Genomic DNA, 64,848 nt, shown 5'->3' with positions numbered 1-64,848 from the left:
GCCATCTCAGTAATTAACAATCCCGTGAAACATAGTAAAACTAAACATATTGACATTCGTCATCATTTCATACGGGATTGTGCTGAGAAGAAACTGATTAAGGTCGAAAAGGTCGATACGCTAGAAAATTTCGCTGATTTATTTACAAAAGCGTTTGATAAATCCAGATTTCAAAACCTAATTGAGCTGAACGGGATGATCAATCCCGAGTAACCATGTTTTTTTTATGTGTTTGAAAAAAAAAAAAAAAAAAAAAAAAAAAAAAACGTCACTATTGCTTAAAATTAGTCGGTTACCTCAGTTTGATGGACGTATCCTCGGATATGTTTTGGTCCTCGTTTCTACTTGTAGAGAACGAGGATCGCCATTAACCAGATGAATGAAAGTGACCGGGGCGGTTATGATGTGTTTTCTTTCTGTCGCTGAAAATTAGTCGGTCATACTTAGTTAGAAGGACACATACTTGTATGTGGTCGGTCCAGTTGATCCAATAGATCTTTAGGATTGCCGTTTACCTGAAGACTTTGACGTGATCGGGGCGATTGAAGTCAAAAAAATTTTTTAAGGGAAATGAAATTACTTTTCATGTCTGTTACTTCGTAAGAAGTTAATTAGCTATGTTGAACGGAAAATTGATCCAACCATGGAAAATGATAGATATACTAACTTTGTGTGCTTAACTAGTGAAGTTATTAGGCTTAAAAGGCTTTAGGACAATCATTGTATGTCATGGTAACTTTTTATGGTATGTAAAAGTAGAAGTGATACAAAGTAATTCTACTTGATTTTACGTGGAAACTCCTTAAGAGTTTTGCGTGTCTTCATTTATATCTTTTCGAATGATAGGCAGAAAAGCGATTACCCAGTCATACACGAGCCCATGTGTGTTCTGATTCCCGTGAAGAAAGCGTTTCAAGACACTGCAGTGATCCAGATTCGGGACTTGCAGTTAATTTCTACTTTGAAGTCTATGTTGTTAAAAAAAAAAAAAAAATATTTGAAGTTATTGTAACATATTAGTGATAATAAAATCAAGACTTCTCTATCTTAGAGTAAGAAGAAGAGTACATACAAGTTAATCAGACACTATGGGTCGAAGTCAATTCGGGGTGACTTGGGGAAAGCCAAATACGCTTTGAGGATAGATAGGAGGCATCAATGTTTCTGAGTTGTTGCCCACTTAAATTTTGAGGCTTAATCGAACCTAACTCGTATCACAGAAACGATGAAAACCACTTTAAGTTATACCTGCTTACAACCTGTCTCTATATGTCATAATACAGCTAAACACGGATCTATGTGACAGTCACATAGTTAGTATGATTCCTGTTCGGATCTTTTCTAAAACGTAGCAGTCCCTATCGAGACTGAAATTTGATCCCTTAAACTTTAAATTTATTACGTTTTTGTACTTATATAGTTTTATGATATTTTAACTGGTTACTTAGAATTGATCATGTTATTTATTTCTTAAAGGACAACTGTTAAAATCTTAAGGGTTAAATTTGGAAATTTTAGGCGATGTTGTTGAATAGGCGAAGTTGTGAATAACTTCGCCTAGGCGAAGTTATCCGTAACTTCGCCTGAATAACAGAGCCTCTATATAAAGGATTTTAAGGATTCAAACTGTTCATCAGAAATTAAAGCGAAGTTATCCGAAATTTCCGGCGAACTTATATCTTTTCCGGCGAACTTGATTTGTTTCCGTTTCGATCCTTTTTCTCAGTTTCATTCTTAGATTCAAGGTGTGTGTTATCGATTAACCGTATATCCAAAGACAGTGGTGCTTTTCATAGGTCGTTTTGAACGGTTTCGTGACCTCGGTCCGGTGACCGTTCAAAACCGAGATTAACAAGCTAGTATTACGTGTTCATGGACAATCTTTTCATCTAACCATCCATAATACATGTGTTAGAGTCTCCTGGATCGTCAAACCTTGCCGAAACATCGGATTCCGGCTGTTAGAATCCTAACAGTCGCCGATTCAGTTCAGGCGAAGTTAGGGTTTCGGCGAAGTTATCAGCAACTTCGCCTGACGATTAATTTCGCCTGAGGCGAAGTTAACCGCAACTTCGCCTGAGGCTTAATTTCGCCTAACCCTTATCTTCGCCTGAGGCGATGTTGTGATGAGGCGAAGTTATCACTAACTTCGCCCAGACCATTTTACTTAAAAATTAATTAGACGAACTTAAAGATGAAGCGAAGTTGTTCCCAACTTCGCCTCACCTTTAACTTCGCCTATTCAGGTTTGATCACAACTTCGCTACTGGTAATCAAGCGAACTAGTGTACGACTTAAACGTTTATCTAACTTGGTTCGTTTAGTGCAGATATGGCTGCTGTTGGAGGTGCAGGAGGTGCAGGTGATGACGGTGATGATCACAGACAGTTCTTTCCGGCTCATAACCAGTTCATTACACTTGACCCAGATGCAAAGGGCGTGGAGGACTACAGGGAGATAATTACTTTTCTCCTGCGCTCAAGGATATATCATGCGATTACAACTACCCTGCCTATTTCCCTACCGAATATTGAAGACTTTTGGGAAACGGTAGAGTACGATTGCCGGGTTGAGCCCCCGGTTATGCGAGCCACCGTAAATGGTCAAGTTGTTCAGTTTTCTTCTGAACACATACGGGTGGCGTTGCAGTTTGGTGAAGAGACGAGGGATGATCCAACGGAGTTTGTTGCGCCATTCCGTGATGGGGCGTTCCTCAGGATGGGATATTCTGGTCTCTTAGGGGACACTCAACGGAGGAAGGGATTTCTTTTAGATCAGTGGCGCTTCCTTATGCACGTCATGATCATATGTATGTCAGGACGGAAGGCAGGCACTGATGGAATGGGTGCGACAATGCAGTCTGCTATGACTGCATTGACATATAATAAAAGATATTCTTTCAGCCAGATGATCTTTTACGAGATCGATCGGCAACGAAGGGCTGTGGCGCGTGAGCGGTTTACAATGTATCCTAGATTCCTACAGATGATTTTCAATCATGTGGCTCCGACGCTGCCTCAACGACGCCCTATTCGATACGTGGAAAGTGTGACAAAACGTATCTTTGCACAGTGTCGCACTTCCAGCGCACGAAGCAAGCCTGAGCTGCGTCCCAGGCATACTCTGCTCTTTGGGTACCTTATCAACCCGGAGTATGTGCCTGCGGCAGGGGACGAGTTCAGAGACCCAAGACCACAACAGGTGGCAGCACCCCAGGCTGTATCAGCTGCGCCTGCTGTATCTGCTGCTGTGTCAGCTGCAGAGATTGACCTTGATGATATGTTGGGAGGCCATGGAATGTTTGATATGGACCGAGTTGATCCACAAGAGAATATTCAAGTCTCGGGTCCACAGGCAGATTTTGATGATGTGATGGAAGAGGCTAGAAGGATGATGGTAACGCATGAGAGAACGGTTGGTAAACAAAAGCGAATTGTTGATGACGACGACGAGGAAGATGATGAAGAAGAAGTTGTGCAGTTGGTGAGAAAGCGCTCACGAAGGGAAACGACAGGTATGGGTGTAGGAGCTGGAGAGACTTCACGGTTGGTACGTTTTGCTCCACCTGCCCTATCTGGTATGTCCTTTGTTCCTACCTCTGTGCAGGTATCGACTACAAGCGCTACGGTTGTTCCCGTAGTGGCTACATCGTCAACTCCAGCAATTGTGTCTCTACCACATCAAACGCATACTCCATCGGTGGTAGTAGCACGGTTTGTCGAGTCTACGGTCACCACTACTGCAGGGTTATCGGGTACGGTACCACCTACGGACACGCCCAGTTCAGACTCGGAACGAATAGCTTCACTAGAGCGGATTGTAGCTGAGCAGTCCAAGACTATACAAAGCCTAGTGGAAGCAAATCAACTGCAGGCATCCCTCCTGGCTGAGCACGGGAAAATTATAGATGCCTTGAAAGTGTTCTTGGCATCTCAGGGGGAGATGAGCTGTAGAGGAGATGAGCTGAGGAACAAAAGAAGAGAAGACCGAGACGATGATCCCAATGCACCGTAAGGTGCAGGTGGTGAGTTGCCAAGAACTACTATAGCTCTTGGGGCTTCCACAGCTGAGGGGGAGTCTGCAGCTGGTGATGATGTGGTTGCGGTTGATGTTGAAGATGTTGATGATATGATTGATGCGCTGAAAGAGATAGACGATATGTTAGAGGATGATGAGTTGATGAATGAAGATGATGTTCTGCCAATCGATGAGATCGAAAAGATTGGTGCAGAAATTGTGGTTGAGAATGTGATAGAAGAAGGGGAGATTGTTGAAGAAAATGTAGAACATGAGATCCCTGTGGTTGAACAGTCGACTATATGTGAAGATGCTGCAGTTGACAACACTGAGTGGGAAGATCAGCCAAAATGGAAGGAAGGCTGCGCTCAGTGGTTTGTAAAAACGAAGAAGCCAGCAGTACCGACGATGTTCAAAAAGTCATATAATATGAAGGGATATGCAGAATCAAAGAAGGGAATCATATGCTGGTTGTACGATGAAGAGTTGAAGTTATTTGTGATCAAACGTTACGACGGCATTCAGTACTTCAAGAAGATGTTGAGATCCCTGAATACCTTACCGGAGTGTGAGGTGAAAGACTTAGCAAGACTGGGGCTGATAAACAGAAGCGATGATAACATGGCAAGAGTAATTGGGAAAATTGTTTGGAAGGAGGCCATTAAAGATAAAAAGTTTGAACTTCTGAAGCCTCAGAAAGGGAAGTTAGTAGAAGACAAAGAAAGAGGGATGCGGGCAGACGGCAAACCATGGATGGTTATGAAGTATAAACCAGTCCGTCATTTAAAAGAAGTGCCGATGAAGGTGATGCCCAAGAACGTCTTGAAAGACTTGAAGTGGTGGTACGTGGATTGTGAAACTGCTCAAGCGGTCATAGAGGATGAAGATGAGTAAGAAATCATGAGAGTGTATGATCCTATGCACTTGGTCAATCTGTCTCAAGCTGACTTGCAGGTACTACACGCTAAGAAGATTTTCTACATTCCTGCTTGGAAAGAGGAAGCTAAGAAGTACCAGAAGTTGGTTTCTGTATGTGTTAGACAGGGAGTGCATGCTTGAAGAGATGAAGAGAGAAGTCGAAAGATTACAAGACTCAAGCTTTGAAGATCAAGACATGAAGCTACTGCCAAGGGGGAGTCTGTTGGTACATAAATGTCAGTAGTTCATAGTCTAGCGTTTGTAATCGAGTCTGTAATGTAATTATGTTTAAGTTTATGTATGTAAGCGATGTTATCAACAAGTTCGCTTAGGCGAACTTGTTGAACAAGCGAAGTTGTTAACAAGTTCGCCTAGGCGAACTTGTTCAACGAGCGAAGTTACTGACAACTTCGCCTGAGGCGAAGTTGTCGTGTATTTAAGTAACCTACGGGTTTACGAGAAGAGTGTTGGTCAGTTAGTGTTTTGTTTATTCACGTGTAATCCAGTAGTTCAGTGAACGTGTCGAGAGTCTGTAATAGACGTGTTTCAGGTTATAATACATAACGTGTTCGTTTGTATCGCGTGTGTTTGTTATTAGTATTCTACGCTCGTATCTACCCACGCAGGGATTCCGCACCTGCGTAGATAGCGATATCCCGTGTAAGATCCGTCCGGGAACCTACAAAAGAAGAGAAGACCGAGACGATGATCCCAATGCACCGGAAGGTGCAGGTGGTGAGTTGCCAAGAACTACTATAGCTCTTGGGGTTTCCACAGCTGAGGGGGAGTCTGCAGCTGGTGATGATGTGGTTGCGGTTGATGTTGAAGATGTTGATGATATGATTGATGCGCTGAAAGAGATAGACGATATGTTAGAGGATGATGAGTTGATGAATGAAGATGATGTTCTGCCAATCGATGAGATCGAAAAGATTGGTGCAGAAATTATGGTTGAGAATGTGATAGAAGAAGGGGAGATTATTGAAGAAAATGTAGAACATGAGATCCCTGTGGTTGAACAGTCGACTATATGTGAAGATGCTGCAGTTGACAACACTGAGTGGGAAGATCAGCCAAAATGGAAGGAAGGCTGCGCTCAGTGGTTTGTAAAAACGAAGAAGCCAGCAGTACCGACGATGTTCAAAAAGTCATATAATATAAAGGGATATGCAGAATCAAAGAAGGGAATCATATGCTGGTTGTACGATGAAGAGTTGAAGTTATTTGTGATCAAACGTTACGACGGCATTCAGTACTTCAAGAAGATGTTGAGATCCCTGAATACCTTACCGGAGTGTGAGGTGAAAGACTTAGCAAGACTGGGGCTGATAAACAGAAGCGATGATAACATGGCAAGAGTAATTGGGAAAATTGTTTGGAAGGAGGCCATTAAAGATAAAAAGTTTGAACTTCTGAAGCCTCAGAAAGGGAAGTTAGTAGAAGACAAAGAAAGAGGGATGCGGGCAGACGGCAAACCATGGATGGTTATGAAGTATAAACCAATCCGTCATTTAAAAGAAGTGCCGATGAAGGTGATGCCCAAGAACGTCTTGAAAGACTTGAAGTGGTGGTACGTGGATTGTGAAACTGCTGAAGCGGTCATGGAGGATGAAGATGAGCAAGAGATCATGAGAGTGTATGATCCTATGCACTTGGTCAATCTGTCTCAAGCTGACTTGCAGGTACTACACGCTAAGAAGATTTTCTACATTCCTGCTTGGAAAGAGGAAGCTAAAAAGTACCAGAAGTTGGTTTCTGTATGTGTTAGACAGGGAGTGCATGCTTGAAGAGGTGAAGAGAGAAGACGAAAGATTACAAGACTCAAGCTTTGAAGATCAAGATATGAAGCTACTGCCAAGGGGGAGTCTGTTGGTATATAAATGTCAGTAGTTCATAGTCTAGCGTTTGTATATCGAGTCTGTAATGTAATTATGTTTAAGTTTATGTTTATGTATGTAAGCGATGTTATCAACAAGTTCGCTTAGGCGAACTTGTTGAACAAGCGAAGTTGTTGACAAGTTCGCCTAGGCGAACTTGTTCAACGAGCGAAGTTACTGACAACTTCGCCTGAGGCGAAGTTGTCGTGTATTTAAGTAACCTACGGGTTTACGAGAAGTGAGTTGGTCAGTTAGTGTTTTGTTTATTCACGTGTAATCCAGTAGTTCGAGTGAACGTGTCGAGAGTCTGTAATAGACGTGTTACAAGTTATATTACATAACGTGTTCGTTTGTATCGCGTGTGTTTGTTATTAGTATTCTACACTCGTATCTACCCACGCAGGGATTCCGCACCTGCGTAGATAGCGATATCCCGTGTAAGATCCGTCCAGGAACCTACACCGGTTAGCGCTAATTTTTTGTTAAGGTCTTCAGCCGGATCGTTACCTGATTTCTTGGTTATGGTGGTCTAATGGAGTGCTTACCTTCCTCCACCTCGTTCTTCTTACTCCTCCAACAAATGGGTATAGTATCCAAATTATTCCACCTTGGCCCGAAGCATGCCAACCGTCTTTGTTCATTCTCAAATCCCGGTGGCTTCCTCGCTTTCTCCTTCTTTGGCGGTTTCTTCTTACTTGTTTTGTCAATCTCATTATTAACCACTTTTTCCCTCACAGTCTTGATATCATCACATGAAACCCCCAACTCTCCAACATGAATCTCTACCGCATTCAGCTCCTCTTTCTCTCTCTCCCACTTCGACCTATCAAACACAAAACTTTCTTCTTTAGTGTCATCCTCACTTACATGAGGAAGACACATGTTAGTAGCACCTGACCTAGAAGATTTATTTTCACAAGAATAATCAAATGAATTTGAAAAGATATGCAAAACTAACTTACGGTTACCAAAGGTCATGCACACTGTTCCGTCTCGGCAATTGATTTGAGCTTTTGATGTTGCCAAATGTAGTATCCCCAATATCACTCTCGACTCTTCTTCATTCTCTACCAGTGTATAATCAAGAACAAGAAAATCTTCAGGATAGTGAAAATCACCAACCTTTACTGCAACTCCAACCAACTTCCCTCAGGGCCGTCTTTGAGAGAAATCAGCTAACACTAATGTGGTGTCAACTTCTTGTAAATGTCTAAACTCAAACCGGTCATAAACACTCCCCGGGATAACACTTACACTCGCACCATAATCAACTAACGCCTTGGTGGTCTTGAAATCGCCAATCTGAATGGGAATAAGTGATGCTACTATTTCAAATTCTTCAACCGTGTCATTCACCCCATGATCTTCAATGGTGATTGCACTCACGTGTACGTTTTTACCATTTGATGAATTGCTACTTTGATGGCTTGGATTCTTCAAGGTGTCACTTGGTAGCTTCTTCGAGTGGCCAACTCTTCAGCCAATTGGCTCATTTGTTTGTATCTTGCAATGTTCGCCTTTTCTTGAATCTCCATTCTTCGGCTCAAGTCTTTTAATAGTGTTAGGATTTCCGAATCTTACGAAGAACTTTAACCTTGAGCCACCCCTTAACTTTGTTGTCCTTGCTGATAACTCTTCTGATATCTTTTGTTGTAACCCCCTGACTCTTTTTTATTATACCCGCTTTAACCGTTACCCCTTTCGTTCCCAAATTAACGCTGATTTGACTAATAACCTGCTTTTTGGGAATTTCCTTGAAAGTTGGGGTTTTGTTGCGTGTTCGGCTTTCCATAACTAAAATTAGGGTGGTTTCGGAGGCCCGGGTGATACGTATTTGAATTCATGTTACCATTATTGTACCTTTTCTCACCCTGAACAAAATTCGCCTCCTCCTCTTCTTCTTCTTTGTCCTCCATTACAACTCCACATGTCGCCACAACATGGCCTATTCCAGCACAACACTCACAGACGGGATACGATTTTCCCGACTTTCCTTTCTCTTTCGTACCTACACCCATCAATTGATCCAACTTTCTTTCCAACTTAGCCATACGATCATCCAATTCTCCACTATCCACGGTTTTTATAACCGCCCTTTTAACCATGCGGTTTGATTGAGCTTGTCTCTTTGAGTTCATCGCATGTCGCTCTAAATGTTGCCGATCTTTGTTTTCATCATTAGTCAAAAACGACCCATTTGTGGTCGACTGAAGATCGCGCACATCATCGCTCGATAACCCGTCATGAAACGCCTCTATCAACTCCCACAATGCTATCCCATGATGAGGACAAGTCCTCAGTAACCTCTTGAATCTCATTAAAGCTTCATGGAATGTTTCGCCCGATCCTTGCTGAAAATTTCTGATCGAAATTCGGGCCTCGGAGGTTCTTTGTGGTGTGTAATACTTACCTAGAAACTGCTGAGCCAGATCTTGCCACATGTAAATACTCGCTGACGTTAAAGATAAGAACCACTACTTTGCTAGATCTTTAGGACTGAACTGAAAAACCACTAGCTTGACTTCATCGGCAGTGAACCCTTGACTTGAGATGGTGGCGCAAATAGCATTAAACTCACTCAAGTGCAGGTATGGCTCTTCTGTTGCCTTCCCATGAAAAGTGGGCATCCCGATTAGGTTGCTTTGTCTCACCAAAAACGTTCTTCCTTCTCTAACCGGGATTACAATGGGAAGCGGGTCCGTGACCACTTGTGGAATGAAGTGACTTTGAACTCCCGAACGGGTGGTGGAACAAATGCCCTAGGGACCCATCGTCAAAATCGTACTCGGGAAATTACGGCTCGGGAATTCTTGTCTTCTTTGGGCTCAGCAATTTCTCGGTGGTTGAACGGGCTCGGGTGTTCGGTTTCGGGGGGTTGTTGTCTTCTATAATATCGACCCCCTTGAGCATCTTCTATCTCTTCTTCATCATCAAACTCATCGAATAACCTTGTCGATTAACTACCCTTTCATATTCAAACTCGACCTGATTGCTTGGCGGCTCAGACCTTATGGAACGATCATCTCTCATCTGGTACTATCTCGAGGCTCTACGGTTTTGGTTTTGGTTTTGGTTTTGGTTAATGTGTTGGTTGAGTGGTGGTAAGTCGTTGAATGGAGGGTTTTGTGGAATATGGCGTGAGGCGGGTTGTTCTTGCTTAGGAGGTTGGCCTTGGTTTTCGGGTTAAAATATGGGTGGAATTGGGTAATCTTCCTGATGGTTTATGGCTTCTTCTTTCGGCCTTGAGGTTTCACCTTTTATTTGATTTGCTCAGTTTTTCCTCATGGCTTTTTCAATCTCCCGATCAAATTGCAACACCCCCTTGTCTCAGGAAAACCTCGTATGCATCAACCCTAACGAATTAACTGCACACACGAAACAAGCACACCCCGCGTAAAATCAACGAAGAAAAGAGATAAACTAAATTACGCTAATTTAAACTAAACTAAACTAGCACTAAGCGCGTTAAGTCCCCAGCAACGGCGCCATGTTGACGTAGGATGCCGTGGTCTACTCAAACAATTAATTTTATTAACTTAAATACCTATAATAGTATGGGTAAGTAAGGTCGTCTCCACAGGAACTCAAGGAAAGTGCTAATTTACTATTTTATAATTTTAACTAAATTAATTAATTAACTAAGGCGGACAGACGATGTCAAGCAGTTTTTGAAAAAGATTAATTAAACCTAAACGATTACTTAAAAAGATTGTGTAAACAATATATATTAAGAAAAGTATTCACTCTAGGTTCGGGTAATGTAATACTCAACTTAATCACATATTCAACTGACTTGATTGCGCAGTAATTGCTAGACCTATTAGTTTGATTGTGATGACAAACGATACCCTAACCGAATTGTTGACACAATTGAACTTAGCCTACCCAATTACCAATTCATGTTATGAAAACCAATTAAATTGCAATGGATGATTACTAGTTCAATGACACAAGAGCTTAACCCTAAGTGTTGATGAACACAACCAAACAAGTGATGCAACAAATAATAATCAATTACATAAATTGTTTAAACAATCCAAGCAATAAACAAGCAAGATTAAATTATAAACTTAATCAAAACTCTTAACCTTTAAGCACATTGAATCTGGTCATAAGTTAAAGTATACAAACCCTAGCTTAGAATGAACACGGAAACTTAGCCGAGCATCGTCATATCGATTAAAACACTTATCTTGATGAACATATGATCAATGGTGGAACCGGAAGCTTCGGGATGGATAAAATTCGATCTTGGGAACCTCTTCTGCCTTTGGAAGTCGTGTTATGAAGAATGGTGAGGTTAATGGGTTTACATAGTGAAAAACCTAGATTTTTTCAGTTTTAAATCGGTTCGCGTCGCGCGAAGTTGCCATGGGCCTCATCTTCGCGTCGCGCTAATGACAAAATAGCCGGCTCAGAAAATTGCAACTTCGCGTCGCGCAAAGTTTTTTCACGCTTCTTCGCATCGCGCGAAGAAAACGTACTTCATATTCAGATTCGTCTCGTCAAGAAACCTGAAATTCATATATTATGGATTCCGTAACTTATTTTCTAGGCTGAGATAGGCCTGTTTTACTAAAATACACTTTCATGGTAACCCGTCTTTTTCAGTTTTCGCTTCAGCTTCAGATTTCTTATCCAAACCTTTCACAAATCCTTCTTAACCATCCATATATGTTTCCCCATGCTTCCATCTTCTCAAGGCTTGCTTAATCTTCATCTGAATGGCTCTGAATTAGCTCGTTTAAACTCCATAACGTCCAATTGTCCTGAAAGCACATAACAATGCTTGAAGTACCAATGTTCACACTTTTATTTATCTAAAACTAACTAATTAATATATAATAATAACTAACTTTTTCCCAGCCATCATTTATCTGTTTAATAAACGAATCAGACACGAACAAAAAAATTCTATTCGATAAGCTAAACGGACGAACGCGGACGAAGGCCGCGTTTGTTCAATAGTGTTCGTAAACGACCAGTAGCGTCTGTCCAAATTTGAAGTTTGTTTCTCGTTAAACACTAGAAGTTTAAAATTTGTTTCTCATGAAACACTAGATGTTTGTGGATTTTGAAGAATTAAGAACTTGAAGTTTCTTTCTCGTGAAACACAAACAGTATGTGGATTTTGAACTCCAATATATTATTTTGATATGATTATGTTTTGGTTACTATATTTAAAGTTAAGTATTTTTGGATATGATGTAGTGTAATGTTCATTAGTGTTTATGCTAAGTATTTAGATATGTTTATGTTTGTTTGTCCATTAATGTTCATTAGTGCTCATTGGTGTTCGTTTGTCCATTAGCGTTCGTTAGTGTTTGGTTGTCTATTAGTGGGCGTTAGCGTCCGTTTACAATAATCACAAACGGACACAGGCAAACTCAATTCCTTAATGAATGGAAACAGACACGTATTTTCATTCGCTAGAGTGTTCGTGAACCGTCCGTTTGTCCAACAAAAGCTTAACGGACAAACAGGAACAAGATCTTGTCTGGTTCGGCTTGGTCCACTTACAGCCCTAAGTTTATGTTGCATCTGATTCTCTCAACATTTATAAAGGAATATCAAAAGGTGTTTTTCAAAACATTAAAAACAAATGTTGTCATTAACTATAAATTAGTATTTCAGACAATATATATCTAATTTATATTGTTACTAATTTGATTTAATAGCCTATTTAGATTACAGTGATAAGACGTTCGTGTGTGGAATGGGAAATGATTGTTTATGGAAAGCTGAGTCCAATAGAGGCAAACGAAAGAATAGGAATGCAACATACTCACTTTGTTATAGTAATGGAGAAATGCAACTTCAAGAGTTAAAATCATCACCAATGAGTTATATAAAACTTTTTCTTGATCATGATAGTACCAGCAAGTTCTTTTTTAAAAACATTAGACGTAAAAATTCAATGTTTTTATTTACGTCGATGGGTTGCAAGATCGATATTTTTGTTCATACAGGAAAAGCGTCATACGCCTTTAGACTTCGCGGAAAGAACTACCATTCTTTGGGAACTCTTCTTTCTATCCCTGAATAAAAACAAAGTACTTCTCTCAACTATACATTTATAATACGGAAAACGAAATATCAAATAGGCGAGCCGTTTTTCGGTGCGTAACATCATTTATTATTGTTAATATTTTTTTTGAACAATCTAAATTCTAAGTAATTTAATTAAATTATTTTTAACACATAGATTTTCTTACACAGCGATTCATGATCAAGTTCATAAATGTTAGATAAGAAATAATTTATTACTTGAAGACAATGTTGGATTCTCAAAATCTTCTGGTTTAAGGATACCGGATGGTAAGGGATTGTTTTAAAAACGATCCCTGTATGGATTTAAAGTTGCGCATTATTGGAACAAGGCAAAAAGATGCAAGGATTTACAACCTGCCAAAAACTTTTGAAGTTGCAGCGTTAATCGTTGGTGATATTGGTGACATAATAGATAACTACGATATAATTGTAACAACTCAAAGTGAATCTTTAGAAAGAGTCGGAATATATCTGAGAGACCTGTTATTACTCATGATCAACTATATGTTGTTTTATCAAAAGTGAAGAGTAGAGATTGTATTAAAATGGAGAAAATTACTGTTTGAGTTCCTGTGGTTTGAGGGCGGAGTCACATTGAGTCCCCGAAAAAAAATGAACTGGTTGAATCCCTGTGGTTCCAAACGTGACCCAAATGAGTCCCTCCATTAACTTTCCTCCGTTAGCAGTGTTAAAATTAGGGGCAAACTAGTCTTTTCACTCCTTAAAAGATTATAAAGAAAAAAATAAAAAAGAATAACCTCTCAGCCCGCAATAGCTCTTCGTCTCCTCTCTCTCCTCCGATTATTCTCCTTCTCTCTCCACGATGGCTTCCTCCTCCCGTCGCTGTCCGATCCGCCGTCACGCATCATTTCCATATCTCTCTCTCTAGAAAGCAATTTCTCCCCCTCTGTATTTTATATATAGTTGTTGTTGTTATATAATGTAAGTGTGTGATATATTGCACACAGAGTAGTCAGTCCAGTCACAGGTAATTTGCTTCTTCTTCCCAACCTGTAAGAATCTGTGTGTGTTGTGGTTTTAGAGAGGAGAGAGAGAGTGGGTGTGGGTAAAAGAAAAGTAGTGGTAGTGAAATGGTGAAAGAGAAAGAGGAGAGTAGGAGTGATGTGTGTAGGGAACAAGGCGACTACCATGTGTCTGCAATGATTTGAGGCTAGGAGGGATACACAGACTTGGATCTTGGGATCTTTGGTGATAACCTGCGCAAGAAAGGTTATTCTTTTTTATTTTTTTCTTTATAATCTTTTAAAGAGTGAAAAGACTAGTTTGCACCTAATTTTAACAGTGCTAACGGAGGAAAGTTAATGGGGGGCTCATTTGGGTCACGTTTGGAACCACAAGGATTCAATCAGTTCATTTTTTTTCGGGGACTCAATGTGACTCCGCCCTCAAACCACCGGGACTCAAACAGTAATTTTCTCATTAAAATGCTTTTGGATAAGGTAAAGTTACAAACAAGAAAACAACTATGGTTTCGAAAATATTTAGTTGTTTATGAATTTGTAAAAAGTTTTAAATTATGTTTCCAAACAATGTACTATGAATCTTCTTTTTTTGTAAGTTTATGTTTTTAAGTACTTTGTTTACATACGAATATGAATTGCAATTATATCAAATAATCCTCTCGATTAATATATAAAACAAAATATTGTCAACTTAAATTATATGTCTTTAGTTGACGATTTTCAAATTACTGCATGTGTTGTACATGGGTTAATAACCTAATAATCCAACAAAACATTATACAAAGTATTTGGAAAAAAACGGCATTATATAATCCAGAAAATGAAAACCAAGTAATTCAATAACAAAAGTTGAACCAAACTAATATGTATGGTGGAAGTTAATACCAAACATATTGTCGGTTATATGAACGGGTCGATTCGGTTATGGTGGGTTGGAATTATCTTTAGCCAAAACCGAACCGCGTTTTGCGGTTTTAGAAAATTCATTAAACCGACCCATCGGTTATGTCAGTTATCAGTTATGGTTCGGTTAAAGGTTTTGGCGATTAAGTTGCTCGCCCCTAATAGCTCATTTGACTCCCTAACGTCTGCAAAACCCTCCACTTTGCATTCGGTCGTCACCTCCACGTTACCCCGACCGCTATAAAAAAGGGTAATAATGTAATCTTGCATCCAAGTCGTTGTTCTTACCCTATGCAACCCTGAGGTATACACTTTATCACCGTCGTCTTCAATCGATCTTTGTTCCAAACTTTCATGGTTGTTCATTGGCACTCTGTATTGCAAAATTGGAGTTCGTTTTCATCTTATGGTAGGTGGAATTTGGAGGATACGTCGACCTAATGAGGAAGTCGGCCCATTGTTTGACCCCCACTTTATGTACAGTAAGTTCGAATTGAATTGGTGTTTGGTTTTTCAGTATTAAAATTAATTTAATTAGCTTTCATTTATGCGGAAAAAAATGATATTAAAGGTTTTGATTAAAATTGTTGTAGGTTTTATAAGCATTTTATAATTTATAGGTGTTTTTATTTTTCTAACCATGTTATTTCAATTTAGAAAAAACTGTCAATATTTTTACTTGTTTAAAAAAATCTAATACAGACAGAATAAGCAGCATGCAAAGGTCCTCATCAGTCGTTGATCGCTAGACAGGCCCGGCTCTGAAAATTGCTAAAAAAATTTAGGCAAAGCGAGTATAAATTTGGGCCTAAAGACTTAAGTAAAATATAAAATTCGATAACTCAAATAAAAGTAAATCATACGATGATAATTGTAATTTCAATACACAAAACATAAATATTGTAGCAAAAATAATCTAAATTACATACCTAAACGAAACGTGATGCTCTCTTAGCATTTTTGAAGCAAAACTCTTGATCAAGTCTTGATAATTTATGCTTTCCAACACATCGCTCTCAATAGATATTAACGCCAAGCAGTTAAGTCTTTCTTGAGACATTGTGGACCGCATGTAAGTCTTCAATAACTTCAATTTTGAAAAGCTTCTTTCAGCCAAAGTCATGGTTACCTGAATAGTCAATAACACTCGATATGCATTTACCACATTAAGGAAAAAAACCATGTTGCACCACATTGTTAAAAGCATCTAAAGGGGTGACAATATCACTAGATAAAAATGTCTCAAATGACTTCAACTCCAAATAAATCTCCTCGGCATCAACTGTAACATCTCGGATTTTTGAAACTCGTATTCGTTTACGTATAACTCGACCCGAAAATTTTAGATCTTTAATATTAATCAAAATCAAATACTTAAAAGTAATTAAGTTTCTAATAATTCACTTTAAACCCTTGTACTAATCATGTTCAAATCATTAAAAAGTTCATTTAATAACCAAGAACTAAACTATATGGACCAAAATTGTCAATTTGTGAAACCTGCCACCTCTCCCTCCGGAGCGCCGCGCGTGGAACCACACCTAGGTGGCTGCGCAGCGCGGTGGAGCCCCTGTACAGCAGACCTAAACCGATTTCGTTCGTTAGCTAGTTTATGGCATAAAATCGTTTATTTTAGGCATGTTTAAGCGAATTAAGGTCCAAGTAAACATCATATAACTAAAATATCATTCCTAATTCGTTTCCCTCTGCCCAAGATCAGATCCTTACTAATATTTCATTGATTCTTTCCTTAAATTGCATATACTTGCTTAAACGGGCCAAAAAGCCTATAATTAGTTCGTTTTATGTTTTTCCTATATAAAAATGACATAACCATCGTTGTAAACTTTAATCAAACCCTAAAGATCATACTCCAGCGTCCTACCTTCTGCCCAGGTCGTAAACCCTTTGGTTTTTGCCTCTTCGTTAAATATTCAAGACTTGTTCGTTGACTTTGCTTGCTTTAGGATCTTTGACTTCCGTTTCTCATCAATCCTTTCACTTTCCGGGTAAGTTGTAAACTGTAAAATCGTTCATACATATTCCCTAGTCAATAACCTTCAATCAATTTCTAAGATTGAAGGGTATTGACTGGTCAATTGCTTTAAAACCCGATGAAGGGTAAAACAGTCAATAAGTTTAACGTTGCGTTTTCTCATGCTTCTGGTCGGATTCAACGTTAGGTCCAGAAGACTTTTATTCTCGTAATTAAATTTTAAGGGTTCTGCCCAAAACCCGACTCCCGAATCGAAGTTCAAATTCTGGTCAGACTCGACTCGTTTAAACATTAAAATCAACATAACTAGAGTTCTACACTACCGTTTGGATTGATTCCAGTGGCATTAAGTTCGTTTTTATTTATAGTTTCATATCTCAAATTTTCAGATTCTGATCATTAATCTCGTTGGACGCGTATTGGACGACTCGCTTAAATCATTAGTTCGTTTGTCGAATTTATTAATCACTTGCCTTCCATCTAAGGTGAGTTTGATCATTCCCCATTTTATACACTGTTTTCTAATGATTTTGGGACATATGCGTACTTACTCATATTTTCTATTCTATATATATATATACCCAAAATCGCAAACATAATTATTGTGTGAATATCAATTGAATGTCATTTGCTAATTGCTACATGTTTAATTGTTTACTTGATAATGTTTCGGAGAGGTCCAGTATATACCCTTTTATAGGGTTCTCATTAGTATGATCATACGACTGTCTTAGTAACCGGAGCCCGATTCGTTGGCGAAGGTGAACCGACAATTTAGTCATTGTAATCAATGCCCGATTCGCTTGGCAACGATTCATTGGCACACGAGTACAACTTGGTTTTGGTTTGTTAAGGATTTGATTGATTATTATCACATGGTTGGTTTGCGCATTTATCATTTATCGACTATATATATATATATATATGCTATTATTTAATGTTTCAAAATTTGTGATCATCTCACTCAACATGTGTTGTTGACACACTCTGTTTTCTACGCATATGCAGGTTGCCTGAGTTGAAGTATGGACACTTAGAAAGACTTTAGGATTGTAATGAAGACCTACACGAATTTAACATGTTATATTTGTTTATTTGAATTGGTTTGTGGTATTTGGATATTGTATATGTATAATTGAAATAAAATAATTAATTAAATATTGTCATTTATACTTATGATAGTATCTTCGAGCTGTGAACAATCGGATCACGCCCCGGCATTTCCGCCTTAGGTTGGGGTGTGACATCAACATCGGACTCTTCTCCATGCTTCAATGCTTCTTGAAGAGTATAACAGCACCACTTAAGTTTTGTTTCATCAAACGTCTTCAACTTTTTAGGAAACAAAAAGCCAAATAGTTTTTCATATTGTTCAAATCTTGTTTCAAGAGAAGCAATCGCTTGGTCAATAATACATAAAAAGTAATTGACTTTGAAGTTCTCCGCGGGTGAAAATAAATCTTCTTGCTCACGAGACTAGTCAAATCGTTTTTTCCTAATAATCGGACGCTTTTGAGAGAATACCGGATCAACACCAATTTCAATGGCAATTTTTGTAGCTTCATTGTCACACCCCAACCTAAGGCGGAAATGCCGGGGCGTGATCTGATTGCTCACAGCTAGAAGATATTATCATATATAAAATGTGACAATATCTAATTAATTATTTCATTCAAATAACACACAATATTCAAATACAACAACAATTTAAATAAATAAATAAATACAATCAATTAAATTTAAGTTTGTATTCAATATAACCCTATGGTCTTTCTAAGTGTCCGCTCTTTAACTTAGGCAACCTGCATTTGCGTAGAAAATAGAGTTTTGTCAACAAATATGTTGAGTGAGATGATCAACAAATTTTGACACAACAAATAGTTATATAATAAATAATAAATAATAAGTGTTAAATGCGCAAACCAATCTATGTGGTAATAATCAATCGAACCTTAACAAACCAAAATCAAGTATATTCGTGTGCCAATGAATCGTTGCCAAGCGAATCGGGCATTGATTACAATGACTAAATTGTCGGTTTACCTTTGCCAGGCGAATCGGGCTCCGGTTACTAAGACGATCGTATGATCATACTAATGAGAACCCTCTACAAGGGGATATGTTGGACCTCTCCGAACGTTATCAAGTAAACAATTAAACATGTAGCAATTAGCAAATAGCGTTCAACTGATATTCACACAATAATTATGTTTGTAATTTTGAGTATATGTATAGAATAGAAAATATGAGTAAGTACGCATATGTCCCCAAAACGTTAGAAAAAATGTATAAAAAGGGGAATGATCAAACTCACCTGATCGATTAAGCCAAACGAGAATGAACACAACAAGAACTATAATCACACTCCTCGAGAATTACCGACGAGAATCCTAATTAAATAATATTAAAAGTGAATTATAAATGATATGAAACGTATAATGAATTTAGAATTTCGATGTGATTTGAGTTATATTTATGGTTGGTATATTATGGATTGAACGATTGATCTCTACGGATTATTGTTATTATTTAATTATAAAATCATTGTTTGTTATAAAAATCGGGTTTACAATATAATTAGCTTAAATAAATATGAGTCGAGATCTACTATAAAAATATACGTTTAAATATATAATTATCTTAAAATTTATATCTTGGAAACCTTTAACGAAATTCGATAGTAAAAATATAATTAACACCTTTGATACGTTTAATATGCTTATTATAATTTTTATTTAAAACGAATTATATATATATATATACACGAGCAAATTTATAAAGACGTTGTAACGACAATAACATTAATATTGGTCTCTAATTTTAATATAAATAATATTGGTTTATTAATATATATATATATATATATATATATATATATATATACTCGAAAACTTGTGACGAAATTATTTGACACGAAACTTTTAGCTTGATGATGTCGGGTAAATAAAATATTGTTTATTTAGTAATTAATATTAATTATAATATATTATATATTATTAAACATAAGTTAAAACATCAAAAAGAATAAAAAAATACCAAAAATGGTCATAGAGGGACTCGAACCCGGGTGGCAGCCGGCACAAAGGTTTTGAACACACACACCCTAGCCAACTGGGCTAGGGTGTCAGTTGGTTAACATTCAGAAACGATTTGTTATATACCTTAACTAATTTAACTCCTTTGATTGAAACCCTAGATACAAAAATTGATCAATCCGTTTAATGTTCATTAGATTAAAGTTAGGGTTAATGATCATCACATCACGGCGAACTTATTCATATAATTTATTACCTGGATTGTCGATAAACAAGTGTCAATTGACGAGTCAACAGGGTCGGCGATATAGGGTGACGAACAGGGTATCACCAAGCTTCAACAACTCAATTAACCATAGGGGTTTGGTAGGCGATCATATTAGGGACGTGCAGACACGATCAATTGAAATATAATGAATTCTAGGTTATATAAGGAATTCTAGGTTATGCCGGCCCGTTTCATAATCAAATTCGTATTATGTTTGATCTTGTTTTCCTAATTAATGTCTTCGTTTAGGCCGAAGTTAGTAAGAGGAATCAAAACCATGATTCAATTCCTGATTTAGAACGATAATTGTGCTTCAAGTAATTTAAACGGGTCACGGTTTGGGTAAATGGGTCATGGATTATGGGTTTGGTTAATGGGTTATGAAGATAATATGTATAATTTGCAAATTAGCCCTTAGAGGTTTGATATGGAAATAATAAGGGTTTAAAGTTCATGTTTGGGTTAAAATTGGATACTTTTCATTATTAAAATTTCCCGAATATAAAACGGGTCGAGTAACGGGTACGAATTAGTATGTGGAAAACCCGAGTTGTTACATTCATCAATTGCCTTAGAGGAGCCCACTTCTCTATAATTCTTGAAGAATTTAATCAATTTCTTCACTTGTTTAATAGCAACATCGAGAATCATATTCTTGGATTGCAATCTTTTGCTCATGAAATTCACCGTTGAAAATATTTCATACCAAATGACAATTTCTATATAAAATTCAAACTCAGAAACTTCATTCTTTGATAGCGAATGAGCATCGCTTAGAGTTTTAGTATCGGCATCAGTATCGATGTCCCTAACTTCAAGCAAAGCTTCTCTTACATCCATGAGTTGAAATCTAATCGCTTTAACACTATCCACACGACTTTCCCAACGAGTGGGACACGTTGACTTAGGAGTCAATCCTTTAACATTTTCTTTTAAAATCGCCCATCTCTTAGTAGAATTAGCAAAGACGAAATAAATCTGACACCAAAGAATTCTCTAGATTTAGTGCAAGTACTAGCCATGTCATATAGTACAAGGTTAAAACTATGACAACCACATGCGGCATAAAAAGCTCTAGGATTTATATCTAAAAATCTCTTTTGAACTCCTTGATGTTTTCCTTTCATGTTTGATCCATTATCATAGCCTTGGCCACACGTATTATTGACATCAAGGCCAGGAGACTTTAATTCTTCAAGTGTAACATCAAAAAGTACCTTACCGGTGGTATCATCAACAACAAGAAAACCTAGAAAAGATTCCTCAACAGTAACCGTATTAGAGTTTAAATTGACATTGACATACCTCACAATTATCGAAATTTGTTCTTGGTGACTTATATCAGGAGTGCAATCGAGGATGATAGAATAATACTTTGCTTGCTTTATCTTCTCGATGATTTCTGATCTAATCCGATGTGCTAGCAAACCTATTAACTCGTGTTGGATGTTGTGCCCAAGATAATGTACGTTTAGTTCATCATTCATAATACGCCGTACATGCTCTTTTATAATTGGGTCAAACTCTTCCAACATCTCAATCAATCCCAAAAAGTTTCCATTACTTTTTTGATACAACTTCTCGTAGGATCCCCGAAATGCTATACCATTTTTAGCCGGAAATTTCACAAGTGAAAGAATCCTAAAAATAACTTCTCTCCAATAATCTCTTTCTTTCTTGAATTGTTCGTATGCTACTTTGTCAATTGTTTCCTTACATTTCAACCTTTTACGCATTTCAAACCATTGTTTCATATTCTTTAAATGTTTAATGCTAAGCTCATGATCTTTAAGTCTAATGGTAGAGTGTTTCCAATTCGCAAAACCATCACTATCCAACCCACCTTTCGGTTTCCCTTTTCTAAAAAGTTTACTACAAAAACAAAATAGCTTGTCAACCTCTTTCGAATACACTAGCCATACTCTATCACAAGTCTCTCCATCAGATAGACGTCTAGTATACATGCTTGAAGAAAACCGTCTTCCAATTGAATTCACCGGACCCTTGTGAATAGTCTTATCTCGTTTTGGACCTTTCTCAACCAAGATATTGATCATGTAAGGATTAAGGGTATCCCAATTTCTAGGATCAAAAATATCAATATTTGTATTCATATTAGCTCCATCCAAATTAACCACCTTCCATATTAGCATCAACACCATCTTCATCCAAATCAACATCATCTTTATCCACATGAACATCCACATCAATATTGTCTTCATCAACATGAGCATCCGAATCAATATCATCTTCATCCACATGAACATCCGCATCAATATCATCTTCATCCACATTGACATTACCATCAACATTAACTTCAACATCAATCTCATTATCTTCATCAACATAAGCCCGCTCTTGTTCTTCTTTACCACTTGAAGTTTGAGGTCGTTTTGAAAAAAACTTAAATGTATCCCCAGCTTGAGACTTTGTTAATTCTTTCGCGTATTTCCACTTTTTAAGTTTTTGACTACCCGATAGGTACTTGTATTTAGGAGGCATTTTTTCTGAAAAATATACACACACATATCTATAATATATATAAACGTAAACCCAAAAATCCTATGTGTCGCGATGTAGTGGCTCCCCCTTTTATGGAAGTTACCAGATTTCTTGATTTTTAAATGGAGGCCTCTCATTGATTTAACCCAAATCAATAGGTATGGATCTTACCAAAACCAGATAGCTCTTAAACGGGTTATAACATTTCATTAAATTAAAAATTAATCTTACCAATTATTTGATATGAAAATCCTACAAAATAGGAATATACTAAAATTTAATATCCAATTTAAAAAAGAAAAAGACATTATTTATAATTAATAAACAATTTTATAGTAAAAAACATAAGTGGGTCATGGGTCACTAAATCCAGATAGCTTTTAAACGGGTTATAACATATCATTTATTTATAAAACCCTTTCATCATCAAACCCTAAGTATATTATTAACTTTCTTACAATAAAGAAAATTAAAATTCAAAAAATAAATATTAAAAAACAAAAAATGTAAAACAATCATTCTCTCAAGCCATCAGATTACTTTATTTGTAAATGAAGGCTACTCACGCATTTTACCCGAATTTACGGGTAAAGGTCTCACCAAATCCAGATAGCTCTTAAACGCGTTATAACATCTCATTATATTAAAAAATAATCTCATCAAATATTTGATATGAAATCCTATAATATAGGAATATACTAAAAATTAATATCCTATTTTATTTTAAAAAAAGATATTATTTATAATTAAGAAACAATTTTATAATAAAGAAAATAAACGGGTAATGGGTATCACCAAACCCAGATAGCTTTTAAACCGGATTATAACATATCATTTATTTGTGAAACCATTTAATCATCAAACCTCAAGTATATTAATTATTAACTTTCTTACAATAAATAAAATCCAAATATACATATATAAATATTAAAAACGAATAATGTAAAACAACCCCCGTAATACAGGGGATAAAATCTAGTATATATATATATATATATATATATATATATATATATATATATTAGTTAAATTAGTTAAATGTGTTAATCTTAGTCTTATTCAACAAACAAACTCTTCTGCTTACTGTTACCATTTACTCATTTAGCAACTAGCATATAAACAACTTAACAATAAATCAACAAGACAACAATAATTCAATACCTAATAAAACATGATTACATGAAATTATAATAAACAAATACATAAGTAAACTAAGATTTAATATAATCTTACGAACCTCAAAACTCAAAAGTCAGGAGACTAGGTAGGAGAGCCGAGAGCCGGAGAGTCGGAGAGCCGGACTGTCGGAGCCTCGGAGGGAGCCAAGAGACCAAAGCCAGCCGGCGTAGCGGCGCTATGGCGGGCCGGAGTGGACCGTGGACACTGGCGCGATTTCACGGCGTTGGTTTAAGGGTTTCACTTTTCAAGTTTGATGTCTGATGAGTAGTACGTCGACATGCCTCCTGGTCTCCTAATTCATAATCTGATCAACAAAATGATAAATGGGTTATGGGCCTGAAAAATATTTTGGGCAATTGGAAATTGTAAATGGGCCTAATAAAACCATCAGTTAAAAGAAAGCAAAAAAACAATTATATATATATATATAAATTTTCTGGCCTACCGGGTAGTCGTGTCTAGGTCCGTCAACCACTTCGCCCTTGCCAATGGTCGGCCCTGGAGGGAGCCAATAGACCAAAGCCGCCCGATGTAGCAGCGTTGTGGTGGGCCGGAGTGGATCGTGGATGCCGGCGGTCACGGTTTTACGGCGGTGGTTTAAGGGTTTCACTTTTCAAATTTGATGTCTGATGAGTAGTACGTCGACGTACCTCCTGGTCTCCTAATTCATAATCTGATCAACAAAATTATAAATGAGTTATGGGCCTGAAAAATATTTTGGGCAATTAGAAATTGTAATTGGGTTTAATAAAACCATCAGTTAAAAGAAAGCAGAAAAACAATTTATATATATATATATATAATTTTAAAATTTTCAGACCTACCAGGTAGTCGGGCCTAGGTCTGTCGACACTCCGCCCTTGCCAATGGTCGGCCTTGTCACTAGATAGTAGCCATTAGTAAAGCGTCCATTGATAATCCCTGGATAAGTTCCATCAAGTATCCTCTGTGAAGCTTTACCCACGCTCAATTTTCCCACTAACTTTCATCAACGGGTTCCTATCTCCACCAAGGGATACACAAGGGTGAAGCTTAGTGAGGACCGAGGAAGTGGTTTCCGGGCCGCCCTGTTCCTTTTTCCTCATTAGTTTAAATTTACCCCTTTTCGTCTAAAATTTTGTATACGTTGTGTAAAATTACCTGTTTTCGGCCGAAAATTTTGAGCCCGGACACTCCAGTTTACAAAAAATTATTTACGTATTGAACCCCCCCCCCCCCCCTTCTCTCCCCCGCGTATTTTCGTCTAAGCTTCGCCACTGGGAAGACATATCTGACCAAGTCACTTAACTGTAGTAAAATCTTATGTTTGTATGTTGATTTTTCTTTCGACTTAAACTTGTACAAAATGTTTTCAACATACAAACTCCTCTTAAATATATTTTTATAAACAACCAAAGATTTTATAAAAAAAAGTGAATCTAAAATCCAAAATAACATACTAAGCACCCCATATACTGAAACTTGATGTCCAACCTAACACAAAACACAACCTGAATGCACTCAACAAACCCAAGTTGCATTATTACTCGCATCTCATAACAATAGCTTCAAAAATGCCATCTGATCTGAAATTAGGATAAAACAGCCTCGGATCCACTGGTCCAGGTAGACTAAACGAGAGAGTAAACGGTCCAGGTGGCGATTGCTGTTGAAACTTCATTTCAAAAACTCGAGAATGTCTAGTAACGGTTTTTCCACCAGTTGATGTTTCTCCTCTCACATGAACCATCCCGTTTCGTTCAATCTCACAGCTAAATTGGCCTGCAAATTACAAAATAAAAAAAATAAATATTGTAAACACAAATGAAAATTACAAAAATAAAGCATTAAATATTAATCATTATGCACCAGGATCTTTCTTGACACCAGGTAGAGCAACTTGGAAAAAGTATGCATTTTTGCTGATGCCGATGTCAAACGCTCCTACCGAGGGGCCCACTTCACCCTTTCTAGCGGTTCCAGACAAGACAATCGAAGCGTTTGAGTTTTGATCTTCGAGTTTTGGAATTGATATAACGGGCATCACAAATGGTCCATTTGAGTTGCAATCAATCCTTTGTTTTTTGTTTAAGTTCTCTTCGATACCAGTGGATGTATTCCCATTTTCATTTGAACCTTTGGTTGTCATTGTGTCTGAGTTCTTCAAAACCATTGTTTTTTGTAACTTGTTTGATTATCGGACGGCTTTCAACAAGTGGTTAATTTGATCTTTTGTGAGGTACACATGCCATAAAATCATAAAAACAAAAATTTATTGCGCTCGAATATAGTAAAAATTAACACACAAACATAGTGTACATATAGGGGGTGTAAAAGAGCCAAGCTGCTCGCCTGCTTGTGAGCTACTTAAGATCGGCTCATTATAAGCTTGAATCGAGTCAAGTTTAAACGAACTCGAGCCAGTTCTCAAGCCTAAAAATAAGCCTGTTTAATAAACAAGCCCAAGCTCAAGCTGGACCACAAACCTATTACTTTTATAACTTTTGTTTGATATCTTTAACATATATCTATATGAAAATACCTATTATTATTATATATAAATTTTGATAAAAATAACTAAATAATATATATTATGTTATTATTATCAAATTATGCTTAAATATATACAAAAATAACTAATAAATGCATATAAACTAATTAACAAATAATAAACGAGCGGAGCCCGAGTCAAGCTCGAGCTTGAACAACTGCTCACGAACTTAGCTTGAGCTTTATAAATAGAGCTCGAAAGAAGGCAAGCTTGAGCTAGAAAAACCACGCACGAGACGAATTCAAGCTTTAGAAATAGAGCTCGAAAGGGTTTGAAATCAACGATTCGGGTGAAAATGTTTCTATGCCCTAGAAATGTCGCATTTATTTAACTTCAATTGACATAAACCCTAATTCAGATATCAAATTATCGATTAATAGCTACTAGAAAGCCAATTGTATCTATGCAATCAAACAATAGCAGTAAAACAAGAAATCGGTTAAGACAAATTTGGTAAGAATTTAGGGCAACTATGAAGAGATTTTTACCAGGTTGAACAGTGAGGCATTTCGTCGAACATCTGGCCGGCAATTGAAATTGAAATTAATAAACAAACTGTTTTGTGTTGAGATATGAAGAGAGTATAAGTTATGAAGGGGACGGTGAGGAACTTGAAGTGGCGTGAAGATTCCTGATTAATTTTGTGTTCGGTAAAAAAAATGAAAATTAACTTAGTAAAATTGGATAGTTAAAAGTTTGGATCGGGTCGATCTTAAACGAGTTCAAGCATTAATTAGAGCTTATTTAACGTGCGAGTTCGTGTTTGAGCTTTAGATGCTGATTGTCTGGCATGGCGAGCATAAATGAACTTGTTACTTATGTCATTATAATAGTTTAGTCAGAAATAAATGAAAATTAAAGATGACTATACGGATGGTCCAATGATAGGTTATTTACAGTTCCGGACCCAACTTTTTTGAAATTGGGGGGTTTCTGTTTTACCATGCATCGACTTGTAGCGCGTACGATTTTTGACACTGAGACCGAGACGCTAAAAGATAAATTAAGTTTTAAGTTAAAACAATAATAACCTTAAGAAAATCATCAGAACTCAAAAGTTCTTTCCTCCTTCCAACTTTTATCAAATAATATATATTGTTATATGTAAAACAGTAAAATTATAATCATAAGTGTATATAAAATAATTAAGTTTATGCAACCCTTAAGAGTAAAGTGTCAAAATCGAAAACGTCTTTGAGATTTGGTTATTTTTGTGGTTTTTATCTAAATAGTTTTTTCATTTGCAGTTAGACCCTTCAAGTTTTCCTATCGTTGCCACGTCATCCAAATCGATAGCTCCATCTATTTTTCACATTAAATTGTTAAATTAAAAACTTGCAAATTACTCACTAGGGTTTTATAGAAAGAGCTTGAAAGAAACCAAGCTCTAGCTCAAACAAACTTTTCTCTTTTGCACCCCCAATTATAAAGTGAAATAAGATTAACCCACATAATAGGAAAACAATATATATAATGAGGCTAGCATTAAACGCATTCACCAGAAGAGTTAAAAAGGAAAAGTTGAACTAATCATCAATAATTAAGACATTAGATACTCAACATTGGGTACTTAACTCAGTTGACTAACAAGTTACAGAAAAAACACTAAACTACAATTACAATAATACCCTCAACCACTAGTCCATAAATACTTGAAGCTGCAAAAAGATCACTTCCATGGCATGCTAGCCATCCCCTGAGGGCTACTTTCGTTACCTCGGTTCATCGAACTCCCAGGCCCATCTGATGACCCACTCATGGTCCCGTGAGACGGTGAACTGCTTGGCCCAGTGCCATGATTAGCTGGCGTGACCTTTGGTGTAACACTTGATGGCTCTACATGGTTAGCTGGCATCGGGTCTTTACAATTTTCAGGAAGAAAACTTCCTACTATAACCTGCACCACAAGATTCAAAAATGCAAACATGCTTGCTTACACCACCATTAGGGGCTATACAAACCGTTTAAATAGACCAAATCGAATATTAAAAAAAAAACGATAAATCTATATAATTTTAGTAAAAGGCAAAGTCTTCTTTTCATTTAGGAAGCAAATAATTAGAATACGAGAAGTGTTTTAAAGAATTAATTACAAGATTGGTCTCTGTTACTGTGAACGAACTGAAAGTTCAGTGAGCAATTCAGCAGGAAGTTCGTTTATTTAATAAATGAACGATCATGATTCATGAATTAAAACTAAATGAACAAACATAACAACGTTTCGTTCATTTATGTTCGTTTATGATGGTTCGTTTATGTTTATTAGTTTACATTTGTTTTAAGTTTCGGTTATTTACATTCGTTAATATATAAAAGATTTATTTGGCCCACTACAACTTAATCTAGTTTTAATAAATATTTACGCCCAACAAATTGTCCTTCACATTACTTTTAACTGGTTTTAGCTCTCTCTTATGTCCGTTCATCTATACTATGTTGGTTCGCTTATACTGTTAACGAACGAACATAAACAAACACAAGCATGCACATTTTCTTAAGACAAACACAAAGAAGAAAAAATTGTCCATTTAATTGTTCGTGTTCGATCATTTGCTCGATTGAAGTTAAACGAATGAACACGAACAAGTCTCGTTCGTGCTCGTTTACAAGCCTTAGCTCCTGTGGTATACTGTTTGATATACTGTTTCAGAAAATTACAAATTCAGTCTCAGGTTCAGGTAACGCCAATAGCACCATGTCTTGTATGGGGTTATTTTTTCCGTTAAATGAGTGAAATTGGTTAAAAGACAAAAAAATGTGTGAAATGATCAATATACCTTTACTATATAAAAAGCCTAAAAATAACATAATCTAATATGTTAAACTGTCACATTTTGGCCAAAACCAACTGAACCGGACAATGAACACCCCAACCACCATCCGACTTTTAAGTTTTATCAACGAAAAGAAAATAGTCAATTGGTCAACACTACCTGAACAGGAGATGCTGCAACCAAGAGTCCAGCTACAACACCACCAAAAACCCGACCATCGGCTCCCGACAACGTGATGCTTAGTCCACCTGTCCTCGTACGCTGACCATACGCCTCGGATAGCACAAAGGAACCAGAAAGTGACAATATGTCAAACCGCCCCTGCAGAATTATGAAGATATTTTCAAATATTATTCTATATTAAGATATAATAATACGTTATAAACATTCGTTCAGACGAACCCATTAATATATTTGAGTGTGTTAACAAAAATTAGACGAACCTCATAAGTTGCGGTTCCACCAGATGTTGCGGCTTGACGAAGTGTTACATTAGTGATGACACCGATGCCAGACATGATGCATACGGCTCTTGGTCCGTTTTGAGAAAATGACATGATCTTGTTTAACACGTCCTGTAAAGTAACAGAATTCGTACATGATTAGCAAAAGAAACGCTACTGTAAATATTAGTCGTACATGAGGTTGACTTTTATTCTATAGTGATAATAACAGAAAAAGGCACCACAGCTTGGAAACTACCAATACAGTTGCATACCCTCACTCACCCTCCCCCAGCCTTAACTAGGGTTGTCACTTGTCAACAAGCCAAACAGCTTGTGAGCTACTCGAGGTCGGCTCGCTAAAAGATCGTATCTGCCCGAGCTTAAACAAGCCCGGGTTGTTTGATAATGAGTCCACGCCCGAGCTTCGGTTACCAAGTTCGAGCCGGCTCTAGAGCTTAAACAAGCCTATTATTTTACTAACTTTTTTAATATAGTTATATCGTAATAATTATAATGCATGTAAATATGAAAAAAAAATAATAACTAACTAATATATACTATGCTATACGTAAATGCTATAATTTAAATTTATGTAAAAATAACTATACAGAAATATATAAATAAATTAATAAATGATAACCGAGCCGAAATAGAACCTAGGCTCGGCTCATTTACACCGCTACCCTTAACAACTGAATATGAGTTAAGATAATAATACCCCGCAGTTGAAATACTTAGAAAAGAAGATAATAAAAATAAAAATAAAAATAAAAAATAACCTCTCCAGGCTGCACAACAATGATATGTGGAGAAAAACCAAATCCAGCTGATCCTAAAAATAAAAATAAAAAAAAAGATAAGCTTTCCTTTGTATAAGAAGAATAACAGTAAATTGTGTTCCCAAGTATAGATGAAGTCACAAAATACACCAGATCTTGTATAAAAATTTCAAATTTTCAATAATATCCATAAGTCAGATATAAGCTTTTAGGTCCAGTTATTGCAGCAGGCCAGATCCTTAGTTTAAGTAGAAACATATCAATGTTCTTTTCATCCTAAGTTTCAGTATACATATATAATTTACAATCCAGTATTAAAGTCAACCAAACAGATATTAGAGTCACTGATAGACAGACACTGCAACCAGTCAAATCAAACAAAAACACAATCAGCAACAAGAGCCCACCAGACAGAATCCTAAGAAAGTCAACAAAATACCATTCCATGTTCCACCATCACATGTCAAAACCAGATAATTATATATACAACACCAATAAATTTGAATCTGAACCACTCAAATCTTTGCATTTATAAGTTTAACATACCAAAAGATTCTCGTTTTTGTTTCTTATTCGTCGAACCCGGAGGCCTCCCTCTAATCTTCTTCATTGATCCAAACCCTTCGTCCATCGGAACCGAACTAACCGGCGCAGCCGAAATAGGCGGAACTGCAGCAGCCGAATGCGGCTGCTGCTGCTGATGTTCAAACGCCCCGTTCAACGTCCCGCTGGCAGTAGCACTGACAGGTGTCAGCTTTACCGCCCTCGCGGCAGACGGTGAAATAACGCCGTCGGGACCGTACTTCCTCGGCCTCCCCCGCTTTTTCACCGTTATTTCACCGCCACCGTGATGCTCGTTGATATTAATAGTCTGGTGAAACCCTAAACTACCGCCGCCGCCGCCGCCGCCAGACATTATATCACTACTACCAACACTGTAACCACCGGCAACTCCGGAAGGATACCGACTCACCGGCGGCTGAGACGTCGCCGGAGCCGGAGCCGGCGCCGGCGAGGTTACCGGCGGCATTGATGGCTGAAACAGCCGTCCTGATTCTGATCCGTTCATTAGTACAAATTGCCTGCAATAATCAGATCAAAATCACTCATTAGAACAAAATTGATTCATAGTTCATACTAAATCAGCTAATTAAACAGCTAATTTACCATAATTTCACAGAAAACCAAAACCCTAAAAAAAGCCCTAATTTGAACAAATTGAAATAAAAGGGGGAAATGAAAATGAATTATTACAGTAGACGGAGAGACGATAAATCCGGAAAATGATATTATTATTATTATTATTATTATTAGTAGTAGTAGTAGTAGTATTCCACAAATTTTACAGTTACTGAAGATATAAAAATAAATCATATAGAAAGAATTTAAAAAAAAAAGAAAAGAAAAAATGAAAAAATTCTTACCGATAAAAATGGGAATTTTTGTGAAGAAATTACGAGGGGATTAATAATATATGGAGAAGAACAAATTCTAGGGTTTGCTGGCGAGAAAATGCAATGAAATGAAATGATTAATAAATAAATTGGGAAATATTATTTTTAATTATTAAGTTTTTTGAAGTTCAACACACATCCACTTTTCCATGACTTGTGTTTTACGGACCCTCCCTTTTTATTTAAAAAGGAAGTCGTTGTATTGCTTTGGAGCACAATATCTTGATCATATCTTATTGGTAATAATTAAATCATTATTTTTTGGAATAGTAATAATTTTAATGGTATTTTATTCATAATAATTAATCATTAATTTTAATTGATTTTTGAAATATTAGTGTCTTTTAGTGTATTAATAATATATGGTGTACATCCGATCATATATTAAATAATTTGGAAATAATTAAATCATTACTTTTTAGAATAGTAATAGTTTTAATGGCATTATATTAGTAATTATTAATCATTATTTTTAATTGTCTTTTAGTGTAGTGAATGTTTCATGAATATTCATTCATATATTAAATAAATTGGTAATAATTAAATCATTATATTTTAGAATAGTAATAATTTTAATGGTATTTCATTCGTAATAATTATCATTATTTTTAGGAAAATTAGAAATAAATAATCTCACCTTTTGTGTATTGGCCGATAATAATCCCACCTTTAAAAATCACTAGCAATGGTCCGACCTTTTAACTATTTTTGTCTCACTGGTCCTCCGTTAAAAAATAATTAACGTCGTTATGTTTTTTCCCTAGTTTCAAACCGATGTTTTAGGGCTTTTGATCGGAAGAACGATACAAGTCGACCGATGTAAAACTTATCTCGAAATGGTGATCCAAACAACGAAACAATGTTTCAATTCCGTTCATATATTATATAAATTGGTAATAAATAAATCATTATTTTTTGAAATAGTAATATTTTTAATGGCATTTTATTAGTAATTACTAATCATTATTTTTAATTTATTTTTTGTAGATTAATGTCTTTTTAGTGTATTGAATATTTCATAAATATCCGTTCATACATTAAATAATTTGGTAATAATTAAATCATTATTTTTTGGAATAGTAATAATTTTAATGGTATTTTATTCGTAATAATTAACCATTATTTTTAATTGAATTTTGGAAGATTAATGTCTTTTAGTGTATTAATATTTGGTTTATATCTGTTCATACATTAAATAAATTGGTAATAAATAAATTATTATTTTTGATATAGGAATGTTTTTAATGGCATTGTATTAGTAATTATTAATCATTATTTTTTATTTATTTTTGGTAGATTAATGTCTTTTAGTTTATTGAATATTTCATGAATATTCGTTCATACATTAAATAAATTGGTAATAATTAAATCACTATTTTTTGCAATAGTAATAATTTTAATGGTATTTTATTCATAATAATTAATCATTATTTTTTGGAATAGTAATAATTTTAATGGTATTTTATTCATAATAATTAATCATTATTTTTTGGAATAGTAATAATTTCAATGGTATTTTATTTGTAATAATTAATCATTACTTTAATTAATTTTTGGAAGATTAGTGTCTTTTAGTCTATTAATATTTGGTGTATATCAGTTCATATTATTAAATAAGTTAATAGTAATTAAATCATTATTTTTTAGAATAGTAATACTTTTAATGGCATTTTATTAGTAATTATTAATCATTATTTTTAATTAATTATTGGAAGATTAATGTCTTTTAGTGTATTAAATATTTCATGAATATCCGTTTATATATTAAATAAATTGGTAATAATTAAATCATTATATTTTTGAAATAGTAATAATTTTAATGGTATATTATTGGTAACAATCAATCAAGATTTTTAATTGATTTTTGGAAGATTAATTTCTTTTAGTGTATTAATAAATATTTGATGAATATTCGTTCATATATTAAATAAACTAGGTTAGCTACCCGTGTACCACACGGGTTATAGTAAATAAATTTATTTAATTAATAACACAATGTAAAATACAAAAAATATGTTTAAACGATATAAAGATATATTATCTGATAGAACAAATTACAAATTACACAATATGAAAGTAAAAGGTTAGAAAATTCACAAATCTTTAAATATTTCTTGGTACACAATATTTGTGGTTTTATTTGTATTTTACTTTGTATATCGAAACTTAATAGTTTCACGTTGATTCTGTTTATAACTCTAGGTAATGCAACACATAAGTGACAATGAGTTAAAATAAATTGCCTCAAAAACAAACCAACCATCTATAATGATTGACATTAGCTTATATTAATCTTCAATGCAAAATAAAAAAAATTGAAAATTTCATACTTTGAAATTAATCATTTTATCTAACGGTAGGTATATGATTGTTTTAAAAATAAAAGTGTGAGTTTCAATATTACTTTCGGATATGATTTCGGCTTCTATAACGCGGTTATCATATTGTATAGGGGTGAGCATTTTCAGTACGGTTATCGATTGGTACCGGTACCGATTTGGTACCGTCGGTACCGAATCGGTACCAAGTTTTGAGTTTTCGGTATCGGTACGGTACCGGTAATATTTCCCGATTTTTTCACGAAATACTGGTACCGTACAGGTACCGAACCGATACCGGTATCGAACTGGATATTTCGGTACCTGTACCAACTATTTCCGAATTTCGGGATCGGGATTTTCGGGATCGGTACCGGTCGGTACCGGTACCATCTCGAGCTCATCCCTAATATTGTATGTTCACATATAGTTTAGTTTCATTGCATAGACCAATTTTATAGTTAATATTTTATGCAACATCACTTCAACATCAATTTTTAGGACTAATCTATAACTTGACAACCTTATATTTTGAGGTCATTTAAAATATCAGGAAACTAATACTTTCTTGTAGCGTATCATTTTATGTCTTATAATACCATATGAAGAATGGTAACATTTTTTATATCCCAGAAACATTGATAGCAAACGCTTGTTAGTTTTTTGAACGACCTCATTTTTCTTCAATAATAGAAGAATATACAAAGTCAATTTATCATATAATTAATAGTGCGCTAATGTCTAACATTTGAATTCCAAAGATAAGTTATTTTATCCACATGAAAAACTAAAACATGTTGTTTAGTGTTTATATTTTTGTGAATTTTTAAGATGATTAACTTAACATAAATGATTAGTTGATTAAATAGTCAATTAAAAAGAAGTTGTAAATGTCTATTTTTTTAAACCAATCCGTGGACCGAAACTCATTCAAATAATAAATTATTTTAACCTAAACCATGTTTGATATTTTAACTGGTTAAAGAAACCCGCTTGTGTAAGTTAACATAAACACTTAGAACACATTAATAGTGAATTTGTCTTTTCAGGTTTTAAAAGAAAAAAACTTGTAATTTAGTAGATAATCATATATATTTAATAAGTTAGAGTTTATTAAAATTTAATCTAAATTAATCTTGTCTCTTCATCCAATAATATCATTTTTATAAAAACCTTATTTTTTGAATCATTATTCAAAACCAACGTGAAAATTGGTTACCTATAAAAACTTAATATTAATAACTAATATAATACATTTATATAAAACAAAATAAAATATTGATGTTGGTATTAAATTTTTTAAATCAGAAAAGAATTATTAAAACAGAAAATGAAAGATTAAAAAGTAAAAAGAATGAAATACAAAATTACTAATAAGATAAAAAAATGTTAAATGCATTTAAAATGAGATAGAGGAGGGAAAATTTTTTTAAGGATTAATTTGGTGATAATATGTGACACTTAGTAAGTTTATTTATTATATAGTATAGATAGATTGGTAATAATTAAATCATTATTTTTTGGTAATATTTTTAATAGTATTTTATTGGTAATAATTAACCATTATTTTCAATTGTTTTTGTGGGAAATTTATGTCTTTTAACGTGTTAAAATTTTATGTATATCCGTTCATTGACTAAATAAAAAATATGAGAAAGGTCATATATGTAACGTTTCGGATTTTCCAAACCCGTATTCGTTTACGTGTAACCCGAACAAAACATTTTTAGACCTTTAATATTAATCAAAATCAAATATTTATAAGTAAATAAGTTTCTAATATTTATTTTATACCCTTTATGTTTCATACGTAGTTCATTTCTTGATTTAATCATAAAATGTTCATTAATTGTCCAATTCTCAAACCACAAGGACCAATATTGCCGAAAATCAAAAATCCAACCTTCATGAGCTCGGGGCGTCGCGTGGCCAGCTGCACCACCCCCGTCGCGCGATGCATCCAACCATCTGCACAGATCGTTTATGCTTTAGTTCATTTTCTAGTTCGTTTAAGGTATAAAATCGTTTATTTTAGGCATGTTTGAGTGAATTAAGGTTCAAGTAAACATCATACAACTAAAATACCATTCCTATGTGAATTAAGGTTCAAGTATACATACATATCAAAATAGCAAACGTGTAATTGTGTGTGATTAATCAAATCTACTTGTTATGTGCTTATGTGTTATTGTATTGATTCGTTTGACATATCCCCTTGGAGGGGGTTCTCATTCTTATTGACCATCGCCCGATTCGCTTGGCAACGGTCTTATTCTCATTATTTGCTCATAGTTGATTTACCGGCGCCCGATTCGCTTGGCAATGGTTTAGTCGACAACTTACTTGCTTATGGTTTGATTTCATTACCGCATTTATTACGTTTTGCTTATTTATCATATTAACATTATTTTGGTGTCAAAACTTGGTGGTAAACTCACTCTACATATTTGTTGACAAAAACTCCATTTTCTACGCATATGCAGGTTGCCTGAAGATTGAAGTTGGAAACGTAGGCAAGACCTTAGGATATAATCAAGATAATCGTTATATGAAATCATATTTGTGTGTTTGAATTGTTTTGTATATTTGGATAATGTGTGTAATATTTTTAAATAATTAATTAGATATTGTCATTTATATTTATGATGGTATCTACGAGCTGTGAGCAATCGGATCACGCCCCGGCATTTCCGCCTTAGGTTGGGGTGTGACAGATTGGTATCAGAGCCGAAGGTTATAAGTTAGATCGTTAGAAATGGTCCTAGACATATGTTAGGAACCCTATACGTGCTTTTCTGAACTGTCTTATGTGCTATTTAAATTGTTTACAGCTTGCTTAGATTAATTATTTAAATTGTATTTATCTTGTTTATTTGTTGCACGCACACACAAATTCCGAGGTTATGCCTCAAAGTTCAAAATAATTTTTAAATCCTCTTAATTTTGGTAGATTGCCTTTTGTTTTGGGAATTCCTTAAGAATTCCCGTGTTGTGTTTTGCTCTTTCACCTTGAAGCGTGGGGGTATGACAAATCTCATACTACCATATAACTTCAAGTGGTACCCGTAATCGGTTAAACGGTTACGTGGTAAACATAACCGGCTAAACGGTTATACTTCCATATTTTTGTTTTAAATTATTTTAAATGCTTAGTTGGGTGAAAAATCCATGGAAATCCATGGGCACTTCAACTATTCATTTCTTAAATAATTTTCGATTTGATTTTTGGGTTGGAACGTATCGTCCGGGGTGGTTCCCGAGATACACCAACTACTTATATTTGATTCGTTGATTCGATATTTAGTTGAGTCGGTTAAATGCCATGTAACGCTCATGGTCCGAACAACTCCATTGATTCGATAATTCGTTAATTAGTTGGGTCAGTTAAATGCCATGTACACACTCATGGGCTGAACAACTCAATTGTTTATTACACGTTATTTGAATTGGGCCAACAAATTGCCATGGAACGCTCATGGGAGGCCAATTCACAAACTTTATGTTGTTTATTTAGTTGGGCCATTCAAATTGCCATGGAAAGCTCATGGGAGGTCAACTCGTTTGATATGCTTGGTTATTTTATTTTTGGAAAATTTTATAAAACATTATTTACTTAAATGCTTTCAACTCATATATATTATTTTAATTCTTGGCTCGTCCTCGAGTCTTCACTAGTACTAATACATATACATACGCACCCCCAATTATTTCATATCAACTCATTCCCACAACTTACCCATCATTTCATTAAAATTTCATCCTTGGTCCTCGTAGAACGTCTTCCCTAGGAAATCATCATAATCAACGTCGTTCGCCTACTTCTCGTGATTTCCATTCGGCTACTAGAATCGACAAGGAGTTTGCTGCTATTAGAATCGACAAGGAGTTTGCTGCTGTATTCCGTTAACCAAACGACCGCCAATCTCGTCAAAACTAAAATACACCGAACAAGAAATCTTATACTAACTCATATCCGTTAAAATATTATTTAAATTATATTTTCTTAATTATATCCATATCCTCAAACTATAAATTTCTAAGTACATTTAAATCCTTATCCTCAACTTTAAACTATAAATATTTTATTATCTCTTGTTTTCCTCAATATCATGATGGTTTTCACAACTTATTTTCCACTTTATAAATATTTATTATTAAATTCAATTATTGTAAATTTTATTATTTAACTAAATTATGTATTCTCTAAATTGAATTTCCATTTTTAAATTAAGAATTTTCCATTAATTATTTTAATTTTTATTATTAAATTGACCTTTTTGATTGAACATTCATCGTAAATATTTCAACGCCCTACTTTGATTTTTGAAAATTTTGAACGTTTTAAATGACAAATTCGTAGTTGTTAGAATAGTCATGGTGGTTCATGCATTTATAGCCTCGCATTTATCTCAATTTATTATATGCTTCACCTTAATTTAGAATTTATTATTTACTCAAATTTCCATTATTGATAATTCAAATTACTTACTTCATAATATTTATAACGATTTTATGAAAAAGGAAAAATCCACGAATTCACAATTTAATCTAATTTAGTTACCTACTTTATATTTTATCTAATTTTAAAGATTTAATTGGAATAGGACTATCTCGGTGGTTCGAGAATATCCGTTTCCCAATTTAATCTATTAATAATTTAAATCAAATATGTATATTTTTGCATTATCATTAATATTTAAATTATTAATTATTAACTATTATAATATTTTAGAATATCTTAAGCGAATTAATCTAATCTCAAAATCACCAATTTGAAAAGCTATAATTTTATAATTAACTTATCTTTAAACTCATATGTACTTGAATTAACCAAACTCGACTCACCAAAATTTTCATTAGCTATGTTTAAACTTATATTCTCGATCATAAGAACTTCATTCCTAAAGAATACGATCCTTAAGGACTCCGCATGTCATTAACTACTCGTTATAAATTAAACCTTTGTGTAATTCATCCCCTGAATAAAATTCCTTTATCGAAGATTAATCAATTAGGATCTTGTATCTCCATCTCATTTCCTTTATTCTCGATTATCTTAATAACACCTAAATCACCAAATTTTTCTTCAATTTACAAAATTTTACTTTTAAAAACAAAAGAGGTTTTCGACATCTTACGGTTTTATTGATTCAACTAGAATATTTATTAATTATCATTTGAAATTATATTTAAAATTATCAAGACAATTGTTTTCTCATAAAATTTTTTTATTTCAAAACGTTTGTTTATTACAAAATGATAATTTTAAATGTTTTATAACACACATGATGGAACGAATTATGCGGACCATCCGATAATAAGACTAATTATGGTCCGAAACATAATTATCCAAGTCCTCGCATGGAAATCATAATACGTAAAATTGTGTGTCATGATTTAGAACCTAAGGTAGCTTGGGTAACGGTACAAATGATGAGATGATAAGGACATGGTGAATACGCTGCTGGTACATCCTATATATAAGTGCCCTTATCGGATTGCCATTTGAAGCGTTGCTTTGGTTATTGGAAGTTCTATGTTATGATATTTTCCTTAAAAAGATTAATTTGTTTTCAAAACGATAATGTTTTGGTTTTCCTTAATTTCGGGACGAAATTCCCTAAAGTAGGGGAGACTGTAACATTTCGGATTTTCCAAACCCGTATTTGTTTACGTGTAACCCAAACGAAACATTTTTAGACCTTTAATATTAATCAAAATCAAATATTTATAAGTAAATAAGTTTCTAATATTCATTTTATACCCTTTAGGTTTCATACGTAGTTCATTTCTTGATTTAATCATAAAATATTCATTAATTGTCCAATTCTCAAACCACAATGACCAATATTGCCAAAAATCAAAAATCCAACCTTCATGAGCTCGGGGCGCCGCGTGGCCAGCTGCACCACCCCCGTCGCGCGCCGCATCCAACCATCTGCACAGATCGTTTATGCTTTAGTTCATTTTCTAGTTCGTTTAAAGTATAAAATCGTTTATTTTAGGCATGTTTGAGTGAATTAAGGTTCAAGTAAACATCATACAACTAAAATACCATTCCTAATTCGTTTCCCTTGTCCAAGATCAGATCTTTATGTATAAATCGTTGATTATTTCCTTAAATCACATATACTTGCTTAAACGGGCCAAAAAGCCCATATTTGGTTCGTTTTAGCTATTCTTATATAAAAAAGCCCCATTCATCTGCTGTACACTTTAATCAAACCCTAAACAACATCCTCCAGCCGTCACCTACCTCTTTTCATCTTCCAACCCTTCGGTTTTTGCCTCTTCGTTAAAGATTCAAGACTTGTTCGTTGACTTTGCTTGCTTTAGGACCTTTAACTCATCGTTTCTCCTTGTTCTTTCACTTTCCGGGTAAGTTGTAAACTGTAGAATCGTTCATACACATTCCCTAGTCAATAGCCTTCAATCAATTTCGGTGATTGAAGGGTGTTGACTGGTCAATTGCTTCAAAACCCGATAAAGGGTAAAACAGTCAACAAGTTTGACTTATCGTTTTCTCATACTTCTGGTCGGATCCAACATGCGGTCCAGAAGACTTTTATTTTCAAAACATAATTTTAAGGCTACTGCCCAAAACCCGACTCCCGACTCGAAGTTCGGATTCTGGTCAGACTTGACTCGTTTAAACATTAAAATCAACATAACTAGAGTTCTACTCATCCGTTTGGATTGATTCTAGCGGCATTAAGTTCCTTTTTATTTATAGTTTCATATCACAAAGTTTCAAATTCTGATCATTAATCTCGTTGGATGCGTATCGGACGACTCGCTTAAATCATTAGTTCGTTTGTTGAATTTATTAATCACTTGCTTTCCATCTAAGTTGAGTTTTATCATTTCCCTATTTTACTCGATTTTTATAAACGTTTTGGAGACATATGCGTATATAATACTATATATACATATCTATATATACATACATATCAAAATAGCAAACGTGTAATTGTGTGTGATTAATCAAATCTACTTGTTATGTGCTTATGTGTTATTGTATTGATTCGTTTGACATATCCCCTTGGAGGGGGTTCTCATTCTCATTGACCATCGCCCGATTCGCTTGGCAACGGTCTTATTCTCATTATTTGCTCATAGTTGATTTATCGGCGCCCGATTCGCTTGGCAATGGTTTAGTCGACAACTTACTTGCTTATGGTTTGATTTCATTACCGCATTTATTACGTTTTGCTTATTTATCATATTAACATTATTTTGGTGTCAAAACTTGGTGGTAAACTCACTCTACATATTTGTTGACAAAAACTCCATTTTCTACGCATATGCAGGTTGCCTGAAGATTGAAGTTGGAAACGTAGGCAAGACCTTAGGATATAATCAAGATAATCGTTATATGAAATCATATTTGTGTGTTTGAATTGTTTTGTATATTTGGATAATGTGTGTAATATTTGTAAATAATTAATTAGATATTGTCATTTATATTTATGATAGTATCTACGAGCTGTGAGCAATCGGATCACGCCCCGACATTTCCGCCTTCGGTTGGGGTGTGACAATATATTTGTTTATACTCTAGGGTTAATTTTTTAGGATTTGTTATAGATTATATATGGTTTGATAATTTTGTTTATAGTCAAGGGGTGGATAATAGCATGATTGTGTATGCATTTTAGTTTGTGCTTGGGTATGATGAGTGCATTCATTTTCATTTTATTAAAAAGTGATAAAAATCATAGCCTACGTGATAATTCACTTGCATAGCATCCTTATTTTTTATTTTTTTTTTGGGTCGCCAAAATACTATAAAAAAAATTTATGCAAAAACGAGTTTATAAATAACTATTTATTCAAAATTAAAATTTTCAACGAATCCATAAGAGTATATCACATAAGAATGGTTTCTTTCATGATTTTCTGTCCAATAAATCCACATAAAAGAACATACGATTCTTTAATTATTTTTTTCTTGAGAGAACTTCGATTTTGATCCATGTGATTTTTAAAATTATCAGTTTTGGTCCAATAGTTTATTTTATGCTTTTATGATACAATAGTTTCAATTAACTATTAGATTTAGTCCAACCCATTAACGTCATCAATCAACCGTTAGTTACAACTTTGAGGGGTTTTTTTTTTGTATTTTTCACAAACTTTTACTCATAAGAATTTTTGTGTTATCTACTAAATAAAAGTTTTATACTTTTTGCTACTTTTTAGTACTATAATTTCTTATATTTATTTATATATAAATATCTTACACTTTTTATATCTAAAAAATATATTTTATTTTCAAAACTGATATTTTTAAGCAAGTGTATATATATTTTTTGAACGATCAACAAAATTAAATATATTAAACTAGCAAGAAGCTAAATATATTAAACTAGCAAGAAGCTAGATAGAAATACAGCTCCAAACCAAACCGACCAACCAAACAAAACAAGATTATAAGATAAACCGACGTCAATCTTCCCAAGTTAGATCTCCCTTTTTCCCTTATTTTTTATCCAGAGAAAGCCAAGCACCTTAATTTCTTCAACCAACTTAGATAGGTTCACCGGTACCCCATGATGGACAATGGCATTCCTCTTTTTCCACAAACACAACGTCGCAATAAGACATACCGCATAAAAAAACTTTAGTCTTTCCTTTTGAAAGCCTCAAGAACTTGTGGACATTTAACAAATCTTGAAAGCTAAGCAAGAAAAAAACGGGAATCTTACACCACTGAGCTAACACACTCCACATGGATTGAGCCAGACCACACGAGATGAAAATGTGTTCAACCGTCTCCTCTATTTCACCGCATATTTATTTGTTCATTTATATTTACTTGATTTTTTTTTTCTTTTTAAAGACAACTCACACTATACGATTCTTTATTTTAACATTAACTAGTTTAGGATCTTTAAAAAGTGCATTTATATTAAAAGATCTCTAATATACTCGTACTATTTTTTTTATTTAGAAAATCATTATAGAATAGCAACCAAGTTCATTTTTGTTTCAATTATTCAATTAAGTCACGCATATATATTTTTTATTTCAAATAGGTCACTTAATTTTTGATTTATCTTAATTAGGTCATGTAACTTTCCATTTTTTTTAAAACGAGAGGGCAACTGTTATATTATTGTAAGTGATATATTTACTAGATAAAAACATGTAGGTTTTAACGATGTTTTAGTTAGATGAACATATAATATGAAATTAGAAAAGATAGCATCTGAGCACTACTTGAGACTGAGTGACTAAATTAAGACAAATTGAAGTTAAGTGATTTAATTGTGACAAAATTTAATATTAAGTAACTTATTTTAAAAAAAATGAATGATTTAATTAAAACAAATTTGAAATTTGATTGTTATTTTATAAAGTTGCCTCCTTACACAAAAAACCAACCTATATGTATTTTTCAACGGCATAAAATAATCGCACTGCCATTTCAAGAAAAATTATATAGGGGTCTGGTCATTCGCGGAGCTACTTATTAAAACGGGGCTCGCCGTCCCCTGTGGAAAAAATTTTTAGTGTTAATATATTGTAAAATTTCCAATCGACCCCTGTAAAATTTTGATGCCGATCCCTGTGGAATTTTAAGACCTATCCTAATAAAAAATAAAATGAAAATTTTATGTATATAATTATATAATTATTATACAAACAACATTCCTATTAAATGTGAGCTTAATACCAATCTTTAACTTCAATAGTCTAATACCCAACTATGGAGGTAAGTTACCAAATCATCTCCATAACACAAGGCAAAGCAAATCATCCGCGGAGCGGAGGACCATCCGCATAAAAGATATAACCTCAGCGGAAGACTTACCTTACACTTAATAACTGAAAGAGTTAAAGCAGAATATATGTTATGCTTAAAAGTCATGACAATGCGTGGCAATGAAGGGAACGACCAATCACATGTTGAGACCCCCATAACGCCCACAAATGTACGATGAACCAATCATAGAAGGCCAGTAATGTACCTTCCAGCAACATATATCTCCATACGCCCAATTGTCCGTACAATTAGGAATCATTATCATGCTCAGCCATAAAATTGGAAGGTTCCATTGAGAGGGACAGCTGGCCCAATCCTTCTCATTTCCTTCAGCTATAAATACTCAAAGAGGATCAAAGGTAAAGGATCTGCAATCTCATTTCTCTAAGAAATTACTCTACCACTTACAATATTGATTCTCAAGCCGGAGGGTGGTTACGAGATGAACACCCCCACCCCCCTTCTCGTAACGAGGTCACTGTGTTCCACCGTCAAAACTCATAACAATACATTCACTCCACTCTTGGTTGAGATATTAAGCTAAACCCCTTCGAGATTAGTTTGGTTTTTCTTCATTGGCGCCATTCGTACCGGCTAGAACAACTATAAGCTACTCACAGTCATTATGAGCTTGGCTCAACCTTCTCCTTTCATCCCGCCATCATCCAACCGTGCAGGATCCACCACAGGTGAGTCTCAGAAAGGAAATGACAGGCGAAATGAAATGTTTCGTTGAAACAATGAACATTACATCGAGGTGGAACAACCACAACAAGATCTACCTTTCCGCTTTGCGGAAGCGAGGTCCTCTCATAAAAAAGGTTCAATGCTGACAGCTGACCTTGACGAAGACCTAGTACTCTAGCTCAAAAGAGAGCAAGAAAGGATAAGTACGGATTACGAGAGAAGATTGGAGAAGTATATGAGAAGACAACCGAGTCGGGTGATGCTGCGTACGTGAATTTATCCGCGGAACGAACGGGAGGACTCTTCTAGTGAAGACAATCCTCGACCTCGACATCGCGGTCCAGACACAGGCGTAGGCCAAACAACTCATGGAAACGAGGAACTCGGAAGTCAGAAAGTCCAGTCGAAGGGTCAAAGAAAAAGTCGTGCCAAAAGTTTAGAACAGTTCCATGGCCAAAGCCGAGCAACTCACCAGAAGGACACTCCCGCTAAAGATCGAAACTCCCGCGAAAAAAGCGTAAGTGATCAAAGCAGGAGTGGCACGCACAGTCCTGAACCAAGGGGTCAAAGGCGAACGAAAAAACAAGTGCATTACTATCTCAACGTGGAGGTGGTTTTCACCAAGCCATACAGACCAAAATCCTTTGCAGAAAAGTTCAAGTTTGTGCAAAGAATTGCAGAAGCCACGTTAACGTGGAACTCAAAGTTACCTTCTTCCGTAGGGAAATATGAGGGAATGATAGGTAACACCCCGGCTTAAGGGGAAACGCCCGAGTGTGACGTATAGATTGCTCAAACACACGTGGCACTATTAAGTGACCATAATAACATTAATTCATTTAATAAGCCAAGTAACACAAGTTCGAAAGTAACAATACAAGTTCAAACCAAAACATAACCATAACAATAGTTCTTTTATTGAAATACCCTAAGTAATCTAAGTGTCTTCAATACTTCAACCTCTAATCACGGTACCTGTAACATATGTATAAAATATGGTCAGCTATAAATATAACTGGTGAGTTTCCACAGTTTAAATACGTACATAAAAACGATACAATTCATAGACATGTGATAAACGAGCAAGTAAGTCCTTTCCAGTTGGTACAACCAACGTACTTGGATAATCGCGCAAGTAAGGTCCTTTCCAATTGGTAACAACCAACGTACTTGGATAATGAGGCCCTTTTCCACTCGATACAAATGGACCGGAGTGCAAAGGGGGGCGTATGATCATACTTAATGAGGCTTCCCAATCGTGCAATTCGTGCAAGTAATACAAGTAACACACAAGTCCATATACGAATTGTAGTTTTGTAATAGAAGAAATAATACTTGAATTTTTATAAGGATACATATGCTACCCCAAAACATTAAAACATTAAAAAGGGGTGGTGAAAAACTCACCTTAGTAGTTGTAGTGAAAAAGGAATAAGAATAACTTGAAGGCGTCAAAGGAAACCAAAGCGGTCAATCCGTACGAACTATAAATAAGAATAAACACGACTTTTAACGGCTATTCTAACGGGATTCTAAAGTTGATTAATTGCACGAATAATTTTTAGAATTTAGTTATTATTTTATAATTTTATTACGAATCTTATGGCTCTTAGATTATTATATTATTATTTATGTTTTAACGACGACTTGGTTATTAGTACAATTTAAGCACTTTAATGGCGAGAAAACAAAGTTTATATGTTCGAAAAGCTTGAACTATTGTTTACAAGTCGAAAATATAATTGTTGCTTTAACAAAACGATTTTTAGAGAATTAAAGTTTACTTTGCGATTATTACACGATTTTTAATAACGACTTATGAAAACGAGAAACTTGATTTTTATATGTAAAATGGTGAGATATATTTTATAGTTAATTTACATAATTTTTATTTAATTTAAAAAGGTTTTTTATAAATTTATTATGTTTTTTAAATGATTAAAATCGTTAATTGATTAAACTGAATTAATTAATAATAATAAAAAGAAAAAGCATATGTCTGCTTGGTGATACGGGTTTATAGTGTTAACCAACTGGTCTGGGTCTTCTATTCGTCAAGGTTATGGTTTCCATTCTTTAAATATAGTAACAGTTTAAATGATTTTGATAATAATGTTAATATTAGTTATTGGACCAAAACAAAAACGCATGACCCGGGTTTCGAACCTGGGTCTCATGGTTATGATGTACGGGTTTAACCAGTTGGACTACAAGATCAATTCATCTTGGGTATAAGAATATATATATATATATATATGTAGTATTTCAGATTCACCTTCTTCATCATAAGAACATGAACCCTAATATTTTAATTGAGGAATCTGTTTCATGTTCGTTTCAATTAGTTTAGGGGTTTTGTTTATTGGTGTAACGACATTAAAAAGCATATATCAATTACCTTTAGATGTTAAGATTTGGCCGAAACCCAGTTGCCGGAAAAGAATTTTATAAGAATTCCCAATTACAGATTACTCAGTGTATTAGAGGGGGATTGAGAGGAATGAGCGAGTTGTAATGAAGCTTGGGCATCTATTTATACTACGGGGTGGAGCGTATACGCGATATTTGCATTAATGGTGAATCCGTGATTTCCGGCGACGATTACGGGGTGTTTTACGGCAAGGAATCACAATTAATTAGTCGGTTAATGCTTTAGGTCAACGGAGAAACACGTTTATATAAATATTTGGTTAAAATAATAACTTTGGGTGGTGTTTGGGTCGCCTCCGGCACCGCTTCCGGCGGCCGGAGGTTGGCCGGAAAAACGGGTTGTGGGGGGGGGGGGGGGGAGGGGGAAGGCGGGTAGGGTTTTATGATTTAAATAAAAGTTTCAGTTTCAGCCCCTTATGTTTATCAAACTTATTAAATGTAATTTAAATTCTTTCAAGTTAAACTAAGTTTTCAAGTTTTACACTTTTGACCCTAAACTTAATAATCGAATTAAATGGTTTTCGGTTTTGGATTATTTACGGGTTTTAACTCGCTTAACGTTTAAGGCTCGAGGTTTCATAAATAAATTGAACATAGTAATAGATGAACGAACGTTGAACGTAAATGTCGGAAATACTTTATTAATGATAAATAATAATGAATATACATCAAAACAACCCAACGGGTCGGGCTTACAAATACGAATATGACTCGGAAATTGACGAATGTCACATGATAGACCCAAGTGACCACTTACAAAGCTTCATAGCAGCAAGCGGGGTTGTAGGCTGGACCCTCCAAGTTTGGTGCCACATGCTCGCACTAACCCTTCATGGGGCGGATAGAGAATTGTTCGAAAGGCTTCTAGAGGGCCGAATTACAGGTTTCGAAGATCTGTTAGCAAATTTTTCACAACACTTTAGACAGCATCGGAGACATAAGCGTGATCTCGTAGATATACTCACAATAGTCCGCAGAGACAATAAGTCAATTGAAGACTTCATCACGCGATACAACAAGGAAGGTATTATGACAAGAGGTCAGAAGCGAGCACGCTTCCGCCAAAGGGTTAGAAGCGATGACCTTATCCGTTGCTTGTCTGGCTGTGATGGCATGCCCCAGTAATGGATGCCATAATGAAAGCATCCTGTGTGTACGCAGCAATTGAAAAATCTTTGGGCAGGAGAGGTTACTCACGAAGTGTCACAAAAAGTGAGCCTAGATGATATAAAGGGAACAAAAAAGATAAGGAGTCGATATGGTCCAGAATCCAACCACCTGCGGAAGTTTCTGCACTTACAACGGCAAAACCGTTGGTACGAGAGAACAAAGTGATCGCAACCGCATATACAAACAGAAAGAATGGACACCATTATTGAAAACTCTGTCGCAAATTCTAGCAACATAAAATATAGACTTCAAGAAGCCGAAGCCAATTTCCAATAGGAAAACTTAGATAACTTCAAGTGTTGCTAGTTCCATGAGGACGTTGGCCATACAACTGATGATTGCACCATACTAAACAACAAATCGAAGAGGCAGTGAAGTCAGGAAAGCTTGATCACTTGGTGTTAGCTGCTAGGAAACACGTGAGGAATCAAGGAACAGGCAGAGACGATGGTCCGCCAAAAAAACAGACAAAAATCTAAACTCTCACCATGATCCAAGGCGAGGAGCGTCAAAACGCTAAAAGGTTGATACCGGGTAGTGAAGCCTAGAAGGAAGAACCAGTCATATTCCCAAGGATCAAAGGCGGACCATGTCTGAAACAACCCTTAATTAACCGTGTTAATCTGTCATTACCGGAGCAAATACGTCTTTATTGATCAAGGAAGCACCTCAGACATAATGTACCAACAATGCTTTGACCGTTAGACATGGAAGATAAAGCAATGTTAGAGCCCGTCAACGCACCAATTTTAGGGTTCTTAAACGAGATCACTCACACATTTGGACAACTCAAGTTTCCAATAACACTGTAACACCGGGCAACGGAAAACGTTATTAGATAGAGGATGTAGAGTTCCTCGTGCTACCGGTGACGTCAAAGCATGATATAATCTTGGGAAGAGAAGCGATAGGTGACTTCAACGCAAACCCGTCCACCACACATGGCATAATGGGTGTCCCAACGGCAACAGGTATTGCGTTAATTCGGCTAAATAAATATTTTTTAGTCGCGGAAGGGTCGAAACCACCGAAAGTGCCGCAACTCATCGATACTGCCAAACCGGAGAAGTGGACCTTGAATGCAAAGTTCCCAAATCAGATGGTTAACTCAGCATTACGCCAGTCGTTGACATGTGTTTGCGTGGCAGTCTGCTAACATGGTGGGAGTTCCACGGCGCATAGCAAAACACACTTTGAAAGTTAACCCAGCATTTACGCTGGTCGTTCAAAAAATGACGGAAGATGGGTCCAGAACAGATGAAAGCAATGAATGATCAAGTCCAAGAACTGTTGAAAGCATGGATCATCCACGAAATTCGATACCAGGCATGGGTAGCTAACCCAGTTATGATCCCAAAAAGCAAGGGAGTATGGCGAATGTGTATTGATTACAAAGATCTAAGCAAAGCCTGCCCCATGGATTGCTACCCATTACCGGAAATAGACTTGAAGGCAGATGCGTTAGCACCATATCACTTCAAATCCTTCCTAGATACGTATAAAGGCTACCATCATATTCGCATGGCAGAAAAAGATCCAGATAAAATGTTGGGTCGGAAAATTGACAAGGAAGATTGGAATCTTAACCTCCTCAGAAAATGGCTAAATTTGGAACTCGAGCAAGCTTGGACCTTCGAGCACGACATTTACTACCTCGAGCATGATATCTTACTCTTGTAAGATTATCTTCTGGAATTCTTCTAAGTGTTGAAAGCTTCAAGCAAGCTACACTTTGTCGAGCAAGGACGTTCTTCATCAAGCACAGTTTGCTATTCGGGCAAACACTTGATCTATCCATCTTAAAGGATGCGGAAGAACCCAGTGATCATAAACAGCAAAGGCATGGACGCAACACTCACCTGCTTTCGGCGGAAAGATTACAGTCAAAGGAGGACCACGATCACTACGACCTGACAAACAATAATGTTTGGTGGGAATGAAGCCTAGTCCGAGATCACCGCCAAACACGACGAGTGTATCCACCGTGTAGGCAATAATTTTGGTCTAGGCAACATACTAATCAAACAATCCATTGTAAAATGGAAAGTGTGATCGAAAAAGAAAGAAAAAAGAGGAGAAAAAGTAGATACGGAAAAGAGAGTGTTGAACAACAAAAGGCGATGTCTATTTATACTCCCAAAATTAAATGCAATAAGCAACCGCTGGGTACAACACATAGAAAGCACCAATAAGAAGATGGCATGCGGCGCGGAAGTAGGGAAAGTTATTGTGCCGCTATGTAGAAGCTTGTGTAAATGCACTTGGAGTAATTACAAAGCAGTGCCATATGTGCGATGACATCACCGCAGATAGTGCTAGGCAAACAATTAAAAGCTACCTTCCTAAATAACCTCATAAACAACCGTCACAGCTAACCGTCGAAAGATAACCACAAAGTCTTACAAATATAAGTCCAATATTCCACCTGCAGACGCAAATTGTGGAAGAAACAATGAACTGGGGGACTTGTGGAGGTAGGGTACCAAATAACCCACATGATAATATAAGGAAAGGGAAAGCCCTCCGCAGAACCCACATGATAATATAAGGAAAGGGCAAGCCCTCCGCAGAAGCGAAAGACCTCTCGCGGAGAAGATATTCTTAATCCTTAATCCTCTGCGGAAGACCTCCGTGAAAGAAATACTTAATCGCTAACAACTCAAATAGTTCATCGGAAGATATGTTGTACTAAAAGGCAAGACAACACAAGACAGGGAAAGGAAAGAACAATCACAAGTCGAGATCCTTATAATGACCACGACTACACGATGGACCAATCATAAAAGGCCAACGTTGTACCTGCCTGCATGAATGATCTACGATGCCAGCTGCCTGACCAATCAGAGATCATTATCATGCTCAGCCACAAGATTAGAAGGTTCCACTTAATGGGACAGCTGACCCAATCCTTCTCCTTCCCTTAGGATATAAAAACGAGAAGAGAACCAAAGGTAAAGGGATCTACAACCTTATTCTCTCTCAATTTACTCATCACTTACCATACTGATTCTCTAGCCGGAGGGTGGTTACAAGAAGATCCCCTATTCCCCTTCTCGTAACGAGCTCATGGTGTTTGGTTTTCCAGGTGAAGGTTGCCGAAACTGATAACAACTTGTATATTATCACACTCAAATGGAATTCTAAGCTAAGCCCACCAGGAGTTAATTAGTTTGGTAATCATCCGTTCCTTGTTGTGATATTAAACTAAGCATGCCCAGGATTAGATTCGCGTTTTTCACATAGCTTATAGGATAGGAAATATAAATAATATCACTAAATAAATATCCCAAAACAAAATTTCATACTAGGCATGTGAGTTGGTATATGAATAACATACAACGAGGCACAAGTAGCCAAAACCACAATAACACAAAAGTACTAAAAATAATAGCAATATATTACTGATAACACGAAATGATAAACTCATAAAAGACAACTATCATAATAATTAACGCACCTCTGACCTTACTCGGGCGGATTCACTCTTAACCTAGGGGGAGCGCTGGCCCCCACTGAGTTTTCTTTCAAAAGAGTAAAATGTAACCAAAATCGTATTAGGCCCCCACTGTTTTTTTCTAGCATGCATACATGTAACTAAAACCAACAATCGTTCTTTATCAGGATTTAGGACTGAACATCGATTGCCAGGTACAGTTTCACATGTTTATATCCAAAAGCAAAGTTTAGTTCTTAAGATCCAGATCATGTGTTTTGGATGGATGTTGGTTTACAAAAAGTATCACCGCATCAATACATCATTGACATGTAAGCAAAGAGGCTTTAACTAACCAACCCAAAACACAAGTGTATGGTTAAGATTGGTTAACTAAGTTATAATCACTTTACAACCATTGGTTATATATGAATGGGCCAATCACAATGTGACAAATTTGAAAGAGGAAGGTGGTGGTGGTGGTGGTGGTGGTGGTGGTGGGGGTGGTTGGGGGGGGTCGCCAATACATTGGAGAGCAATGGGGGTTGCGCCCGGGTAAACATGGTGGTTGGGTGGTGTTTGACTGTTTGGCACCCCGAATGGTGACATTGCTGGTGGGTGGTGTCCTTGGGGTGTCCACAACAATTTAATCTAATGTAAAATACACCGCTTAATCTAGTGTTCATTTTTCTCGGAAACATCTTTTCATGATTGTTGAATTACGAGGACAGTCTTCAATACATTTTAATTGGCTTTTATAGGAATTAAATTGTGATACCGGTGGTTTTTATAGATTGGTTTTGGATTAGTTCTTGGCTGTACAGTTGTACTCAAGGCTTGTCGAGTTATGACTAGTTTTTTTACCCGACCCGTTTGACCTAGCCCATTTTAACTTGGCTCATTTTGCCCCCACTAATGTAAAATCCTGGATCCGCTCTGCACTGACCTTACTTGTTAAATGGTCAAACGACGAGTTTAACTGTCTAATATGACTAACACACAATCAACGATAACCATCACCATGGCTATCAATTCACCAAGTGTTTATGCACTAACTATTACCAATAGTTGACTTAGTTAAAATGTATAAGCTGGCCAACATATAATCAATCTTTATGTGTTTCATCAAGTTATGTTGCAAGGATACAAACTTGTTATTATCTTATTACATAACTCTATTAGAGAAGTATGAAGTGCATACCGAATTCAAGCATAAGATCAAATCTAATCCTTACCCAGAAGACCGTTTTGGGCATAATTCTCTACCGAGTCAACAAGTGTTTCTTCCAAGTGGTCTGTAACTCCAACCTAACTGTTGTAGTTTCTGAGATGTAACCGTAGACTTATCTTTCGACTCAGTAAATCTACCAGCAGGTTTAAGTAAAATGAAGTTAGTATGGCCGGAAGGAAACACGTCACAAGATCAGAAAGTTTCAAGCTGAACATAAATTGAATAATAGTTAAGTTTCTATGATTCGTGCTTCCGGTATTAACATTCAAGGGTCCATAACTTTATAAAAAGAAAAATTGTATCTTAAAAGTTGACATCGCAAAGATAATAAATATATAAACCCTTTTATCTTGTAAAATGAAAATATAAACCCTAATATTTTGATTTGAAAGGTTAATACCAAAGAAAATCACAATGCGCCCGACAACCTAACTTTGTTACATTAAAAATACATGAAATGTCACTATACAAAACGCTGCATATTAACGACTCTAAACTAGTCTAAAACACACGTATATTTGAATGTTGTTTAAAATAAGGACTTGTTAACTCTTAAAGTAATAACATGCTATAAGTTTTATGCAAATTGTGTGTGTCTGGGTAAGAAACTCACTTCTTTGAATACTTGTAGTCAGGATAATGCTTCTAAAAAATTTCTACTAAATCCTTTGAACTTATCTGATGGGATGTGCATATGTATCTTCCGTTGGCCTGGGGTTTTTCATATACTAAAATCAGCGCTTCTGCTAAATCACGCACATCCACAATAAACCGCAACCTGTTCTCTAGTTCTTCATATCCTTCTGAACATATGTATATGCTATGGCTAAAAAGAGGGTTAATTCTACAAAAATACATTAAATGAAACTTTGTTAAGTTTTTTACACAAAATGTAATTTACGAGTTCGATAGAATGTTCTTGAAAAAGTAAATTGTATAAATTTGTGAAATATATAAAAGGTACAAACCTTTAAGAAGCTTCATAATAGCCAAGTTACTAGCATTTACTGTCTTCTGAAGCATAGGCCCAACAACAAGAGTTGGACACACAGACAAAAAATCAATACCGTTTCTTTTTGAGAATTCCCACCCCTCACTTTCTGCTTTTGTTTTAGAAAGACAATACCAATCCTGCATAACACAATGCCAATAGTTAAATAAGAGTTATACTAGGAATGTCTAAAACTACCCTCATGTGCAAGGCGCATGCAATATTTCAAAAAAAATTTTATTAATGTTAGAACCCATAAATGCTACAAAAGTGAATCTACATATTCTAAACTTGTTACTTCTCAAAGTTGGGCCCCAAACCTGTTACTTTTGGCAAACCACAAGGACCTTGCGTAAGGGTTAAAATGATTTTTTGTTGCAAATGAACCATTATTATTGTGAGATTGGGCATAAAGAAGAACAATGGTTTAACGTATCAAAAGAGTATAAACAAAGGAAAATTTCAATGGGTCAAAAGGGTATAAACAAAATAAAATTTCAGCGGGGTCAAATTGGTTATCAACAGGACTAAAAGTCCCCAAACTTGTATTTTTAATGCATAAAACGTTGCAAAGCACTATACTCAAAAAATAGTTTATTACCGAAATATGTATTAGTTTTTATAATCAATTAATCATACCTAAAAAGTAACATTTTTGGACAAAGAAAATCTTCTAGTCTCTTTAACCAACCCATACAAATGTTTTTATCTACTTTCGACCCATTACCCTACGGAAATATGTCTATGTCTAAGTTCAATTCGTATAATCAAAATATTGTGTTAAATGTTGTAGTTCTAATATTTTGTGTTTACTTTGTTATTGACGGCCGGTTAATGGGCTTGGGGCTGTTCTTGACGTCTAGTAGCTGATCCAATGGACTTATAGCTGCTGATTGGCTTGGAAAGAGTTGGGCCTAAAAAGTTAGTCTACGCTTATTTGGCTTGGCCTTCACATATGGAGTTAAAAAAGGCGAGGACTGAATTAAGCAATATATCTTCTCTCACTGCACACATCTTTTAAAGCTAGTTTATGCCATGCGAGCTCATCTCTTTGATCTTACCGAACTCGTATTCTTCTATGCTAATCATTGTTGTCATCATGATGATAGCTATGTAGGTTCTGTTTCATTCAGTTTATTTCATGTAATTGTTGATTCAAGAGTTTTGGAATTAAGAGAACGCCTAAGGGCGAGCCGTTTCACAGAATGGAATGGAATTGGAATTGGAATTTGCATAGGATTTGGAATTGGAAGGAATTGGATTTGGAATCTGAACATTCCAATAGGAATTGGAATTTGAAGGAATTGAAATCCAATTCCATTCTTGGTGTGTTCGTTTGACAAATGAATTGGAATCGAGTTTTCTTTTTCTTTCTTTTTTTTTAATTAACGAGGATAACGACGGAAACATTTTAGTTTTTTTAGATTTTTTGTTTTTTATTTATATGTTGTGTTATGATTTTTTTTTAATTTTTTTAGGAGTTTTCTATTAAGATCAAAAACCCCTCAAAAAAATATTCAAAAATAATAATAAAAAAATTCATAACTCAAAATATAAATCGAAAACAAAAAAAGTAAAAAAACCAAAATATTTTATTCGTTGTTCTCGTTAAAAAAAAAAAAAAAAAAAAAAAGCTCGACAAAATATTCCAACGATTTCACTTGAAATCCTCCACATATTGAAAGGATTTAGAAACCCTTTATTTAAAGGAATTGGATTCAAATTCCAATTCCTTGACAACCGAACACATCAAAAGGAAATTAAGATTCCAATTCCAACGAAACGAACACGCCATGTCATTGGGATTTTAATTCCAATGCCTTTAAATTCCCATGAATTCTGTGAAACGAACGCGTCCTAAGTATATAAGAATGAGCAATGTGACAAAGAGTGGAATGTAAATGCTGAAAATACCATTCAATGTGGCTCTTTTTGTCCAAAATCTTGCATTCTTGCAAAGTTTAGTAATGTTGGAAGCTAAAATATTATGTGGCTTACATTATTTGATCTACAGAATTCTTGGTCAGACCAGAAAGTCTCATCCATTGGTTGATCCTGGGGTCTTTCAGGTATGAAGGCAATAGCAGCTGCAGAGGACACATAGAGAACTTTCTTCTCATTTACTTCACAGCATGCTTTAAGCACATTAAGTGTACCCTCAACAGCTGGCTTAATCAGCTCTACCTGCACTCAGAGTAATTAACTAATTATAAAGATTTTGAATATGACGAGTCAGTCCAAAAGATTTTGAATATGACGAGTCAGCCCAAAAAGGTTAGAGGTCATTGTTGGGTTTATGGAGGCTTAATTGGGCCTGAGTTAGAAAACATGTTTAGTGGCAGATTAACTAAATGAAGCCTAATGGTAAAACTGACTCGTTTTATTTAATTATAACCCATTATTAGTTTTCTTGGGTATTAAGTTGTAAACCATAGTATGTTCTCTATATATTTATTGTACTTGTAATGTCCTCATCATGAGTGATGCAGAAAGCAATAATAAAAAGTATCCTGGTTGCAGCCCATGGGCGTAGCCAACCGAACCACATAAATCTCGCGTGTTCATCTTCATTTATTATTGCTCTTGCAGATTATTTATGTGTGTTATGCAATATCCAAATCCCAAACAGTCATAACTCATATGTGAGCCAAACTTGCCTCAGGGCTGGATACAGAACTAGGTGGAACAGGACTCGCGGTATGAAACACACCATCACAACCAACAATGGCTGCACGAAGGGACTCGTAGTCTAGAAGGTCAGCTTTGAAAAGCTTCAGGTTTTCAGATGCTTTCTCTAGGTTCTTCAAATGAGCGTATTTCTCATCCTCTGAAAAAAAATCGTGATTTAATAATTACAAACAAACAACCGTACTCTGTAAAAAATCCTACCAAAATGTAAAGTATATCTTACATGGAAAGCATTTATACAAAGTATATGAATATAGAGAGAAATAATGAAAAGAGAACATAAAAGCTCATTCATATTGATGTATAATATAGTATATATTTAACACACGATACCCTTATTTATAGGCCATATTATGAATACAAGTATAATGATAAAATGAATGTCCACCAGGGCTAGCTCTTGAGGTATGCGATAGTGTGAGCTGCACCCCTGACCGAGGCACGCTATCTTCGGGGCCAAAAAAATTTATATATTCTTTTAATGTATATATTTAAAAAATAATAATAATATATTAATATATTGTATTTTGATCATCTTAAAAATTATCGGGGCCAAAGATTTTTTTTTATTTATAATCCATTTAGTAAAATTTAGGTTATTGCGCCCAACCAAAATCCATTTGACAAAAAATGCTAGAAGAGCTTCACGAATAATCGGTTAGCCGTTAGCTATTACTATATTTAGATTTATTTCTATATTTTTGCTATATTTTTTGTTATAAAGCTAATGACGTTTAAAAAAATTAGCTTATGCATTTCGTTACTTGTTAAGGTCTACGAGGTTTTTTATTTCGGTTCGGTCGACGTATATAAATTTTCAGATACGGACCTTAAAGTTGTTGGAAGTAATTTCGGACTCCAAGTCACAAGTCGGTGAACTTGAGGGACCAATGTTGACAAGCTGGTCATATGTAATTATAATTGGTAATGTCTTGGCTAACAAGTTAGGTTAGTCTATATAAACCAAGATAGGTAGACATTATAGATTGTGATGTGTGAGATGTAACCGAGTTAGGGTTCATCATAGGGACACATGAGATGTAACCGAGTTAGGGTTCATCCGGATGCAACCAAGTTAGGGTTCATCAAGAGTCAAACCGAGTTAGGGTTTGAGAGTTTGTAATCACTTTTTTGAGTGAGATTTTCTGATTAGTATAAACGAGAGTTATTTGTTTACTTGGTGTTTGATTATCGATCCGGGACTAGAAAAGTCCCCCCCCCCCTCCCCTCCCCTTTTACACAAGCAAAAAAGCTAAATTGAAGCATTTTTCTTAAAACATAAATTTGAGAGCATAACTAAGCATGTCACAGGAGGAAGTAAACCGAAAACGTAAACAATTTATGCAATCAATGAATATATAACGAGTAAGAAATTATGACTTACGAGGGTTTCTTACGGTGCCATGAACGATGTAGTTGTTAGAAAGTAGAAGCTTGACTAACCATGATCCTATAAAACCTCCTGCACCTGTTACACACACTATTCTTCCCTTAGCTGCCGCCATGAGAACCTCTTTCCACAGTTTTCTTAATGCAGCAGGTGTAGACTATCTGGTTGCCTCATGTGTTCTTCGACTTATAATTGCCGCATGGACATTTATTATATTTTTTTGGGTTACACGTGGTGGCACGACAACTTTGACTTTTAAGTAGCATGGCATGACAAGTTAATATGACTATTATTTTCTAGACAGAATTACAAATTTTGTCCTTTAAAAAAGCCAAATTACGGTTCGTGTTCTTTTTTTAGTTTTCTTGCAGGCGGTGTACTTTAAACTTTTTTTTCCTACAAGTTTTGTCCTTTACGCTAACTGGGTTAGAAAACTCAGTTAAATACCCTCACGTGAGGCGCATGTGAGGGTATATTGGTCTTTTCAACGAGGTGGTTCAGATATATTATTGTAAAAAATAAATAATATATATTAAAGATATACTCTCTCTCTCTCTTCTAGTCTTCTCTCTCTCTACTCCTCTCCCTGTCTCCACAGTCCACACCAACACCACCATGATTTTCTGGACAAAGGCTGCTGCATCTTGGGCCATGACTCAGATCCACCACCACCATAATTTTCCGGCGATCCCTGAGCAGATCTGAAACCACAGTGATGTTAGGTGTAACCCTAGATCCAACAGGGTATCCGAGCTTGTTCTTAATGGGTTCGAGTTATCCGGTAATTGGGGGTGTGGATTTCGTGGGTTTACGGCGGCGGGTTTAAGGTGGATTTACGGCGGCGGATCTGCTCATGGATATCCAACAGGGTATCTTGTGGGTTTACGGCGGCGGCGGAGGTGGTGGTGAGAATTGGGGGTGTGGGTTTCGTGGGTCAGTGTTGGATTGTCGCCGGAGTTAGAGAAATTGGGTGATTTGGTGGGTTTGAGATCTAGGGTTAATGATTTGGTGGTGGTGGAGGTAGAGGCGAAATGGGTTGGAGGTGGCCGGATCCGGTGGTGGTGGTGGCCGGGTTTCGACCAGGTTGTTTAGATGGGTGGTTTAGATGGTTGACCGGGTGGTGGTGGTTGTAGATGGGTGGTTGACGGCGGCGGTGGGAATGGAATGGAATCTGCAACGGGGTGGGTGGGGGTATGGTGGCCGGAGTGGTTGTGATATGGTGATGGTGGCGTAGAGAGAGAAAGAAGAAAGAAAGGAGGGGGAATGTGTTATAAATTTGCAGGTACAGGCGAAAAGACAAAAATGCCCTCACATGCGTCTCAAGTGAGGGTATTTAACTGACTTTTTCTAATCCAGTTAGCGTAAAGGACAAAACTTGTAGGAAAAAAAAGTTTAAAGTACACCGCCTGCAAGGAAACTAAAAAAGGACACGAACCGTAATTCGTCTTATTTTAAAGGACAAAATTTGTAATTGGGTCTATTTTCTATATGTTGTCAATATAACTTTTATTATGGGTTGTGCCGGGACACCCCAGGCACCCCCTAGCACGTCGCGTATAGAGCTAGACATCCATTAAGGGTTGTACAATCTAGACATGCATAAAGCAGTCTTAGGTTGCCAAATCATACTATATACGCTCCATATAGTGCTATACGGGCGTATTAGTCCCTTTGAATTATTGGAGCCCGGCTCCCCTTCCCCTCTTTCTCCTTTCCTTTTATTACGATATATACATTGTCATTGGTTCGGTGATGAGCATCAAGCACACATACACACAACAAATATTTTGTAACATATACACACAATGTTGTGGTTCAACCATTTATTTCCAGACTCGAAGGAGAAGGAGCCGGGTTACGCCGTTAACGATCAGCCTAGCATGTCGTTGTTACTGGACTTGAACCAGGTTTCGTTTTATATTTATTTAGTATGAAGTCGTTAGTTGCTTTTATAACTAAGACAAGTTGCATTACGTTTTGTTAGGAGTATGTCGGCTATGATATTGAGCCTGAACAACCTTATGATCAGCCTAGCTCGTCGGGCTTACCAAATTTGAACCAGGTTTCGTTATATATATTTATTTAGTATGAAGTCGTTAGTTGCTTTTTAACCAAGACATACTACATTACGTTTTGTTGGGAGCATCTCGATTATTATATTGAGCCTGAACAGTTTTACGGTCACCATAGCTCTCCCGGCTTACCAAATTTGAACCAGGTTTCGTTATATATATTTATTTGATATAAAGTTATTAGTTTTATTTTTATTATTTTTATATTATGACTATTATTAAAATATTATTTATTATTATTATTATTGTTATTATTATTAATTTTTAACTAATATATATTAGGAGTATTTCGCGTCGGATTATGGAGGTCAGTTACCTGTTGTTTACGATAGTCAGCCGTCATACCAGCTACCTGTTGTGGGGTTGGATTTTGGAGGTCAGTCTTCTTCTTCGTGCCAGATACCAGTAGTAAAGGACCCGTTTTACAGAACCCAGTCTTCGTACCACAGGGTAAACTTAAATAACGATGATGAGGATGCTGGGGGGACCCCAAATGACGAAGATGATTACGGCGATGACTACATACGCTAGGCGACAGTCCTGATCTACACGCAAAGCATTCACCATATGCCAGATGACTACCTGCCGGGCTGGTGGATTGCCATCAGCGATGAGCCGTTTGGGGACAGGGCCACAAAGGCCAAGGTCTTCACCATTTGGGACCCGTTGCACATGTACATTCCTAAAGTGTATTATATTATATTATATTATATTATATTATATTATATTATATTATATTACATTATATTATGCAGGTATCTACACAGACTGATTGCGACGTCTATTTAGGGTCGTAGTCAAGCGTCGAAGCACTGCAGGCTGCATCCTCCGCAACCTGTTTTTTTAGGTGTTTGCTGACCGGCACGGTCTGCAACCTCGCTAGGGGGTTGCAGACTATTTTGCCGGTTATTACCACATGTAGCATGAAGGTCCTTGATGGGTGGCACGTACTTCAACCAGCTTGCGATCTCTTTAGGCCATGGAGACCTGGTGGACGGCCTGGCTATCGCATCGACCCCTCCGCGCCCGTCGAACCACAATCGTTGCACCAGCATGCACATTAGGCATTCGTTCGACGGGCCCAACAGCCCGTACGACCGACTGGTGGGCGGGGGTTGGGGCGTGTGCCCCTTACGTCCAGATGCCTTTAGTCTAGCCTCCCCCTGCGGAAGTGCATATTGTCGATCAGCCTGTCGATGAGGGGGCGGGGGAGGGGACCGGCGGGGATGCGAATGATGGTGGTGACGCACATGAGGATATGGATGCACATGAGATACGTTTTATTATATATCGTTTTACGGTTTCTTTTAATTCGTTTATTTATTAAACGTATTTTTATTGTTTTGTTATTAGCTGTCGCCGTAGCACGTTCCACTAACATATCGCGCGGTGCGTTCGGATCCCGCCACCGACGCCAGGTTGCGGGCCGTTGAGCATCGCTCGCTGCGCACGGAGTAGGGGATGATGCAGATGTCGCGCCAGATTAGCTGGATTGTTCGCTATCTAGCAGCGCAGCAGGCTGGACAGAGCTACCCCGTGCCCCCCCCCCCCCACCCACCCACCCAGTTCTGATCACAAGGCAGACACGTTGGGCGTCAGACGCGGACGGGGAGACGACGTGGACGCCTCCGGTGAGGGATCGGGGCCAGGCGAAGGGCGGATGACGACGACGACATTGGTGACGTGGCGTTTAGGGCCTCCTGCGACATAGACTTCGGGGGTTTATGTAGATTTTTATACTTTTGTTTTATTTGTTGATTTTACTTTTATTTGTACATCTTTGGTATATAATACTTGTTTTGGTGTATATATGTGTTATTTGTTTTGACCGAACTCTTACCAAACGAGCTGACGATGAGTAGCAATTCTTTATTAATATTAAATAAAAAACAATTTATTTATTTTATAAATTTATTATTAAAAACAACAAAAAGAAAAAAACGAAAACAAAGAAAAAAAAATATAATAAGGCAAATGATTTTTTTCGGGGGGGGGGGGGGTGGTCTAGAAAACCCCCATGGTGTCTCTAGAAAACCCGCCTCATGTTCTATATTATTAAAATAGACATTTACATATATTTTATTTGAATTATATTTTATAAAAATAAAAATCAATGAGCTGGCGTCACAAGAATGTCATTCGTCTGCGTGAGGGCTTCAGCTCGTGTCATGCCATCCAACTTTTATTTCTCTAAGCTAGTAAAATTGTTGTTTGGCAATACAAGGAACCTAACCGAAACCGATCCAATTTCCGTTGACTCGTTGCCGCAACGCCTGGTTTTACAGACTAAATAAACACAGTTTTAAATATGTTATTTTTATATATTATAAGTTATGCAAGTCATCTGGTCATTTACTAATATAATATTTAGGTTTAGTGCCAGTACAGTAACATAACTTTTCATATTATAAGCAATATGAGTGTCGTTATTGTCTTCTGTGTTGGCAGATTCATTTTTTCAATTCGTTGTTGGTATCGTAAAGAACTTAACACATACCAACAAATATGCGTTAATACAAACCTAGTTGATATTAAAATGTCGATAAATGACACAAGTTCGAGTATACCATTACTATTTGTCTATTTTATCTACATTTCGATATAAACTTAATAAACTTTATAAAATCCAGAGTCAAAAGTATCTATTGTTGGTTTAGAAAGATATGTTTATGTATATAGATGTAAAATAAACATTTGTATTGAGATACAAAATTGACATAAAAAGTATATGAAGACGTAACTTGACTAGGCTGGCATAACATTAACCAAAGATGTGGTAATGCTAGAATGGTGCAAACTTTTTAATGGTTATGAAGTTTAGTTAGTGGTAAGGCTATGGGGCCTACGCGGGTGACTGAGAGTCATGTATCGAATTGGTACCGATTTGTTACCGTTGGTATTAAATTTTTGAGTTTCAGGACCGGTAAGGTACCGAATTTTTACCTTCAATACCGGTACCGTTTTGGTACTGCTACCGAATCGAATATTTTGGTACCGGTGTCAAAAAATTCTGATTTTCGGGATCGGTATTTTCATGGGTATCGATACGGTACTGGTTGGCACCGGTACGATACCAAGCTCATCCCTAAACTCATGCAGGCATCACATGTGTAGGAGATGCATTAATCACACTAACATGATGGGTAGGGTGATTGGTTTATAAAGAAATCATTATAATAATAAGTATTTGCATTACAAGATTTGCATAGCAGGTAGAATAATAACAACCAACCATTATAAAAACATTCACCCATATTTAATAAAAAGCAACCTAAACATAAAATCATTCATAGATAACCATTAAATAACATATCACTACACATCAAAAATATACCTACACAATTTTTTAATAGCCTACACAATTTATATGTATATGGAGAACTAGATTAACAAATACATACACAACCTTTTAATAGCTATACAACCAATATGTATTTGGAGAACTATATTTAGATATACCTAGTGGCGAAGTTTGGATGAGAATGCCGGGGGGGACCCACCCAAAATGTACTAGAAAAATCAGAAACGAGAGGGGTCGGACTCTATTTTTTGGTCGAAAAAGGGTAAATTTACACAACGTATAAAAATTTTTGGGCGGAAAACGGATAAATTTACACTACCATACAAAAAAAACCGGGGGCAGGGCCCTAAAGAAGCTTTGCCAATGGATATACCCACACATGCTTTTAACACCATACACAACTAAACTTTTCTCTACATAGTTTCGTTATTAAATCCAGATGTAGTTATTAATTCTTTTTGTAATAACTATGTAGGATTTTAAAATATGTGTATGGCGGGTAGTTGTGTAGACTGAATGAATTTGTGTATAAACGAGTGGTGCGCTGCAAATTTAACAAACCCTACTAATTTCATCTCAAAAAGCTGAGTTCAATAAACACAGATCGCAAACAGAAGGTTAGGGGTATTGCTCAGAATGTAAAAGCGAGTTAAAGATGGTTCAATTACCTCGGTTTGGTGGGTCGAATGGATGACAAAATAGCTTGGCCAGAAGAACCAGCGGTGGCCATAAACGTTTTGGGTGAGATTGAGAGATTAGCGAGTGAGGGAGATGAGCACAATCATCTAGATGGCTACCCTGTTCGGGCTTCGTTTTTGCGGGGCCAAGAGGGCCCTGATGGTATTGCCGGCGAGCGAAAGCCACCCAACACCCTCCCGAGAGCACTACGTCCACCTTAAGGGTGGTGGGAATGCCCTCTTACCCCAATCCAAATTTCACTCTCTTTCTTCCACGTTAGCGTCACATTCATTCTGCCTCAATCCCTTTCAAGCTTGAAAATGCTAATCTTTCATCCCAATCCATCTTTCACTCATTATATATTTAATTACTTTTAAGCTAATTTTTAAACATAATATAAAATAAAAAGCACATTATATTAATAAAAAAGATACAAGACTTGATAAAAAAAAACATAACAAAAAAATCTATAAACTAAATTAACATTTATTTCTAAATATTATAACTCATTAACACAAATTAATATAATTTAGTATATATTACAAAATAAATTTTGCTCGGTGACGGCCCAAAGCGTTGTTCCCGACAGGGTCAAGGCGACCTGATGCACCCCCCCTCTCTTTCTCTCTCTCAAAATACAGAATTTAGTGAGTTCAAAAGTTGTTGGTAACCCAACAAAGCCAATTCTGTAGCTATAAATAAATAGTCTAAGCTAACCAACACGTAATCAACCTTTAAAGCAAGAATCAATTAACCAAGGTAGCGTTTGGTATGCAGGAATGACAGCGGGAATTGAATGATTCCTTGCGTGAGAATGAAAAAAGTTGTGTTTGGTAGTTCAAGGGAATGAAATCATCCATTACATATGGAATCCCATTCCATCAAAACTATTCCTTTCCACCCCCTTTTTTTTTCATTACATTCCTCCTTTACTCTACTTTCTCAACCTCACCACAACCTAACAACAACCACCACAAC

General features: G+C 36.0%; 4 protein-coding genes across 4 annotated transcripts; all 4 read right to left on the bottom strand.

Annotated features, from left to right (window-relative positions):
• Positions 1-20,980: 20,980 nt before the first annotated feature.
• LOC143543987 (uncharacterized) lies at positions 20,981-22,162 on the bottom strand. Its single transcript, XM_077036178.1, has one exon. The coding sequence runs from the start codon at positions 22,160-22,162 to the stop codon at positions 20,981-20,983; it is 1,182 nt and encodes a 393-aa protein (XP_076892293.1).
• A 2,940-nt stretch (positions 22,163-25,102) lies between these two features.
• LOC143543963 (increased DNA methylation 3-like) lies at positions 25,103-25,950 on the bottom strand. The gene is made up of 2 exons (XM_077036159.1): positions 25,578-25,950; positions 25,103-25,490 (listed from the first exon to the last, which is right to left on the bottom strand). Exons 1-2 carry the CDS (start codon positions 25,879-25,881, stop codon positions 25,252-25,254), a joined length of 543 nt encoding a protein of 180 aa, XP_076892274.1. The 5' UTR covers positions 25,882-25,950; the 3' UTR covers positions 25,103-25,251.
• A 1,874-nt stretch (positions 25,951-27,824) lies between these two features.
• Positions 27,825-31,327, bottom strand: LOC143543962 (AT-hook motif nuclear-localized protein 10-like). The gene is made up of 5 exons (XM_077036158.1): positions 30,805-31,327; positions 30,259-30,311; positions 29,477-29,608; positions 29,193-29,354; positions 27,825-28,156 (listed from the first exon to the last, which is right to left on the bottom strand). Exons 1-5 carry the CDS (start codon positions 31,325-31,327, stop codon positions 27,929-27,931), a joined length of 1,098 nt encoding a protein of 365 aa, XP_076892273.1. The 3' UTR covers positions 27,825-27,928.
• A 21,402-nt stretch (positions 31,328-52,729) lies between these two features.
• On the bottom strand, positions 52,730-57,953 carry LOC143543978 (cinnamoyl-CoA reductase 1-like). The gene is made up of 6 exons (XM_077036170.1): positions 57,814-57,953; positions 56,395-56,568; positions 55,740-55,921; positions 53,719-53,881; positions 53,364-53,553; positions 52,730-52,883 (listed from the first exon to the last, which is right to left on the bottom strand). Exons 1-5 carry the CDS (start codon positions 57,932-57,934, stop codon positions 53,396-53,398), a joined length of 798 nt encoding a protein of 265 aa, XP_076892285.1. The 5' UTR covers positions 57,935-57,953; the 3' UTR covers positions 52,730-52,883; positions 53,364-53,395.
• Between the last annotated feature and the right edge of the window lie 6,895 nt (positions 57,954-64,848).

The sequence above is a fragment of the Bidens hawaiensis genome, unplaced genomic scaffold, assembly GCF_021521415.1.
Source record: "Bidens hawaiensis isolate Kalapana, Puna unplaced genomic scaffold, B.hawaiensis_p1.1 tig00013397_1, whole genome shotgun sequence".
NCBI lineage: Eukaryota > Viridiplantae > Streptophyta > Magnoliopsida > Asterales > Asteraceae > Bidens > Bidens hawaiensis.
The sequence above is the reverse complement of the archived record's forward strand: the minus strand, read 5'-3'. Positions and strand labels throughout refer to the sequence as shown.

Bases quoted from the DNA above. Each gene is read 5' to 3' on its own strand.
- LOC143543963 (XM_077036159.1), bottom strand. From the start codon at position 25,881: ATGGTTTTGAAGAACTCAGACACAATGACAACCAAAGGTTCAAATGAA. The intron at 25,491-25,577 runs GTGCATAATGAT...TGTAATTTGCAG, and splicing joins TGGTGTCAAGAAAGATCCTG to GCCAATTTAGCTGTGAGATT.
- LOC143543987 (XM_077036178.1), bottom strand. From the start codon at position 22,162: ATGAATACAAATATTGATATTTTTGATCCTAGAAATTGGGATACCCTT.
- LOC143543978 (XM_077036170.1), bottom strand. From the start codon at position 57,934: ATGGCGGCAGCTAAGGGAAGAATAGTGTGTGTAACAGGTGCAGGAGGT. The intron at 53,882-55,739 runs GTAAGCCACATA...TGTGTTATGCAG, and splicing joins AATTCTGTAGATCAAATAAT to GATTGGTATTGTCTTTCTAA. The intron at 53,554-53,718 runs GTTTGTACCTTT...ACATATGTTCAG, and splicing joins TATTATGAAGCTTCTTAAAG to AAGGATATGAAGAACTAGAG.
- LOC143543962 (XM_077036158.1), bottom strand. From the start codon at position 31,327: ATGAACGGATCAGAATCAGGACGGCTGTTTCAGCCATCAATGCCGCCG. The intron at 29,609-30,258 runs GTTATTTTTTAT...GTTACTTTACAG, and splicing joins TTGTTGTGCAGCCTGGAGAG to GACGTGTTAAACAAGATCAT. The intron at 28,157-29,192 runs GTAGTGTTGACC...CTTGTGGTGCAG, and splicing joins TTGCAGCATCTCCTGTTCAG to GTTATAGTAGGAAGTTTTCT.